Source organism: Neopelma chrysocephalum, unplaced genomic scaffold (genome assembly GCF_003984885.1).
Source record: "Neopelma chrysocephalum unplaced genomic scaffold, ASM398488v2 Primary Assembly neopelma1_43, whole genome shotgun sequence".
NCBI classification, from domain to species: Eukaryota; Metazoa; Chordata; class Aves; order Passeriformes; family Pipridae; genus Neopelma; species Neopelma chrysocephalum.
Window position 1 is genome coordinate 19626067 of NW_020897702.1, and position 71903 is coordinate 19697969.

The window sequence follows — 71903 nt, forward strand, 5'->3', positions numbered from 1 at the left end:
CTCCGAAACTCTCTTCCTGCTGCTGGCTCGGTTCTCTTGTTCTGTTGCTGCTTTTCCTTCTCCTCAGACACCTCCGTGTCTGCCTTAGCTGCATACCGGCTTGTGTTGCTCTTTTTGGTCCTTATCAGTTGGCTCTTTGCCACTGCTCTTCGGACGCTGCTGTCTCTGTTGCTTCGTCACCCACTCGCAGTGGAGAAAACTCTTTCGGCATCTCAGACACAGGTATTTAGTTCAGTTCTGAGTCCCTGCAGCCCCCCAACCGGGGCTGGGGGGGCAGAGGCCCCCAAGGGGCCGGAGCCCCTTCTCCTCGTGGCCTCTACAACATGGCCACCTCTTCTTCCCAAGAAGTACCACTGCTTCTTTTTCGGTCTCCAGAGATATGTTTATATTTTGCAGGAGCACTGATTGGTCAAGCCCCAAGGGTCACCACCCCCTGGTGGTTACCACTTTCTTAGTTTCAGGGGGAAAACCTGGTTCAAACCACTACAGGCTGTTACTAACAAAAGTTATTAGCCAGTAAGTGAAGTGGTTCTTCCTCCCTCTTTGGCACTTGTGAGACCACAAGCATCCAGTTCTGAGCTCCCCAGTAGAAGATATGCTGGACTAAACCCAGTAGAGAGACACCATGAAGGTCAGGGGACTGGAGCTCATGATGTATGATGACAATCTGAATGAATTGAGTCTTGGCCTTAAGAAAAAACTAAGGAGGGAGCTGCCTAATGGAAGGATGAAAAGAAAACAGATGCACAGGGAAAGGATGAGGGGCAAATGACACAAATTGAAGCATGTGAATTTCTGACTAATTACAAGTTAAAAAAGGATTACCATGAGGCTAGTAAAACACTGAAAATAGGGGACCACAGTGGCTTCAAAATCTCTTGTATTGAAGGTACTCATAACAGAACTCAATGAGGCCTCGAGGAACTGGCTTTAACTTGCCCTTCTTTGAGCAGGGGATAGAGATGATGAGCTTTAGAGGTCCCTTCCAACCTACATGATCCCATGATTCTGTGCAGAACTGTGCCTGGAAGAGAATGAATGAAAGGAGTGAGACATTTACTTTCAACCCACGTATACAAAAAGTATTTCAATGTCCCTGAATGATCCAGAAATATTCTGGTATGCATAAAAAACCCCCAACAAACCCAAACCAGAACGTCTCTTAAGATCCCATGTCTTCAAGGCATTCCGTAAATGTTTTGACATTTAATATTGCAATCCCATGAGAACTCACATTTGGCAAAATCTTTATATATAGATACATCAAATCCAGCCCTCTCAAGTACCCACCATGTGCTTTTAAGATACCTCTAAATCACTACTTGAAACTCACTGTAGACTTAAAAAAAATATATTTTATTGTTCTCCCATTTTCCTCTATGCACTATGTCAAGGGCCCTATTGCTTCTAAGTTAATATATGTATGGTATTTATATAACAGTATTATACTAATTAAACAATTAATGAACTATAAGAAATAAATTTTTTTTTCATAATTTCCCTCTAGGATGTAAGAAATGCTTCTCCCATAACACTGCTGAGAAACTGAGGTACAGAAAAGCACAGAGGCTTTCCAAAGAGAATCTCAGCAGAGTACAAATTTTTAAGCAAATTATCTGAACTTTCAAGCTTATGTTCAACCACACAACTAATTCTTTAAACAAACGCTTGATGAAGTGCACTATGACATTTGGAAACTCCGCTCCCTGGGATACCCGCATTTCATGTCTTTCAAGAAAGCAAAAAAAGACAAATGGTTTAGACTAAGAAGTGTACAGTGAGGCCAGCAGGATTGTCAGTGGTGAAAGAAGCCCTCTAGCATCCGGAAGATAGGAGAAGGCATAGACCTGCCTGGACAGAGCAAGCTGGTGAGGGAGACTGAACTGGTTGATTTTGGGTGAGGAACCTTTCCGCATGCCAGCCAAGAAGAACAGGCTAGCTGAGGCTTTCACTTTCCTTATGATTTAGCTGAGCCTTATGATGTAGATGAGCGGTGGAGTTGGACGTGCAGCTGGCCATCTGGAGCATGTCAGCTAGCAACTGCACAACGAAGGTGAGCTGTCTCCTCTCTGGTAGCTCAAGGGCACCCACAGGAAAAAGTTAAAAACTCTCACCACTGAAAACTTTGTGCCTGCCCTTCTTTCAACAAATCCACAGCAGTCGTGATTTAGTCTTAATTATAAGATACCCGTCTTTTAAAAAAACATCCTGTCATATTTCAAAAACAAGCCTGTATATTTTCCCACAAACACTTTTATCAAAACCTTGATCTCACAGCACAGACCTGGGCAGAGCTTTTAATTGTAAACTACCACCTTTTGCTGTGTAATGCTTCATTGGAGCCTACAGTGCTGCAGAAGAAAAGAGAGACTGTTTATTGCTAACACTATAGTACATGTACCATTTGAAGTGTATCTCTCCCTCTTTATCTCTGAAGTTTATGCGAAATGAAATTTTGCATACAGGGCACGGCTCACCTCTGTCACTACCCTCAAAGCATTTTTGAGACTGGAATGTCTCCCTCAGGGAGGGAAGACTTGTTTCTGCTCCTACAAGAAAAGCAGATAAGATGCTGTGCCTGAGGGCAGATTATTTTTCCTCTTTGTTAGAAGACCTTTTTTTTTTTTTGTTTTGATTTTTACTGTTCATAATTATTATGACTCTGGGACCTGTGGTTTCTGAAATAAATAAATAAAAACTTGGCAATTGCAGTTATTTCATTTACAGCTGCAGAAGGAGCTTGCCAGGGAGTACAGAAGCAAGCAGCAGAGTAGAGCCTACATTTCTTATCCGGAAACACTGTTTTCAGACTGAAGGACTTCTGTGGAGCAAGACAACACACAAAAAACCCCCTTTAGGCACGAGGTCCACAGAAAGGCCGGTAACACACGTGGCGACAGGGGCTGCTTGTTTCTCTATCACAAGCGTGCTCGGGCTGCAGGCAGCGATAGGTAAGTGCCGCTCCGCTGCCGTGCGTTTATGACGCGGATTACCACCAGGCTGAGGCCCCAGGGGGAGTGGGATGCCCGCGGCGGGAAGAAAAGGAAAGCAAAGGGCGCTATCCCAGCACCGTGACCGCTCCGTCGCCGGCCCGCCCGGGCAGCGCGGCCGCTTTACGGCAGAGCCGTTCCGGCCTGGCCGTCCGCGCTTTGCGGCTGCGCGGCGGCGGGTGGGGGGCGGGGAAGATGTCTGAGCGGGGAGAAGCCCCGGCGTCGGCGGCGGCACCGGTGGGGGAGATGCCGGCCAAGAAGCAGAAGCTGAGCAGCGACGAGAACAGTAATCCCGGGGACCTGTCCGGCGACGAGAACGTGAGGCCGGGCGAGGGGGGAGAGGCGGATGGAGCGCGGGGGGGGGGTGTAAGGCGGGAGCGTGCCCGCACGCGCGCGCGGCGGGCGCGGGGCCTCGCGGCGGGGGCGGGCGCGCGGGAGCGCTGAGGGGAAGGGGGCCGCCCCCGGCCCCCCCGGCCCCACCTGAGGGGACACTGCCCGCCAGGACCCTCTGGGGCGGTCCTTGGCTGGAGAGGGAACGAGGGGCACTGGGAGAGCGGGGTGTCAGTGTATCTCCCGCCCGCCCCGGCTCGACTCGGGGTCCACCCCGCGAGGCCGCCGGAGGGAGGCCCCGCTGGAAGAGAGCGGGGAGAGTTTGGGGGAGAGACAGTCGCTGTGCCTCACGTGGGTGAGGGAGGATTTGAGGCCCGAACTGTGTGCGGGCTCTGTCGCGAACTCTGCAACAAAACGTCAGACTTTATTCACTTTTTATTTTTTTAATTTTTTTTTTTTTATTTTTACTGCAAAATAGCAGAATTTTCCATCATTCCTGCAGTTTTGCATCGTGTGTCTTCACTGTCACGTTGTAAAGTAACACGGGGCACAAGTTTATGTTGTGCAGCCCTTGGGCGAATGAGGAGTAGGAGATGGTGCTCATAAACTCCTGTCAACAGGAGAAGGCAGCAGGTGATGGGGACTGTAATCTCGAACTTAGGTAAAATTCTAGTGTTCAGAGCAAAGGTAATGTGTTTGATATAGAATAACTTAATATCTAAAAAGTAAACTTAGTTTAAGGTAGTGAGCAGTCACTTTATGTAGGTACTGGTGTGCAGGGTGTTATTTGCCTGTTGGTTTTATGCAGTGTGGGGTTTTTTTTCTGGTTAGGGCACTTATCCAGCAAGTGAGGAGTCTGGACCACATCCTCCACAGGCTGTGGAAATGCTGCTTGTGAGGTGACAAGCACGTTCAAGATGCTTCACACCACTGCTACTGGTTTTGTTTTTCTATTGCTCAGCAGCATTTGTGAATCCAAGTGTAATTTGGTGACACACATTCAGGTTTAATTTGGTGTCAAGTTTTAGGCTATCAGTAACCACAGAACACATTGCTCAAAGAAGTTGTGGATGCCCCATCCCTGGAGGTGTTCAAGTCCAGGTTGGATGGGGCTCTGAGTAACCTGGTGTAGTGGAAGGTTTCCCTGCCCACAGCTGGGGATTGGAACTACATGATCTTTAAGGTCCCTTCCACCCCAAATGGTTCTGTGATTATATGATTCCCTCATGTGGGTTGTCTCAATGGTGAAGGAATTCCCTTTTCAAGAGCTTGTTACTGGACTCCTGAAGTACTGTTACTACTCCTGAAAGACGGGGGGATTCTGTTTGAAAGTTGACATAATAAGCAATGCAACAACAAATTACAAACACAACAAAAGTTGACATAATAACAACATGAAGTGTTGATTTGGAAAAGCTAAAGAAAGGGTGTGTTTTGTTCCGTAGGTATCTGTGCATGTTTGTCCTTTATGTGGTACTTGGAGATACCTGGTGTAGTTGCGCCACACTGGGTACCTGGTGTTCTTACAGTGACAATATCTGGCTAGTCCAGAGATAAGTTCAGTGTTATCAAGTATTAAAATTCTGGCTAGCAAATGTGCTTGGGAGATGACAATTTGGCAAAGTCTGAAAATTTTAAGGGTCACGGAGAAGAAACTGAGAAGTGTAAAAATTGTTAAATTTGGTTGCACATTTTAGGGAAAGGTTGGCTCTTTTAGGGGTGCAACGTGAAGGGAATGACTCCAGATTTGGGCAGTACACTTACAGGCTTGTGTGGCATTATTCTTCGTTTTGTTCCTCATGATACCCTGATTTTCAGAATCGTCGAGCAAACAAAGACCAATATACCTCTACAGGTGTTTGATGATACAGACATGAAACTGGGACAAGAATAAATGCTTGTTGGGAATTGGTGTATTAATGTTTATAGTTGACCTCATTCTGTATTCCTAGTGGAGTTCCTAATGCAGCTTCATGTTATACTTAATCTCCTCCAGTGACAGGCTGTTGTCTGCCTCTGTTCCCCTTAGTTCAGCTCTAGAAATTACATGGCTTTGGGATGAACTTTTTTCCCCCCACTACCCTAACAGAAAGTGGACGGACTACCTTGCCAGAAAAAAACCCCGAAAAGTTGATTTTTGACAAGCTGAATGTACTCCTATGGAAGCACAGGGTTGGCAGTTGTGAGTGAAGTGTGCTGTTGTGGGCAATGCAGGGAAAGGTCCTTTTAAAGTGGTGTCCTGCAGTGAGACTGCACATGAAATTGTAGTTTCTGTTCATTGTCCAAAGCTGAGCTAAAATCGCTCAGCAGCTGGACGGGTTGTTTTGTGTATCCTTTTTTTTTTTTTTCCAGATTTCTCCATTTTTATCTTAGCTCTGACTGCTAAGGATTGGAGGGCCACTTGGATTAGTTAGCTGATCAGAACTTAGCTTCTAGTGGAAGCAAGTATCTGTATGAAAGAGCAAGAGAGGGAGGTGGGACTTCCTCTTCTGGTGGCAGTGCTGACTTGCTGCAGAACTGTGCTATGACTGATGCTGCTGAGGGTGTACAGAAGCCTCACAATGGCTTGGTTCTTGGTGTGGTCAAGTATCATGTTTTTTACAAAACTCTTCCTTCAGTACTTCAGAAGTATTCATTTCATCTGGATCAAGGATATTTTCTAGGGGAAGCAGCTGCTTTATCTTTAGACATTTTCTTAAGAGCAGCTACCAGTATTCTGAAGAAACTTCACTGGATCACAGTTCACATCTCTCCCGCTTGGATTAATCCTCATGTGATTCACGTTCTGTTTCTAGAGAGGAATGCTGTTATATTAGCAATAGATTTAAATTCTTGAGTCTAAATAACACCAAGTCCTGGGAGGTCTCCCGTTCTTATGTAGGAGAAGAAAAAGGGAAAAAGGCCAAGTGCTGCAAGATTAGTTGAATTTATACAGCCGTTAATGATCTCTTTATGACATTCTATATAATTTGGAATGTTTTCAGGATGATGCCGTTAGTATTGAAAGCGGTACTAACACTGAACGCCCTGATACACCAACAAACACTCCTAATGCACCAGGAAGAAAAAGCTGGGGGAAAGGAAAATGGAAGTCAAAGAAGTGCAAATATTCCTTCAAATGTGTAAATAGCCTAAAGGTAGGTATGTATGAGCTTCAGCATGGGAATGCTGGGTACCACTTGCTGGCAGTAATGTTAATGTTGACTATGAGACAGTGTCAAGATAGATACTTTTAAATATATGTAAACAATTATGTTCCATGCTGATTTGAAGAAGTACTACTCTTATTTGGAATAGCCGAACTTTTGAAGAAAAAAGATACCGAGAAATAGGAAACAGTAGGTAGTGCTGTAATTAACCCCATTTTTGTACAGGTTTGCAAAGTAATGTGTGATGTTATAATTATGTATTTCATTGAAGCTGTAGATGTCAGAGATAAATATAAGAAATGGAATAAACAAATTCAAATAAAACAAAACCTGTGACAACTCCATGCAAAGCACAGAACCTGTACAGATTTTTCTACCTTTTGAAATATCTTAAAAACAAACAAACAGACAAAATGAGCCTACAATTTTGAAGTAGCTTTCTCCTCACACTTACCAGATCAGGTACTGATATTTTCTGTCCTCTGGCAATTATCATAAATGCTATATAGTGCGACTTGGTTAACTTATTGTGAGTGTTGTGATTATACGTTAGCACCTGATCGAGGTAGTGTTTATCTGCTCACACAGCACCTAATGGTCTTAAGAGAAGTGGATTCATGGACTTTACTCCCTGTTCTGGTGTTTTAGGATATTGCTGTTTTTTTCTGCACTGGTGACAGACTGTGTCTGTCTGGTGGACTGAATGAGTTTTCTCATTCATTATTATTTTACACTACCAGGATGTTCTTTTTTTCTCATTCCTCAGCCTTGTGTGGGATATTTATGGGCAAAAGCTGTAAATATGCCTTATGGTTTGATTTTTATAAGATTTCTAAATAAAGATCATGTCTGGAACAAGATGGAGTTTTGTTAAACTTTATATTTAGCTAGCATGCAGCTAGCTCCATATATGAAAGCAATTCTGCAGAATTGCTTTAAGAAGTTTTTGTCATTCCCCCAGGCTTGACTGTTGAGCTGCGCTGATGTAGCCATTTCTGAACTTTGTCTTCGGGCTGCCTCACTGAAATGCTGGGGTACCTGAGTGGGAGAGGATGAGAGGTTTGGATGATGGAAACCTCCTAAATGAGCTTTGCCATGGGAGAAATTGCGATATGAAGTTACACTGACAAAAGTATCTGGGAAACAAATTGATCTCATTGTGTTCTTGAAGTATAAAAATTATCTCCAGCCCTCTCAGGGTGTAGGAGGAAGGGAAGTTGTTTTGTTTTCACCAAGGTAGGCAGCAGTTCCTGTGATTCGCATGAGTCGCCCCCACGGATGGTGCTATTTGCGGCTTCAAGTCATACTTCAAACAAAGAGGTGGGCCTTTGGGCACCCAAACTTTTAACAAATTCTGAGTTTTCTAACTCGTATTTGTTTTCTGTCTGCAGACAGAAAGGGTTAGTACTTTTCAAGTGTCTTCTGGGAAAACAAAACATTCCCTCACCTCACTCTCAACCCAGGCCCCACTTGTAGGGTGACCCAAAAGACCGCCCTATGACGTTAAGCAGTCCCTGACTTCTCTGAATTTGGATCAGGGCCTGGGGACAGATTCCTGTGCAAGTGGAATCAAGCTGTGAGGGAGTAAATGTAGCATTTCAACTAAGTGGGTATTTTTATTAGCTTTTTTCCCTATTTCTCTTTGAACTGAAATTAATAATAGATGTGCATGTTACGACAAAGACCAGGTAGCAGCCAAATTTGGTTTTTTACTTTGTGATTGAACCTTTCTTCTTTTCTTTTTCCTGTTACCAATTTTGCTGATACTGTGAAGATAAACTCTAATGACTGAATGCTGTATGTGGATTTAGAAAGACACTGGTGACTCTTTGGATGTCACAGCATATATCCCTGAGTTTATATGTCTTTGAGCTATGCTGTAAGATGCATGTATTGAAGTTAATGAAGGATCAACATGGTTTAAAGACAAAGAAATTAATATTCTTTGGGGTTGTATAAATTATGTGTTTTTCTACTTTCATACTCTTGGTTTTTCCCTCTTATTTTGCTTTTACTTTTCTTCCTTGGGGAAACAAAGAAATATGGCTATTACTGTCTGCTTTGAATGTTAAATGGTTATGATTCAGCCTGAAAAATTGAGTACTTGCTAAATATGCTTTTTAAACACTACTTTGGAAGTTATTTTGGGTGAAATTTAAGCATCAAGAAAACAAAAATATAACTTGGAAAATGACAGGAAATAAAAAGCTGACTTTTATTTTTTCTTTTTGCAGTACTAAGTTACTGTGAGATGTACTGAAAAATCTTTGCTCTCTGTGGGATGAATGGAAGTAGAGTTTATAAATTAGCATATACAGCTAACAGTTGCACATCCTCATACATCTATTTGTGTTTTGATGATAGATCTTTCAAATGAAAACCGTGTGTGTTTTGCTTTGTTGTGCTCCCTTTAAAACAAGGCAATTATTTGCCCTACCCTTTGCTTTTGCCTAAGGTGTGGCTTAGAGGTTGTAAGCAGCCTGCTGTTGTCTCTCAGCTTCTCCTCGCTGTCCCCTGACCTGGGAATAAGTATCCAATGCCATGTCTATCTTGTTGATGTGTTAAGGAAAGGTAACTAAAACCACTGCCCATAATGGCTTGCTTCCACTTCTGGGAACTGGAAATGCGCTTGTGGTTAGTTGGTTCCCCGCTGGCAGTGTGGGTGACAGTGTATTAAAATGTATTCACGCAGGTGATTATTTTTTGTGTTGGCTTGGTATTTACTTCGCTGCTTTCGATCTAAAAACAGATCTGGTCTTACTCTTTGACTGACCCCGAGTTGGTGTTGAGTGAGGGCAGAGCTAACCATTGATGGATTATTTATTTACTTTTCTAGCAATTGTAGGTCTGTTTTCTCCCCTGCTTTCTTTCTCTGGTGCATGAAGAACTGGAGTACTTTGGGGTTTGTGCCCTTTATTCATATTTGTGCCCTTTATTCATATTTATTCATAGGAACAAGATGGCATATCACAGTTTTACTTTTGGACCAGCATCTATGTCACTCTTCTGTCTGTACAAACCAGTGTCAGATTTGCGTGACATACTTGGTATCTGAGCATAACCATAATGTATGGCACCTAGAAGTATAATGTTTTGAAAAACCTGCTTCATTATTTAGTAGTTGGGACAAAAATTAGAGCAGACAAGTATTTTCAAAATAGTTATATACTGTCTCTGGCCAGTAAGGATATTGGTAGTTTAAATGGGAGCATAGCTTCTTTCTGCAAGAGCCTCTGCCTGGCTTCTTCATCCATCAAACACCAGTAAAACTGCAATATGTACACTTGTGCTCTTGGAGACTGCAGCACTGTAGCATTTGGTGTGAGGAATATAGTGTGGGTCAAGTGAGTAGATTAAAGACATTTGTCTTGCAGAGAAATTTTTCCAGGGAAATAGGTTTTCCTTGAAAAAGCTTACTAAATACTTTAGGTATGTACTTAAATATAAAAATGTAGAAACAGTATAGCCCTCTGTTGTATCTCTCTACTTAGCCCGGGTCTACTTAGTCTGGGTCCTACATATAAAATCAGAAACTTCTTGCAACTTATGCTGGAAAAACATATTGCTCTTACTTTTCCTATTTCATTAAATTTATCAGAACCAGGGCACATGACAGAGAACAAGGTTATTCCAGAAAAACAAGTGCAAACCCTGCTAATGTGTCTGTAATAAAGCAGTAAAAATCCATGCATTTTACCTGTGTTACCTTCATGCGATAGGTCAGAAGCCCTCAGTATTCACCAGTATGAACTCTTTCAAGCAGAAATTCAAACCCAACCAATTATTGATGGAAAAACTTAGGCATTCTGAATTTGATCTCCGAACCACTCTCTTCAAAGAAGACTTAAATACACTCAAAAATAGAGGCTACAAAGTAAAATTCATAGATTTATGGCACACAAAAACCCATGGCCTTGTGTGTGCAATTTTATGGCTTACAGTTTACCTCATTCTTCATCTCTAATTTGACTATGATGCTTTACAGATGCTGAATACCTGCTTTTTCCTTCTGTCCTGGAGTCACTAATAACCTGGCTACTTGTCCCTTTCCTAATATCCCATATCCCTCGTCACATAAATCCATTTGTTTGTTCTTTATGTTGTGATGGGCAATACTTTGAGTTAAACTTTGAATGATTCTTTTTAATCTGTATTCAGCTTTGAAAGTTGTTACCTCTCTTAAGAATTGCAGGAAGGCCTTCATGTCTGAAAGATTTTCTCCCTTCTCTTACTAGCTCTTATAGATATGTCTGTTAATAACAGATACTGCCTTTCTCAGTAAATAATGCTATTTTAAATTTTTTCCAGACTTCCTTTCCTTTTCTGAGTGGTGTTAGTCTCCCTAGCCACACCCCCTCCTTGAATTTATTCTTTGGTTCTTGGATAGGCCAGAGCTGCCAGGGCCAGTACTTCTTGTGTTGTCTCTGAAGCATTGCCATTTGAGGGCTGCTTAACAGCCGTCATGAGACACTTCCTTCCTGCCTGCACTGTCCCAGACAGTCCCCTGTGGGGAGGCACTTTAGTGAACATTATTCTTGCTGAAAACATCCTGTCAGGACAGGCCAAAATACTGTTATCAATTATTAACAAGCACCACCATATTCATCACAATTCATAAACATATCTGCTTTCCCCCCCCCCGCCCCTCTCTATTTAAGCTGGTGTGAGCTGTATAAAAATAATATTTGGCATTTCTCTGGTAACTGTTTGTGAAGGTGATCTGAAAACACTTTGTAGACATGAACTTTGCAGCAGTATTGTGATATGCTGGTGAGAGTTCCTCATGTCTGTGATGAAGTTACAAGACCTAACTGTAATGAAATAATTAAATGTGGCCCTTCTCCATCCTTACACCAGTATAATTCTTCTCTGTCCTAATAATTCCTCTCCATTAAGTTACAAATCCTTGTGTAGAAGTAATTATAATGATATAAAATGTGTATAGATATGACCTTAGATGCAGAGATTGCCTTGCTGAAAATTGCAAAACAGAATAGTAGACCTGCAAATATAACTGGGAGTTCTGCCAGCTTCTGGTCATAACTGAGACAACAGTTCTTCCCCTTTACTTTTTAAAAGCTTGGTGGGGAAAGAAAGGGAAGGGGTGTGTTTGTCAGAATATTCCTTTAACCTCGCTTAAGACAGCCAAGTTAAAATGTAATGTTACCAAACTATCCTTTTTAACTGTTCACTATCTGAAATTATACTAAATGTGAACCCAGTAGTTTGAGGAGGGAAACTTCTCAATTAAACTGTTTACCACCATAGCTGAATTTCACAGCAATTATATGCCTGTGGGTTTTGTTGGTTTTTTTATCTCTAATTTTACTTTCCATCTATAGGAGGACCATGGCCAGCCTTTGTTTGGAGTCCAGTTTAACTGGCACAGTAAAGAGGGTGATCCTCTTGTTTTTGCCACTGTAGGCAGCAACAGAGTGAGTAATCTTTTCTTCACTATACACACTTCCGTGTGGTTCTGCATGCATTCCTTTTTCCAACCAATCCCATTACCTGTGTTTAGTGCGGATACAGAATACTTAATATAAACAGCTTTATTTCTAAGATATGTAGCATCTGTTGTCTGGGACAGTTGCATCCTTTGGTTTCTTTATGAAGTCATGTGTTAGCTATTTGGTAATTAACCTATGTCATGAAGGAAAACATCCTTTAGTAATATGCATGTGGGATAAGTGAGCAAGGTGCATAAATGTATCTTCTCAACTAAATTACTCTTCATAAATGTTATTGTCTTGAAAAGGTCATACACTCTAAAACAGGATGAGAACTGTCTGCAGTGACCGCCTGCAATGATGCTAGACAGCTCAGTAGCTAAATTAATGGCCTGTGAGGAGTGAGTTTATAGGCTTTTTCTGAACCAGGATCTATGTCATTTCAGTCTTGAAAATTACTCCTGAAATGCATTCTTTGTGAGTGTTGAGAATAAACAAGCCTTTTATTTCTAGGTTTGTTCCACCTGGCAGGTCACCAAAAGTGCTAAACTAAGTTTAAGCAAAGGATCAATGACTCATTAAAAGACCAGGTCATGTTGGAGATGGCTGCAATAACTGATTCCAACAAGAGTTTATCTTAAGACAATTCAAATAATAGACATTAAAATCTGGGAAGGACAGCTGACAAGTCCTGGAGTGGTGCTTTACTGAAACATTTCTACCTGTTGAAAACAAATGGATAATGGATGAGATCTAAACCATAGAAAGCACACGATCTCTCCCCATAAGGCAGTCAATACACAGGTGCATATGATTTCCTTTTGAAATATCACAAATAAGCAGCAGTCTCTCACACTTTTTTGGTTTTGCTTTTTTCTCCAGGTTACTTTATATGAATGTCATTCCCAAGGAGAAATCCGTCTGTTGCAGTCCTACGTGGATGCTGATGTATCCTTTTAAGTTAAAACCTCATGTGTTTCCTTTTTCTTTATGAAAAATTAAGAGTTTTTTTAGGAAAAAGCATACAAAAGTTTGCTCATGTGGTGCATTCCTTATGTTAGGTTCAAGTCTTGCCTCTTTCCCACATCCTACAGTCCCTCCTACTGAAAAAATGTTAAAAATGCAGACTCATGGACCATGCTGTATTAAAATATATGAAAACTGATTCTCCATCAGTTTAATCTTCCCAACACTAATATTTGTATAATGTTTTACTGCTTTACAGTGGTCTCAGTTTTTCTCTATGAGTTGAATCTGGGTTTAAAGACTAAGAAATAGGTTTTATGCTCTGAAGCATTAATAACGTGTTGATCACTTGCAGTATACAAGTCAGTAACTTGTGAACTCAGTCTTGATTCATTATTCCCAATCTTTGGATGTTTTTTGAGAAAGAGGTTCAAAGGTGATGCCATAACAGAGAAGATGTTCCTTGTATGTTATGGAACAGAAGTGAGGAATTGGCCTCTGTAGAAAAGGTGATGTTACTGGTATTTGCAGTTGTATAATTGAATATGTGTCTTTTTCTTAATTGGTCCAGCAGAGACTCCTGGGCACTTGGATAAAATAGCAACAGGTTTACTTAAAATAAAATCACATTGTTTGAAAAATAAATCTCTTGTTTGTTCTGTATTCCTCAACATAAGATGTTGTAGGCAGATGAAAATTTCTATACCTGTGCGTGGACATATGACAGCAATACAAGCCATCCTCTTTTGGCTGTGGCAGGGTCCAGGGGTATTATTAGGATAATTAATCCTATTACAATGCAGTGCATAAAGGTGAGTGTTTACAACTTTGAGATACAGCTTGTGTTTCAGTAAGGCATGAAACGTGTGTCTTCTAAGTACGTGTAAATATGAGGGCAGATGGTAACCTGGTCTCTAAATTCTATCCTAGCACTACGTGGGCCATGGAAATGCAATCAATGAACTGAAATTCCATCCAAGAGATCCAAATCTTCTTTTATCTGTAAGCAAAGGTGAGGAAAAAAACCTCTTTGTTTTTGTATAAATCAGGATATTTTGGATTGAAGTTTGGTCTAGGCCAAAACCTCTATGAATTTTTTATGAATGTGACTGAACAAGTTCACCTTGAAAGTCGAGAGCAAATCATGCTGTCTTATGGCTGTATATCTTGTAATCATTAAATCCATGGCCTGCAATAATCATAACTTCACCTGTGTTGCAAGTGCATTGTGAACAATGCTGCTTTTTAGGAAAGAAGAATCATGAGCCTTGGGTTCCCTCTTTACTTTCTTACAGTTGAATTAAATTTTTCCCAGTTGCTGAATCACGTTGCCATCTAGTGGGGAAGTCTTAAGGTTGCAGACAGCAAGACACCACCATGTGCATGGGGAAATACTTGGATTCTCTCTTGCTTGGGAGCTTTGGTTGGACTTTGTGTAAAAAGCTTATTAGTGAAGGGAGTTTTTGGTATGGTGTCTTAGGGGCTTGTCCAGAAAGTTTTAACAGTCACAACTTCCTAGTCTTGACAGTCTTGTTAAGTAAGGGAATGATCGCCACAAGAGCTATCCTTCAGGAATGCTCGAGCTGGAAACACTCACATAAGGGGACATTTGACTTTAGTGTATTTGGAATTACTGATGAAGCTACATGAGAACAGGAGGCGGGAACCTCTCTGATGCTTGCAGCTGTCAAGTTGGTGCTGTGGGTCTGTAAACATTCAGTTTCTTGAGCTCTGTGTATTTGTGGGTTCTCTTTTTAGTAACATTTTGACATTGGCCATAGTACTACAATTTTTAATGTGCAGTCTCTGGACCAGGTACTATCATGGAGAAGGCATGAGGCAGGAGAGTACTTGAAGTCTTAAAACTGCTTGGCTGAGAGGTTAATAGAAAAAGAGGAAAATATTTGGGACTGTGTGGCCTTCTGTGTCCCTTCTGGAGCTGTGGGTGTTGCTGTAGTTCAGTGCAGTATACTTGTGGAATCCAAAATAGAAATACACTAGAGGTTCCCATTTCCAAATGTGAAATACAGTAGAGGTTTTTAATAAGAAGTTGTAAAAACTTTCTTTAAACAAGTAGATTAGTCTGATTGACTTTGGAATACATATTGTCTATATAAACAGCTTTTCCCCTCCTTACGGTGGTTGATAAACACTTTAAAGGTTAAAAAACTGGAAAATCAGAACTTTTCTGAATGTTGATGTTAGAATGGCTGAAAGGAATTCTAGCATTTTTTGGTACATAAGACTATTTTTAAGTGAAGGCTGAATAAAAGCATATTTATCCAAGATCAGATATTCGTTTGTTTTTTGGATGGTCTAAAGGTCCAAGTGTATTTTTGCTAGAAGCTGTACCTAGGGGAGGGGGTGGGCACATTTTCTCAATTGCAGAATTACTCTTAACAGTAGTTGAGTTGTAATGGCAATTTTAGTTAATGCAGTTCTGTTGCTTCTAACAAGCGAAGAGGAATTAAGTACTTTTCTGATGTTTACATGAACACCTATTATTGAAAGTGGTTAAGCTGAAATATATTATTCAAATGTACATATAAAAAGCAGCATGTAATTTTATTTGTTCTTTATAGATCATGCATTGAGACTGTGGAACATCCAGACAGACACGCTGGTTGCAATATTTGGAGGAGTAGAAGGGCACAGGGATGAGGTGTTAAGTGCAGTAAGTGGAAGACTGTGGGGCAGTGATTTAGATTTACAAAGGGTAGTAAGCAACTTTTTATCCTCTTGTGCACTGTTTTGATATTTTAACTACTTAAGCCCAGTTGGAAGTGCATAAATACTTTTTTAAGGGGATAGACAAGTTTAAATCTAAGGTGTTTTGATTGCTCTGGCCACCTCTTGCAGACAGGACAGGTGCTCACTTTCTATGTGTTTCAGTAGCTAATTTTCTCACAGTGCAGCCTTGAAGTAAACAAAATAGAGGTCAGTGGGGCTAGAAAGAGTAAAAACTTTTCATGAAGGTCACACTTTTGAAGTTCTTGAGGACTTACTAAGTCAAAGCAGCATAAGCAAATAAACCTTGAGAGACATGGTAGTGAAGGAAAGAAGTTATTTCAGTTAAACTGTTTTTCAGTGGCTGTTCACAGTCACTGATACCTAGCAAATATCAACTAGATTAGTTAACTTTTAATACACTGCTCTTAAAAACTGTTTCCATTCCTGTTGTGTGACCTGAAGGGTGAGGAGTGCATCTTTAGGAAACCTGACACTATATGTATTATCCACCTGTGTTGTAGCCCTGGAATTCTGCCAAAGTTTCTTCTATGGATTGTACTGAGAGAGGAGAATTAGCTGTAGATTCATTGTCTGTCACTGCTGTTGAATATGCCTCTCTTTCTTGAGACAGAGTAAATGTAATTATCAAGAAGCTGTGCTGCTTTGCAGTGAGCTGGATTACATTCTTAGTTTTTTCTGTTTGAAATATGCAGTTTTTATTGCATTCTCTACACAGAAAATGCTGTTTTGATGGAAATGATGGCATAAAATCTGACTTTATATAATACAGTGTAGGCTGGGGGTGCTCAAAATTATTTTATATACGTAGGATTATGATCTTCTTGGTGAAAAAATCATGTCCTGTGGGATGGATCACTCCCTAAAACTCTGGAGAATTAATTCCAAGAGAATGATTAATGCTATCAAAGAATCTTATGAGTACAACCCAAATAAAACCAACAGGTACGTAGTCTTCATCTTCTTGGTTGTCTTTGCAAAACATAAATACTCCTATCAATGGTCCAGGTTAATTCCTTTCCAAATTGGGAGTTCTTGGGAATAGTGTGTGACTTAGATATTGTGCTGGGTACTAAATCTCTCTAGAGTATGTGTCTTATTGATATTTGCTTCAGTGAAATTTTACTAAATTCAGATTCTGAGACTTTTATTTTTAAGTACTTTAATTATTTCTTATTTGCTCGACTAGAAAATGTCTAGAATTATTATCTTTAGGCTTGTGATTCATGTGTTTCAAGTTGTCAGTGCCTTTTTCATCATCTTAAAATTTCTATAAGGGAATCAAATCCATGTAATTAAATGTGGCAAATAGTTTTATATGGAGTAGTTAATTATTGTATGTTATTTGACTTTGGGGTGGGGACAATTTTACATAGTAATAACCTTCATTTTCATCATTCTCTGATTTGACCTCAGATATGAGTAAATTATCGAGTAAATTATCAAGTAAACATAGCAATTAGATACATGATAGATAAATCCTCCTTTATGAAGTTCCTCAACTTTTTAATCTTAACTTCCAGTTAAACCATTGAGAGAATTGAAGAGTCTAAAACACAGTGAACATGTTCAGCAATGAGACTAGCTGTGAAAATACTCTCGCTTTTTTTGGTAATGTTACCAAATATTAAATGATGCTTTTTTTAGCGTGCTTTTTTTAAAATGATGATTTTTTTTAAATAGTGTGCATTTCTATTTAACAATTTAGATGTTGCAGAGGCAGCATCAAGAAAACTGAGCCTTAATTCTTGAAGTATTTGGTGACAGGAGCTGTATTCAGCATCTGAAGGAATGGTTTTGCTCAGCACTGTCTCTGCACAGTCTTGTACATGGGAAACTAGTTTTTTCTTTAGCAATGAGGATGAGAACAGGGACTGTTCCTAATATTAAAAAGAAAAAATCAGCATATGAAATCTACTTTGTTATAAAACTGTTAGAAAAGATGGGCTTATTCTTTTAACATCGAGATATGTTAAAACCAGCTATTAAAAATTAGACTTTTGCTTCTGTGTTTCTCTGAACCTCACTTTGCAATTTTCTCTATAGGCCTTTTATTTCCCAGAAAATTCACTTTCCTGACTTTTCTACGAGAGACATACATAGAAACTATGTTGACTGTGTACGGTGGTTGGGAGATCTAATTCTTTCCAAGGTAATGTTGCAGCTTTTTCAGCTACATTACATTTATTTGCTTGTTTTGAGGATCCTAAACAATAGAAGTTTTACTAGCATTTGAGTCAGGTTAAATTACTGTCCTGTGTCAAATGATTTGTGGAGTGTATTGTGAGTTTTGTCAGCTGTCAGGCTGTGTGGATAAGCAGCTTACACTTAAAAAGTAAAATTATTACTACAGTTGTACCTCTGCTAAAGGTACAGGGTTCCTAGCTAACCATAATCTGCATGGAACCTATAGAAAGGGAATCTACAGATGCTGATTAGGAATCCTGCTGCTAAAGGCTGAGATGAGGGTTACCATAAATGGAGTAACTTTGACTAATGTATTGTGTCCACTAGTAACACTGGCTTGCAGATGTTAAACCAGGCAGTCCAACTGCCTTGATGCCAGAAATTGGTGAGTGCACAGTCCTTTTAGTCAAAGGGATTGGGTAAACAATCCTTAAATCAAGATGAGTTTAAGCTGCTTATGAAATTGTGTTTAAGCACATCTGGTTGACTTCCTCTGAAGTGGGTGAGGGAGGGCTCCGACAGTCCTGTTGCCTGGCAAAGCTGTGAGGGTATCGGGTTCCCAGCGAAGGACAGTGATGTATTGTTGGTGATGTGGCTGTGATCTAAGGACAGAGGTGAGATTTTTGGTTGTACGTTTTGTAATGTCATTGGGGAAGCTGTGAGATTAAATGTTTGCTTAGAGTTATAGTTAGACTGATTGTGCAGTATAAATTGTAAATATAGGTGACTTTTTTTTCATTATTTTACTCCAGTCTTGTGAAAATGCCATTGTTTGCTGGAAGCCTGGCAAGATGGAAGATGATATAGATAAAATCAAGCCCAGTGAGTCCAATGTGACCATTCTTGGGAGATTTGATTACAGCCAGTGTGACATATGGTACATGAGATTTTCAATGGATTTCTGGCAAAAGGTATGTGTCAGGTTTGACTTTTCTGTGTTTGAAGGTGCGTAGTTTTTCACTGATTCCATGTTTATGGGCATAGGAAAAGTCTTGGTTCATGTGACACTTAAGAAACAGAATGGTTTGCTATAAGGGCCTTTCTATGAAGGTGGAGGAGCTCCAGATTTTTTCATTCTGGGTTCTGCCTGATAGAAAAAAATTCCACCAAATAAATACTTATTTTCCACTAAAGGTATGGTTACTGTTACATTCCTCCCCTATCTGCAGGGGTTGATAAAATGTGAGAGAGGAGGCAGATTTTATAGCCTTTCTAACTCCTCCAACAAACTCATTAAGTCATTCATGTTTAAACATTCATGCACAAATTATTAGCTCTAGAGCCTTTATAAAATTCTGATTTCATTCTTTGAGAAAGTATTTTAAAATTTCTTTATCCTCTGCTTTCTTTTAAAGATGCTTGCTTTGGGCAATCAGGTTGGCAAACTTTATGTTTGGGATTTAGAAATAGAGGATCCTCATAAAGCCAAGTGAGTACTTTATTTTTGTTAAGATGGGGAGTTGGGTTACTTTACTTTTTCTTTTACTGATAACTATAGAAATTCTTCAATACTAGTTTAATATTAGTTATGTTCCATTATATCTAGTAGGTAAATAAACATGAGCCCCTGAAGGTTAACTTTTATCATTTTTCACTGATTTATAATTTACATTATAGAAGTGGCAAGAGGCCCCATTCATATTGTGCTGTGTACCATGTGTAGATATAGTAGAAGACAATTGATTTGTCATAGGGCTTACAAACTAATTGGGCGGAAGTCTTGCAAAGCAAGTAAGAGAAGATGTGCTGGGTGGCTGTAGCACATGGCAAAGGCAAGATAGGTGAGAGGACTAGAGTAATGAGAGTGTGAACAGGGCAGAAAGGACAGAGTAATGAGCACAATGTGGAGCAAACAGTGTGGCTTTCCAGTTCCTCAGCTGTGTGGCCAGGCAATTTTACAGCATATATTTTAAATATATGTGTATATTTTAAATATATGTACACATGTGTGTACATATAGATAGATAGATAGATGCATATAGATAGCTTTGTATGTGGCTAAACATACAAATGCAAAAAAAAAAAAACCTGAAACAAAAAAACCTCCAAAACAAACCCACTCCCAAAACCCACTGTGTATTAAGTGGATATATGCTATATATAAAAATACTATATGCATTATATTTTTATATACCCTATATAATATATTATACATACTTATATATATTTATATATAATCCATGTAAATATGTGCATATACACATTAATGTATGGAGTTCCTGAAAATGCTGCAGTCTTTAATCACCCAATTAAAATATTTTATTCCTAACTGCTGGGAAATAACATTGACTATGAAGTCCTAAATAATGTGATTCTATAAGCTTTCAATCTTTTCTTGAGTGAAAATTGGGTGGATAAGTAGCAACAGTGGCTGAACAGTTAAACTACTGCTTTCCCAAGTCCACATTTGGAATACAAAATACACCATGCAGGCCATAACCTTGCTGACCTTCAGTTCCTCCTAGGTCACATAAATAAGGGATTGGTGAAACAGTGCTCCATAATGTTGTAGCAAGTGTAGATTTAACATTGCAGCTGAATAATTTTCTTTTATTTATAGGTGCACGACTCTTACTCATCCTAAATGTGTTGCTGCCATTCGACAGACCAGTTTTAGCAGGGATAGTAGTATCCTTATAGCTGTGTGTGATGATGCCAGTATCTGGCGCTGGGACAGATTACGATAAATTACTTTTTCTTAATTCATAGTAGAAAATATATTTTCAAATTATAATATAGTCTGTTAACTTGCTAGTACAGTAGATGCATTTAGTGTAGACTTTCTCGAAGGTTCAGCAGGCTGGAGCTGAACTTAGTGATGTTTACATTCTGTGTATTGTTCTGCTTGAAATTGCTGCTTTTAATAAAAAGAAGTATTTTTGTAAAGTTTTCTGAATTGTCCATTTTAATTATTTCCCACAATGAGTTTTCTCTTATGGCCTATGAAATTTCTTTACGTACAGCTATCACATAAATGTATGACAACTTGCTAGTAATTTGGTATATTTATGCTTGCAGCTGTATTTGCGCCTTTTTTAACTGAAAACCTAATGAAACTATTATGCAGAGACCTCACAAAGGAAGTGCTACACTTAAGAATATAGTATAAATAAATGTTTTAATCATTTCTAAAAATATTTTGAACTCATTCCTTAAGATAGTTGCATTGAAATTGATTTAAGTTTTATTAATCTCAAATTAGGATGAGCTTTTCACCATTTTTGTTACTGCTTAGGGGAAAAAAATCTTACTAGCTTTTTTTTTCTTTTGTGGATCACATTGCTCTGCTGTTTGAATTCTGTCTGTCTAGTTACTACAGTTATCTGAAAGTTAGTTCTTGGAAATATATTTTAATTGCCTCTCTCATTCCCAAATAGCCTCATCAATGCTTCACTTGCCTTAGGAATAATAAATTCTAAAATCAATACTGTTTTATATAGGCTTAAATTATGTACAATTTATAAAAATGTAAGGGGAAAAGTGGATAAGATGGCAGAAATTATTAGCAGTGATAATCTGTGTTCAAAATGCTTGTGTGTATCTTGTCAGCACATAGTTGGAATGCTCATGTTTGTGTTCTGGAAGTGGTCCAGGACATTGCACAGTAGCTGTGTGTGCCTGAATGAGGAAGAAGGTTAATAACATTTACTGAGGCTGAACCATTTACATACTTTTTTCTCTACCGTGCCCTTCTTATCCTTCATACTTCTTCTCAAGTAACATGTTATGGTGAAGTTATTATGTAAATACAAGTACACTATGATTGTGTGCTTTTCTGATCAGTAGATTAAGTTAAGTATTCCTGTCTGCTGCTGACTTGTTAACTGCATATCTGACTTTTATCTTTCAGGACATTGCTTTTTCCTGTTTGTTACAGTTTGGGAAGTTTGTAAATACTCTGTTTAGATTAACTGCCTGTTCAGTTTGAAGTAATATGACTAAGCCAGTTTTGATTTGTGTCCTTGGGAACCTGCAAAAAATGAAGCCCAGAACTGGCAAGTAGTTTACAAGTTTTTAGTCTGTAATATATGATTGTTTTCCCTTTTTTTTTTCTTTCCCCTCTTTTAAGTCCTTGTCCTTGCTACTGGGGACTTACAGTAGTACCACAGCTCTGTCCAAAACTAGTGTTTAATTGAGCTGGATTCTGGACCTTATCTTGCTTGCACAAACCAAGTGTCCGGCATGCTCCTCCTTGTGCCCATGACTGTCTAGTCTAAGGGAACATGATCAGGAAGCCAAGTGTAAAACCACAGAGTTGGGCAAAGCCAGGTAGAAGCCTGAGTGCTGAAGGGAGGAAACTGAAATTCCTGCAGAGTTGGAACACAGATTAGCTGAAGAGGTATACAGGTGAGACTGGAGCTTGGAGAAAATGTTTAGTTCTACTGCAGCTCCAGAACTGCTAGCACAGTATGAACCAGTGTTTATGCAACAGCGAAAGCCCATGTACCTCATAGTTCATTCTGTGGAAAGTATGTGGGATTGGCAGAGTCTGAGACATTGTGGGGCTGGGGGTGGGGTTGGGAGAGCACTGCAGAAAAGCAGTGGGACTGTTCAGGCTTCCTGCAGCCTCAAGGAAAGAACTTTGATAGGTGACCTAAACTATACTAAGAACACTGGGTTTGGAGGCTGGTACCATTTAGCCTTTGCAAATGCTTTGTGGTAGTGTGCCATTAGACTCAGTGTTCTATGTTTTCCCATGTCCAGGGTTGTGAGTGAAATGGAATACAAAGGCAGTAGGGATTTTTCAGCCATGGCTGTTATTTTGGTATGTAAGTGGTACATTCTGACAAGTGAGCTGCTCTGTTTGAGAGGAAGGAAAGGAAGGGTGGTGCTTGACTGGTGAGAGGCCTATCACAGCTAGGGTCAGCTTTAACTTCTGTATTAACTTATGAATGTGCTGAAGACTGCTGTCTTAAAATGCAGACATGTTCCAGCAGCTTTGCCCTGAGAAACCTGAATGGAGCTGAAATCAGATTAAAAGAGTTAATGAAGAGAAGAACTTGTAAAAGTAGAGCTGTAACAGGCCAGTTCTCCCTTACAACAGTCAGCCCCATCTGCTTTTAGGATTAATAATATCGATAAGATACACAACAAGGGGGAAAAAAACCTCTTTGTCAACATGCAGACTCAAAGCTCAATAAAAGTTGTGTATTTATTTCACTGGGGTGTTTTCTTTCTAGAGTTGCCTAGGTTCTAGACTGAAAAAAAGGAGAAAAAGTAAAATTATTCTGTGTCTTCTGGAAGATACAGAACTATTAGTTATAATCATTATAATCATAAAAAGAATTTAAAGAAGAGTTTAATATTTTCCAAAACCTTTTCACTTTTTAATATATGCTTTTGTGGAACATACTTTGAGAGCTACAGTGCCAAAATTCTTCAGCAAAAGAAGTATGGTTTAACCCTAATACTGGAGGAACCTACCAAAAATAGCCCAAAAGAACATATGTTCTTTCCCATTGTCTGCAGGCCACCTGTAGTTCTGTTCTTAGACAAATTCTGTAATAGACTCCTTCTATTTCCCATCTGAAGACAGGTGAGGGAGAGGTAAAGTCAGGCTGTGCAATACAGTCAGGAAACTGTTTCAGGAGGCTGCAAGTGTTACAGACGTCTGGTCTTTATGAACTCTGCATGAAAAGCACAATAAAATTTGAAAGTTGCTGATCCCATCAGTTATTGCACACTGAATATCTCTAAAGCGATTCGTCTTGCATCCCTTCACCAAAAAAAAAAAAGCTGAAGAGGTACCTGGAGGTCCTTGTCTTATTCAACCAACTTTCAGAAACTTAGAAATTGGATAAATAATAGGCTTGGACTAGAGTCCTGACTTTTAGGAAGAGACTTTGCACAGAGGCAGCAAGAAGGTTTCTACCACAGGTGGAAGTAGAAAACAGGTTCCTGATTGTTAACTCAGTGGTTGAGTCTCTCTGCCTCAGAGGTTAAGGTCCTGTTTCTTGGCACGTTACTCCATCTGGTGGTGACTGAATAAAGAACGTTACCACAATGTAGTTTTAAATCGGGTTCTTCTTGAGGCTTTTAATTTTAAGCCAAAGAATTTCATGCAGATATGGATTGAATTTGTCCTTCTTGGTATGTGTAGGAGTGTGTGTTTTCTTAATGTGTTTCATGCTCGTGTTTCACCACTGATTGTATTGGGGAGCTCTAGTTCCATGGCTAAAAGGCAAGAAATTAACTTCTACAACCGCTGCAGAGAAATTCAGGTTCACCTCAGAATGTTTAATGTCACCATGGCACTGTGTGCCAGGAAAACAGTTACAGTAAAGAAACGAACCAACTTTTTTAAAAAAATACGAAAGTACAAAAAAAATCCTCAGGATAATTAGAATTTTGACTACTTGCCATGAATTTCACATATGGTTCTGTGTAAACCAGCAGCAATATATGCATTTTGTTGCTTACTTAATTTTTTTCTCTAGGCACTGTGATGCTTCTATATAATCTTGTTCTCCCATTTTAAAACCACTGTGTTGAGGTAATAAGTATTGTTGGGAGCTACATACCTATATAAACAGATCCTTCCCTGGGATCTCACAGGAGTGAGAGTCCATGAGCCCATTCCTCTTCAGGCTTTTAGGTGCTGCTCCTTTCCTCTGCCTGTCTCTGACCTTTCCTCACAAGGATGCTGAATCCACATGGAAAGATGTTTAGCAGGCTGAAACCAAATGCCAAATTGATCAGGCAGAACAAGAAATGACAAAAATGTGCTGTTACAAGATCCTGGCATTTTCTTACAATAAATTTTCCTAGATAATCTGCATGCCTGTTTTCCTCAAGCATCCTACATCATGGTCATACTATGGGATCTCACGTAACTGGTGGAATTCAGCAGTAACCCACCATAATCATGTGCCTCACAGATGAGAAAGAAAAAGTACTTGAGAAGCAGTTCGGCCATCCCTACAACCTGTAGAAATTAATCACTTCTTCTGTGGCAGTTTTGAAGGGCACCTTTCTCATACGGAAGGGAGATGGAGTCTTTTCCTCCATGAATTTCTGATCTGTGAGCTCAGCTGCAGCAGGAAAGAAAAGTAATTTCCAGTGATATTCTCAAGCATGTACCACATTCAGTAAGCTCAGACAAAAACTGCCCAACCTGCAGTGGCTACAGCACTGGGAGAAGTTCTTGATACACACTTGAAATATTCAAAACCCATATAATTACCTATTTGCTTTCACAGCCTTGATGACTGGAGCTGAGGCAAGAACAGTCACGGAGGTCATGCTGGACTTAGTCATCCCACCCACATGGTCTAATTGTGGCTTCATGAAGCCCAAACAACAATCCCACCAGCATCATGGCATAACAAGAATACAGTTTTGATCAGAACAGAAGTAGCTTGTTACTACAGCTCAGAGTGACAGCCTCTAGCCAAACATGGCCCTTAGGTTTATATACCTGTAGGTTATATGGCTCATTCTTCACCAAACTGTGTCAGACAGTGAGGGCTGTAGAAAACTGCAACGAGGAGTACCCTATAGCAGAATTTAACACGTCACACAGAATGATCCTAACCTGGGATAGAATTAGTTTTACTTTCCAAAGGTTGTTCTTAACACATCTTTCCTGGGTTTCATCAATCTTCTGTTTTCCTCCTCTTCTGGCCCCCAGGTTGAGCTCATGCCCTTTTTGCCTTGAGGCCCTTGGGTGAGCTGCACAGCTATTATGCAAGGGAAGAGTCCATTTTCATCTGAGGCGTGAACTCAGGACATATCCTTGAGCAGGCTCAAAAGCATCAAAGGGGTGTGTTTCCATTCTCTGGACAATTGTCAGCCTAAGGCTGACTGGACCCTTAAAGGTTTCAGGTCCCACTCACTGAAGCCAATATAAACTTTTATTTTCATGCCAGTGGTTTGGGAATGGGCCTTAGTCCTTAGTTACAGAAAGTAACTTACAAAAGCAGGATACATTCTTCAAAATAGTATTTCTGATCAAGCTAATCTAGGTCTAGTGAGCCGAAGGGCCGGCTGGAGCTCACCCATGAGATACCTGGGCACATCTGGCTGTAGACATCTCAGGGGCTGAAACTGCACTCCTTAGAATTACTACGACCACCCCAAAATCCTGTGAAGTTATGAGCAGATGTGACAGCCTATGGGGCCAATAACCATTCCTAGCAGCATTATCAGACACTCCACATTTGTTTAAAAGGGAAACAAGATTTTACTCTGTCTAATTAGTGGGAATAATTCTTCTAGAATAGCCAAGGTTCCTGAAGATTCCTCTTCATTAAACTTTCATAATGGAAAAGTTAAAGACAGGTACTCTGACATCAAACTCAGTAGTGTCTTACTGCCAAAGAGGGAAATACTGTTGTACCATTTATATGAGCTGGGTACAGGAATATTGGCTGTCCACAAAGTGAAAGAATTTACAGTGCAAGTACCAGCAAGAAAACCATCAGCATATTCTCAGCTGTGTGATCACCCTTCAGAATGAGGTAAAGAAGGAAAAACTGCATTTGTTTTGTTTCCAGCACCCCAAAATACCACACAATTATGACACAGTGCTGCCATTTTTTATCTTGTAATTTTTTTCCACTTCAAATGCAGTTTCAAAAAAATACTTCTATGCATGCACATGGAACACTGATTTGTTGCAACCAAGTACTTCAATTAAATGAACCAACATGCAGACAACTAATTTTCATTGATTTTAATTTTAAATACTGTTCAGGAGTAATATAAAAGTTCCAAGTTTGTCTTTCAGACTAATCGTTGTTTGGTTCCCCCTCCACCCAAAAGATCTTCAGTGAAGTTACTTGATGCATCTTTCAGGTAACACTGTTCAGAAAGAACTTCAAATGACAGAATTTATGCTTAGGTTTTCCAAAAGAGAGGATTCTGTGTCAGACGTCTCTGGAAGTTCTCATACCTAGGAAAAAAAAAAACCAAAAAACCAAAATAACAGCTGCTGCACAAAAAATTGTTGTGTTTTTTTTTTTTTTTAAGGATACAAATAATCAGTCTATGCAGAGAACATGATAAAATGCATCTACTCCACATCAGGAAATTAGTAAATCCCAAATCCTCCTTTCCAATTCCATATCAAGAATATTCACAGATAGACTTGTGTATTTTAACAAGATGTATTTCATTAAAGCAGTATCCCAGAGGAGGCTCATTCAAGCTTAGTAAAATTGTAAGTGAATTTGTCAAGCACTGGAACAGGTTGCCCAGAGAAATAGTGGAGTCACCATCCCTGGCAGTGGCAAAAAGACATGTAGACGTGGGCTTATGGATGTAGCTTAATGGTGGACTTGGCAGCATTAGGTGAATGGTTCGACTCTATCTTAGAGGTCTTTTCCAACTTAAAGGATTCTATGATTCCATGAATTAAAAGTAGTTGTTTTGTGCATAATATTTTTTGGGCTAGGAAATCAAAGTTTGGGCAGGTACAAGTGTGAATCTGAGGCTGCTCATCATCTTAATAATCAGGCCAGGTATCTCACAGAAAAAACCCAGTAAAACCAAACTAAGAAAACATGGTGTCATTTAGGGATGCACTGTAACACTGGGAAAAACAAGGCAACACCACTGCTTCTGAATCCAGTTCGGATGTCCCTGTACTACTCCTTCAGCGCTTCTTCATCTAGGATGCACAGAGCCAGCTTAGCACCTCTCAGTTCCTAGGACAGTGGAGATGAGCTAACAAGCCTGACAGACTAGAGTAGGCTGGCACAGAGACCACAGCCTGCAATTCCAGATTGCTTCCTCGTAGGCTGTGCACCCTGCTCCCAGGTAAGGAAGAGGGGGCTGCAGGCAATTCCGCACTCAGGCTGTGCATCCATTTGCCTTGCAGAAACCTTGAGAGTTTTGGAGTCCCCATTACTTTTCCACCCTTGCCCAGTAATTCTAAATTCCGCATACCTTATATATGGTAATGTTTTAGTAGAATCAAATGAGGAAATATAATTCTCTAACACATAGTGGAAACATGTATGCACACATGCTGTCCTAATTTTACTTTCCACACTCACAGAAACAAGCAAACCACAACTGAACATCAGAATTCACTGTTGACCCACAGTGAAGAAATAGGCAAAGTATACAATTTCTGTGCCCTTCTAAAAGAAAAAAAATTAAGAAGCCTATAGGCTCTGACACATAAAAATTTAAAAACCCCTTTTAATCCCCACAAACCCAAGATGTAAGGAATCAAAAGGTACTGCCAATGAAACAAAAAAAAACAAAAAAAAGCTTTCCTACACCTCATACTTCCTAGCCCAACTCAAACGAGAAAAGAAACTCAAAAGGGTTTAAACCATTTCAGCCTGATCCAGACTGACTACTCTCAGAGACCTTATCCATCTATGTTCATGGAGCGCATAATTACCTTCTAAACACAAGAGATCTGCATCAAGTTACACTCCCAAAGAAAATATATAGCTTATATTAACTGAGATCTGTATATAGCTTATATTATGAGATCTGTACTAATGATAAAACTGTGTTCATATAGCCTAAAATGCTGATTTAAAAAGGGTTTAGGTTAATACTATAGAGGCTAAATAGAGTCAAACTGATAGGAAGGAAATTTTCAGACATCCTCAAGGACTGCCTGCAGTTTACTATTTATCTCTAGACTACACAGGATATTCCCAGTTATTTCTTAAACCAGTCCTCGGAAAACAACTCTCAGAGAGACTTGTATTTACACTCAAGGATCTTGGTGACAGAACCAGGTCAACTAGGAACATGATTTCTCCATCTCTCACATATTCTTAAATAATGCACCTATGCTGGAACTATGTCTAGGAAGAGACTAAATATAACAAGTAAGCACAAATTGACAAGTATCAGTGTGTTCCATCTTCCCACAACTCCAGAGCATTTGCATTACCAGTGACTGAGTGCATATATCACGTATATCAAGGGCAACATTTCTAGAAGCAAAAAAAATTCGTAGGTTGTATAGCACTTTTCTAATAAAAAAGCTGACAATTAAATATAAAAACAGTGGACAGGACCTCTCTATACTAGAGATAACCAAGAACAAACACTTTTTAAACATTTTTGCTTCATCTCACTGAACAGCAGTGTTCAATAGTTTGAACAACAGTATTGAACAGTAGTTCAATACTTAGAAATCAGATATTTTAATAATGCCTACTACAGATCATTGCAATTACCATTTCAGAACTACATTTGCCGGAATGAAAGCTTCAGAAGGATTTGGGGTCATCTGTGCCTGAGTAACAGCAAACGAGGAAGCAAAGTTATAGAAGTTATCCAACATCTTCTGAGTGAACTGAAATTAAAAAAAGACATTTTAAGGAAGTTATTTTTTTTATTTTGAACTTTTGTGCAAATGTTTAACAGATACACAATTCCTATATGAAGTAAAATTAGCATTGTCATTTAAAACACAATTGGACAGTGGATAAAGTAGATCCAGGGACATCCATTTTAAATTGATCAAAACATTTTAATTCTCAGTCTTGCCCTCAGATACATCCAGTATCCATAAATCATTTTCAGTATCTCCACTTGCCCTCTCCCTGCTCTATTTCATCCAACTGGATAAACAGCTTTGGGAAAGAACATTTTCTGTTTGTGAAAAAGAAGTGATGCAGTGACAAGAGCTGTCCCTCTCTGCCAAATAAACCATCAGAAGACCTGCAGACCAGGTCAATGCTGCCATTCCAGCTCCCAGCAAAACATTAGTTGTTAAACCAGCTGAAAACTCTGCAAATCTCTCTTGTTACAACTCATCAAGACTCCAGTGACGGGGCAATTTCCTTCAGCATTCACCACAGAAGAACTGCTATCCCGACATCCTTTGCCACAAAATCTTGCAGGGGAAAACATGAAAAAGATACACAGGACACTCCTAAACTGTAGGATAAGGAAACAAGAGTGAAAGAGAGGCCAAGAAATAGCAAGTCCCACATGCAGAGGTTGAGGTTGTAGGACATTCCCAGCCAGTCTATAAATACACAAGTTTATGGTACTTCCTTCTTTCCCCTATACTTTTTATTACAAAAAAAAAAAAGCTATGCATTGTTTTGATGGGAGAACAAGTCATTTTCATAGAAAATTAATGCAGTGAAATGATGCAGGAAAACTGAACCTGAGTCAATATAGGCACAGTCTTGTGCTTCCCTCCACCTGCTCTGACAAAAAGAGCAGAAGAAATGATGTCCCAGGAGCGTACCCTCAGTCTCACCCCACTCACATGCAGAACTCTGTAGTTTTGTCCTACTCCTTTCCAAACAACTTTTTTATATATAACTACACATAATTAAAAAAAGGCATATTCAATCATAAATCTTCATGAAAGTTACTAGAAATGTAATGGGAGAGCAACTCCTTAACTTAGGGTAGCAACAGATTTTGCCTTTAAAAAGATACTTTTATTGCTATAATGTAGCAGTTTCAAACAGATTATGTTAAATATTAAATAAGTCATTAGTCATTCACAAACATGCTCCCAGTCATATATGCCCTTCCTCTGCAATCTACTCCCTCAAAGGTTTCCTTCAACTTTGACATCATGCATTTTCTCTATAGGAGTAACTATTACTTGAACCTTTGGGTCAAGTGCATTTCTTGAAGGCAATATACAATTTCAGTTAAGATGCTACTTTTAATAGAAAAATCTACCTAACTGAAAATAAAATTTTAAAAATGTTATGCAATCACGAGGTAGGTTTTTTCTTTAAATACTGTTTTCAGAAAAATCTATGAGCACCCTTGCAAATGACCTGAAGTGGCCACGTTATTACTTCGTGACTTAACTACTGCTCTAATACAAATTGGTGAATCAGAAATATTTAGATGCCATATGCCCCTAACAACTCCAGAAAAGCTCAATTAACTGTACTATGCAAAAATAGCTGTTGGTCAACTCCTAGTCATGGTAATTTTCTCCAAGAGACATCACCTATTTGGAGCTATAATGTATATAAACTGCAAAAGAACATCAGCTACAGTATCAGGATTACTGTTCAATTACCAGTCTACCTCAGCAACCTGGAAGGAAAGTGAGAAAGAAAAAAAGACCTGAAGAAAAGCCTCACCAACTGCTGATATGTTAAAAGATAATGCCAGAGCTGTCAGTGTTAGGGAAATCATGACCCACCATGCAGGTCTAGCTTGCCTGGAACTGCTGTTAGACGGTCAACTAACTGCCAGAGCTGGTTGTGGATTTCCAGAGGTTCAAACTAACAGGCTGGGTAAAAAAATGGCACATGTTGTAGCGCAAGGCCTGATCCACAGAGAAAGAACTGGAAAAAAGAAAAATCTTTCTGTGGGGGAGGGCATGATTCCGTAGTTCTGCAGAGCTATATCAGAAGGATTTCTCAAGGGTCAGTGATACACTTGGATATCTATTTGTGTCTATGTCCCCGCTCTGCCTTGACTTTTAGTAATTTTTTACCATCCCTGCAAATCTATGCACCGGAGTTTCAGCACCTATAAATGACCCTGAGATTAGCTCAGTTGGTTAAGACTTGGTGGTAATAACACCGAGGTCACGAGTTCAATCCCCTGTATGGGCCACTCACTTAAGAGCTGGACTAAATGGTCCTTCTGGGTCCCTTCCAACTCAGAATATTCTATGATTCTGACCAAAGATCCACTGTCTCCTACATGTATTTAGTCATAGCTGCTCCTCTTAGGAAGTATCATAAATAATTTTATAGCAGAGTGACACTGACACAAATAAATCTATTGGCCTGATGACACTGAGCATGCAAATTCCAATCCTTTACAGGAGACAGTTTTTCAGTGTAAGAAAAAGTAATTTCAAAATATTAAATCTTCCAGCCAAATGATTTGACAATGATTAGGTTGGTTTCAATCCTACAGCCACCCACAGCAGCTTCTCCTCCCCCCATTAGTCTCAATTCTTAAGACTTTCATAGTACAGAGAATTTCTGAAAACAGAATGTCCAAGCTACCTCTGTGAATGAATCTACTGATGACACAGCAGCACTTGCAACAGGAGTCTGCTGGGCCAGGTTCTCCAGCAGTTCCACTGAGATTCCAATCTGGGCCACTGTTGGTGTCTGTGGGAGGTTCATGGCACCAAAGGGATGTTGACTTCCCTTCCCTGAAAGCACCACGGACAGCACATGTTAGATTTGGCACACATGTAAAGACTGTGGAACTTAAATCACCGTGTTCCTTCTGTAAAAGGTATTCCTCAGCTCCTGTCAGAGAAATCTCCCTATCTCAGAAACACAGAGAAATACCACACAGGCACAAGTACACACAAGCACAACAGATGGAACAGTGTGACTGGTACATTTAAAAACCACGACAGATCATAAGGAAATTTCTAAAAAACATAAAAACATAACTTGAAAGCTTCCTATGAAGTAAATGGATTCAAAAGGAAATACGATCTGAAAGACAGCAGAACCTTTCTCTATGGGAACCAAGCCTTTCATTCACATTGTAGCAATTGCTGATAAACAGGAAACATGCAGCACTGCTGCACAATTGTTTAATTCACTCATTAAAACCCAGGGTTTTGTGAACCTGTTCGTGCTCTGAAGAAGTAGAGAACACTACTTCAAGATCTCTCTGACTCAGGGAGGGCTGGGCAGCCCCAGGTCTCACCTGAGCTGCTCAAAATCACCAAAAAAGCAAAGGTCAAAGAAACAGCCATGGAACAGAAAGACCTCTGACTTCGCAAGTGCCACAAAGTAAACAATGAACTGGGCAGGAAACCACCCCCAAATTGCCTGCCACTCACACAGGCATCATCCCAGACCCCTGCCCTCACTTCTGACCTTTCTCAACCCATACTTTCAGTCCCAGCTTCAGCCAAGGTCTCTGCAAACAAGGACAGACAGAGTCACTTAAATCTGCAAACAAGGACAGACACTTAGTCACTTAAATCATGTACTCTTCTGTCAGCACCTGTAAAGGAAAATGCAGGAGAAAGGTCTGTGGGACCACAAGGCTATTAGTACACAAACACTAATACTCCACCTGAGTTTGTGCAAACACAACAGACGAGTACCCTCTTAACACAGGTGATGTTCCAGTAGCAGTCTTTGGTCCCTTACTAGCAGGAGAAAGAAAAGCTAATCAAGAGCTAAACAAGGTCTGTCCTACAGACCAGTCAACACTATATTGAGCTGCAAGAAAGGCTAACAGAAATCTAAAGCACCATCTGACTTAGTTCCATGGTCAAAAACTCATCCAGATCAGTTGAACTGAGGCTCAAGACTGAAGATCTCAGGAACTTGACCATTCTAATGCAGAGACACAAGGCACTACCAGAAAGAAGCCAACAGCCAAACCATATGGAAAGTACATTCACAAACACAGAATCCTTTTCAATTGAAGCCAAGTGTTACTCCTCACTCCAGATCCTACAACTGCAATACAGTGCTACATTTACAAGTAAAATACTCGCTATTAAAATGTTACTTTAACACAAGGCCAGTAAGAAGAGTTATTCTCCTGAAATGCTATTTAGAAATGTCATTGCTGTACAATCTCAACCTTTACTAGTGATAGATGCTTGCTTGATAAAGGTAAAATTTACTTAAATATTAAAAAAAAGAGAAAAGCTACCAGAACCCAAATATCACACAAGTTCATTATTAAAAATCCCCAAAACAGGAGAGCTGGTATTAGTTTTACATCTTGTAATATCTTCACCTGAGAAGCTGACATTTACAATAAAAATATAACATATAACAGGCTCTATTAAATATGTAATTTAAAAATACAGTGATGATCTAATCAATAAAATACATCCACTCTGTCACTTGGCATGCACTCCAATGGAACCACTTCCTTGGAAAGATTTCTGCCTAAAACAGTGAAATAAAAGCATCCACTGCCATCCTTACACCAACTGAAATACACTCCACATTTTCAATACTTGGCTCTTGTGATTAGCATTCCAAACCTTACAAATGCAGAGAACACAGCACGTTGTTAATCAGTACTGAAATACAGGCTCAGGTTTTCACAGTCAAACCCCATGTCACAGCAGAGCAACTGCTTGATTCAAAATAGTGAGCCCTCACTACCTTTCAGCCCAGCCACATCAAAATCCTTACTCATGTGTAGGCCTCAAATGCAGACATCATATTAGAGCATGAAGAGCATCATGCACTTCACTGCATGCACAGCAAAGTCTGCAATGGAAAAGCCTATCCTGTAACTTTTATCCCACTTGTCAACATACTTCCATAAGGGTGCAAAATCCAAGTCCAAAGTTTGTTTTCTATTTCTACCACACCTTCAGGCACGACTAAACAACAGAAAACTTTACAATTCCAAGGCAGGGAGTACTTCTAAGCCTCTTCTTTATGTGCAAACAAATGCAGATTTCAAGTGATAATAATGTCTCTCAATGATTCTAGCTCTATGTCATCCCTTTCTGGGATATCCTTCCCTTTCTACAATCATGTAGTCTTCTCCACCACAAAATTGTTTATGGCCATGGACACTTAGACCATGTAGCTTATACTGACCCCACAGACAGAGATAAGCTGTAGACAACAACAGGAATGGCAGAGCTTTCACAGAGATTAAGCACAGCACTGTCTTAAGGCCCTGCAAATGCATCCAATTACATCGTGGAATTCTTCTGTGAGAGCAGTCCTTGCCTGGAAATTAAAGCTAATCATGCAAAAAGCATCTAAAAATGCATTTTCCTCCAAAGCTGTCTGACAGTGACAGTCTTTCAAGCACGAGAAACATATGGCAAAAGCACCAGTGATATGCTTTGCTGTTTCACTAACCACATAACTTTGGAATATACAAAACCACATCCCCCCAAAACTTTCCTACGGTTGCTCTCTCTTCTGAAGAAAGCCCAGATTTCTGAGGAATGTGTATGGTTAGAATTCATATTGCTCTGCAGCTTGAGAGCCCTGATCTGATACCACACTGCCACATCCAGGACTGATTCAAAAGAAGGCCTACTACCTTATGAATGAATACATTTTATCACAGGAACCTCGGCGCTTAATTAAACAGAGATTCAAGTTACAGCTGTAGACTACACTCAAGCCTACAGAAGATGTGTACTACTTTATCACCATAACACTTTAAACTATCTGACTGACAAATCTGTCCCTTTAATATGACAAAGATGTGCTGTTGGAGGATGTTGTCATTTTTATAATGTACATAGCAACCCCACCGTAAATTCAGGAAAACATACACACCTTCTTCAGGTAGCACCAGCATCCTCTGACTCGAGTCTGTACTAAAAATACTGAAACATTTGCAAAGCTGCTTTCCAATGATGACACCCTCTATTGGATAATTATATACTGCAACTGCACCTGATTGGGAAACACCAGCTGTCCGAAATCACTGTCAGGCTCTACTCCCTACAAAACCTGTCTGAGCTACAAAGAACACGACCACTTAGCAGTGGAAGCTGAAAAAAAATGCTGCAGGTATGTCTAGACAAATGCCTGAAAACCATGCTAGGGAAATTACAGGATCATTTCTTCTCAGGTTGTTTATGCAGAAGCACAAAAACACATGTCAAACATGCTCAGAGAAATTTCCAGATCAACACCATGTACAACAGAAGATGAGTGAGAAATTTCACTGGGAACATTAACACACACAGACTTCCATCAAGCTGACAGGCTGCTTCCAGTACATCTGCTCAGAACTATCTGAAAACACAGAGCAGGCTGCCTTTTCAAGTAGCTTTCTGTTCAAACCCACCTTCACACATTTACCCCTTATGCATACAGGAACACATCTGTTTCACCAATTGCTACATTCTACCAGTCTTACCAGATTTCAGACCAGAAATTTTGAAGATGGCACTTGGCTTCTCATTGGTGACAAACCCCAGCAGCTGCCAGACTGCCATCCCACTCTGGTCTGGATAACAAAAATAGACAGATCCTCCCATTCCTTCTGGAAATGGTATAGTTCCCAGCATGAAGACCACTACATGGTTGATATTTTCATAGTCGGGTAAATCAAATACAAATTTGTCTTCAGCCACTTGTTGGGGAGCTGCTTGTACCTAAAGAGAACAAAACCTTAATTAGTATTAATGTGTTTTTCATTTTTGGCTGTCATGTGAACTTCCTTTTACAGAAATACACCTAAAGTGGCACATAACAGAAAAGTGAGGAACGTACTAACCTAAAGAGCAAAGAGCCAGATAAAAGTCAAACACAGCAGAAGAACAACTGCAAAAAATATTACTAGAAAGACACAACAGTCTTGTTCTACCTGCACTTAACACATATCCCACCCGGGACTACAGGATCAGAATACCTTCGCTCCCCACGTGCGTAGGAGGAAAGTAGGGTGCAGAAGAGGTTGCCAAGGCAATAAGCAGTGGCTGTTGACCACCTGGCTGGCACAACCCCAGGATCATGGAAACCTGTTCACATAGGAAATACAATAGACCTTGAGAAAGGCAGTAGAAGGATGGCTGAATGCCAGAGCAAAAGATACCCTCATCTTTACCCGAGATGCCACATCCTCGCAGCCAAGGCACAATCTAGACTTAAAACGCTTCTTTTAAGCTCCCAGCTTGTCTCTGAGGAGACAACATTAACAGAGGGCATTGCAACCGCCTCCTGGCCAGGAGGCTCTACACCGCAGTTGCCTCTGCGGACGCGGGGCAGGAGCCGGCCGAGGCGCCGGGCAGGAGGCACAAGGGCGGCGCGGTCCCCTGTGCCTAGGGCCGGGAGAGGGGAATAGCCCTGCGGCAGCTCCACCCCAGCCCCGAGCGGGTTGAGGGCCCCGCCCGGGCCCGAGCAGCGCTCACCAGCCTGCCCGCCACCAGGCAGCCGAACATGGCGGCGGCCGGCGAACCCCTTAGATGCCTCCTCGCCGCTCCCGAGCCTCCATGAGCGCCGGCCCCGGGAAGTCAACACGCCCCACTCGCCCGACGCTGCTGAGTCACTTCCGCGGCGCCGCCGCCAAGGACTACAACTCCCATGGGGCAACGCGCGACAGCACAGAGGCGGTGCTGGGCGGAGCGGAGCGGGGCATGACGGGAGCTGTAGTTCGCGTCACCTCAGTGATGAACGTGATAGGCGGGAAAAGGGGATATCTCTTCACACAGACCCTGGGCCCGCCGTGCCTCGTGCAGCCCCGGGTCGCACAAGCCCCTCCGCTGCCTCCGAGTTAAAGCGTGGCGGGGTTTTCTCTGAGGAAAGAGAGTGCTTGGTACCCAGCAATTAAAGTCGGTCTTGCTATCTGGCTGGATCCAAAGTGTTTAAATCCAGATAAACCTGGCCAAAGCAATCAGGAACAAATAAAATCTGCATTCAAAAATAAAAGAGAGAGAAAAAAATGGAAAAGTTAATCAGAAAAGCTACGTGATTAGGCACGGTGACATACACCAGGTGCACTGAGAGATGACTGCTAAAACTGTGTATGACTCTGCACTGTCAGGAAACTCAAATTCCCTCACAGATGCAGTTCACGTTCTAGAGGCTTACACTGAAGAAATGCGCACGTCTGTGTGTTTACTGTGTCATCTGATCCTCAGAGCCATTTCTGTGCTGGGAGGGTTGGGGTTGTTCAATCTGGAGAAGAGAAGGCTCTGGGGAGACCTTTTAGCAGCCTTGCAATACCTAAAGAGGCTATATGAGAGCTGGAGAGAGAGTTTTGGCAAAGGCATGTAGTGACATGACAAGGGAGAATGGCTTTAAACTGGCAGAGAGCAGGTTTAGATGAGATATTTGGAAGAAAACCTTTTCTTTTTTGTCCAGAGAGGCTGTGACTGGCCCATCCCTGGAAGTGCTCAAGGCCAGGTTGGATGGGACTTTGAGAAGTCTGGTTTATTGGAAGGTGGTTCTAGCAGAACCGTGTCACGGCAGAGGGGTTGGACTAGATGATCTTTAAAGGTCCTTTCCAACTGAATCAATTCTATGATTCTATGATTTCAGAGTACCTACTTTCAGACTGCACTTGGTGGTCAGAACATAACCTTCCTTGACTTCAAACTTACGTTTGTGAGTACAATGAGAAGGTGTCTGTGTTTCCTTACCCCAGGGACTTTGGACAGGTAGAAGTAGGAATGTTCTCAACAAAGGTATCAGAGAGTCTTTCCCCCTTCTGTTTTAGCTAGCCTTCATTACAACAGGTCCATGTTAATGCAATCTAGATGTGACATGAAATCAAGCAGACAAATACAGATAAAATGGTTAGAGGTAGCTGATGGCTACAGGCTTCTCTGTCAGTATCAGGTGTTGCATTCTGCCTTTTCAGATTGTGTAGGTTGTCTTTCCTCTCTGAGCATGGAAAGCAGGTGTAGTACCTGCTTAGGCAATAGTCTCAGCTCCTGTCTTCTTTAGCTCTGAGGTGATTTAGCTGCAAATGTTACCTTACTGTTGGCTTGGACACAAGTGGCCACTGAAAATTAATCCAAGGCAGAACCAAGAATGGACGAGTTTGTCAGCATGAACTGCTGTAGTATTTCTCCACCTTTCTCCTACACCCTAAAACGTAACATCTTTGTTTTAAATTCCTTAGTGTTCTGGGGAGGGTCCACCTACAGCATCAGTGCAAAAGGCTATAGGTGTTTCAGGTTATACAAATGAGATATGCGCAAGACTGAAGAGAAGAATATGATATAAGATACTAGATATAACCCTAGATCCTGCACATCATCTCATATTTTCCTCTGTAATGAATAAGTTCATTCTCTGAATTTGCAATGCTGTACTAGTATGATCAATAATATGTCTTATTGTTATTTGTCACTGCTGACTGACAATTAACTTTTTGTATAGGCATATATTATCTAGAATTTCTGTGGTTATTATGTTTAAATATAACAAATTTCAAATATTCAATTGTTATCTATCTTCTCTTGACAGGAAATAAAATACTGAGTAAGCAGAGTGTAAGCTTTGGAGGAATGAGAAAGGACAGCTCAGGACATATGGATTGGGTTTCAATCCTGTTTACAGGGCAGTTCTCTTGCAAGTTAGTACAATAATTTTTAAACTGCACCCATGCTTTTTTGGCTGAGGGAAGCTCCTATGCTTCGTTGTTTGTGGTCTCCTGGATGTCACAGCACAGGCTGTCTGGGTTAGATGGAAATAAATAATTTCTCAGTTTGACTGGGAACAGTGTTCTTCACTTCTATAGAAGCTCATTCAAATCTTGTTCAGCTGTGTCTTCTGGTGTTTATATAAATATTTTAATTCATTCTTCAATCTTAATCATACCTGGTTTAATATTTCTGTTACAAATCTCTATGAAACCTCTCCCTTTTTACCATGCCAGTGTGCTGCTCTGGGCTCTGAAACTTGTGATTAGACCCATCTCTGTAGGAAATGTCAGGGTCTTTCCTGCAGCCAAGCTCACTTTGGTGGACAGCTTCTCCTGTCCTCAGCCATCCCAGGCCCTGGGCACTGCACCTGTGGCTTATGGCAGAGGTCTATCACTGAGAAGTTCCCAGGGTTGCTTTTGTTGCCCACTTTGCAGTAGTAAGGTTTTTAGCAAAGGGTGGCTCTGCCTTTCCAAATGCTAAAAACTTAGAAAATACAAAATTAAGACCCTAGTGCCTGCTACCAGATGGAGTAACCAACCTGTGCCTTGCAATGTGTTTATGTGAGGGAATTATGAGAGCAAGACCTATTAAAAATCCTCATGCTAGCCCACGGTTATTTGTACAGGCATAATGGAATATCTATTTCTGTCTGATTCGCCTCTTGAATTCAGTAAGAAGCCCAGGTGTGAGCAGTGTTGAGGCAGCAGTGCAGAACGGCTGAGTCCCAGGCCTCATTTTGGATGTGAACCTTTGCAAGTGAGTTCTCCACTTGGCAGGTGCTTTTCCAGCTGGCCCTGATGAACTGGAAAGAAAGAAAGTGTTTTTAAGCTTGAGATGTTGCAAATTAGTGGAGGGTGGCCAAGCTCTGCAGTGCAACCACTGAGGCACAACAAGAAATCTGCTAATTAGGCAAGAGCTCAACTCACATTGCCAACTCGCTGCAGACTTCTGAGATTACACCATGTCTAAGATCTCTGCTCAGGGCAACCCCATCTTGTAGGCTTGATCTCAGCAGGGCTCTCAAGCACTCTTGCTTAGGCATGATTTTTTTTTTAAATTTAAACCTAATTATTTAGTATTTGCTTAAAACTTGTTGAGCCTGCTGTGCAATGACAGCAGAAGAGCCATTACTGCTGCCCTGCCAAAAGCTAATCTCAGCCTGTCTATGATCTTGCCCTAGAAGTTACTTGTGACACTGATCTCCACTTGAGGCCCTACTAAGATCTGTGGCTTAGTGCCATTTAGGTAAAAGAAAGTCATACAGAGCAGGCGTGTTCCCTGTGTGCAGTAAGGGAAAGTATTTCCCATTCAATAGTAACAGATAGTGGCACAACACAGAAAATAGTTAAGTGTAGAGAACCCCTGAGAAGAAGGTTTCTATTCCTGGGTGAGGCAAGAGCATGAGTAAAAGGAAGAAACCTCAGGCAAGTTGAGTCCACACTGACACAAAACTTCACCCATACATTGGTGGGTGGTGTGCCAAAATACAGACTGGGATCCCGTGTGAACACAAAGCCCAGCAGCATCTATATGTATGTGAACATGGGTGCAGGAAGGTGCGGATGCTGGGTGAGAAAGAACTGTGAAAAGTAACTTTTCTTCCAAATAAACAGTAATTTTCTTATACTTTGAGGCAGGTTTTTTTCAAACTAGTCACAGCTGTAAAAGCAACAATAGCTTGTAAAGGATTATTGTGGTAGGGTTTTTTGTTGTTAGTTTTTTTCTTTTTGGTAGTTCTCCTTTCCTTTTTCTCTGAACACCTTTTCCTCTTGTTTTGTGTATATTTCTGGTGTCTGCCTAGTCTCCAGGCTAGTATTTCATGCACCTGTGTCATTTGCATGTTTTCCAACATGAGGAGTTCTAGCCTATGTACTCATTTATTGTGCAGAAGTTATTCCATATTTTTTGATCATTCTTGTCATGTCTTGCTCCATTTTCCCCAGATTCACTGCAGGGGAGCAGTCAGCCCTGCAGCCAGTTCTAGCTGTCAGCAGCCAGGAAAGCACTAGACAGATCTGTCCAGAGGTGGGTGTCTCTCCCATTCTGGGAAGGTGGTAAAGCTGTTATTGTTGGCCATGTGAGATCAGATCATATTGAAGAATGGACTCGTCCTGTTCCCCTGATTTAACAGGCCTTGGATGTTTCAAGAATTGATTCCTCTGTATAGCTGAGGAATCTCAGAACTCTGCTTCTTGAGAGGTTGGATGAGGCTACCCAAGAAAAACTTGGGTACCAAAAGGTAGTAGGGCTGGGGATATTTGGGGTAGTGGAAATGTGTGATAGGCAGAATACAGTTATGTAATGGTGATGAAGGAGCTACCGTGTGGGATAGAGGAGGAACAAGGTTAAATGGAGCATACAGGAATGTAATGTTGAGTGGTTCAGGGTCAGTGACTCTAAGGTCATTTCAGAAAGAGATTTTAATTGTCTTTCTGCTGGGCAATAGCCTGTATTTGTTGTGTTGCTGCTTTCCTCGGTGCTGTTAACCAAGTTCACCCTTTTGAAGCCAGTGAGCATTTTGTTTGCAGAAATAGGGATCAGGAAAAAATTACCAGATAAATCTGCAGAGGTTGCATATTTACTTGGAGACTAGAAAAAAGAGCCAAAGTGCTCAACTTAATTGCAGACTAGCTATGCTCTTTTGTGTGTGTTCAAATAACTGTGTAAAGCAATCAAAATCTGGAGACAGTGAACACAGGTGAAAATGGTGGCACTGTTTTGTATTAAAAGATTTTAATTTGCATTATAATTTTCCATTATTATAACCTTTCCTTGGCTGCTTCTCAACTTTTCCAAACTTTAACTGTTAGGACTAAAGTTCTTTTCAGTAAGTGCTTCCATTAGTTTATTTTTTTATATATATAAAATTTTCAGCCAGAACATTTCAGTTGTTTCCAAGACATGGGTCAAAAAATGCATTGTTTTGCTCAAGCTAAAAATATAAAATTTGGATGACCTGTTCTTTCAGAAGGCCTAATTCCTTCAAAGTGTAAAAGGAGAGTCTTGCAATTTGCTGGCAGGTAGCCTTGAGCCAGAAATGATGCCATGAAAATGGGCTCACCTGTATCTAGGTATGAAATATTTGGAGAATCCCAGTTTGTATGTGCTCAGGAGAAACTTATATAGCAGCACAGATTCCATCCATGCTGAACAGGTCTCACTGTGGGCTGCAGAAGTTCCTCTGTAGCTGTCTTTAGGTTGAGCACCAAGGCAACAGGAGAGTACTGAGCCCTTCTCACCCAACTTAACAACCTGAGGGAAGTGCCTAAATTAAAACCAGGGTTTCCCTTTGTTCTTTCTAGACAGTGCATGTTTAATTTGATTTAAGTGGGAGGGATCCAGTCATTTCTCCAGCTCACAGTGCTGATGTTTAGGTGTAATAGAAGGTACAAGGGAGGAAAGGAGAAATACTGAGGATGGGGAAAGCCGTAAGGGCATTAGGTTGCAGCAGAGGACAGGAAGAAGGGAGAATATAATTTACTTTTTTAGTAGTGCTGCTTTTTTGAGATTTGGGAAGTGGTTTTAAGACCCTCTGGGCAAGTGAAAGAGATGATCACTGGTCTGGTCATGAGAAAGTGCCTGGCTTATTGACCTTGCACGATCTTTTCTTTGCCAGTGGTAGAGAGGAAATTGGTGTCTGTACTGTGAATTTTATTTCACTAACCAGCAAACTTGAAGCCTTGTCATGACAGTGTTATCTGACAGCACCTGACTATGATTCAGTGAAAGCTTTAGCAATGACAGAACAGATTATTTGTAATGATATAGGGGATCATGATATCATGATTGGATTACATGATATAGGAGATCATGTAGTTTCTATCTGCTCCTCAGATGACTTTTTAGAACTTGAGTTCCATGGAGGTCTTACTAATCTTTGCTCCTTTAAGATCTCTGAATTTTTATGGAGAGGATTATTTTCTCCATGTTGAGACTGAATTTACACCTTTTAAGTGAATGACACTTTATGGCCAGCAGATGGTGGTAAAATACCAGGGTTTGGCCTGGTAAAAAACAAGTGTTCATGTCACAAGTTGAGACTGGCTCTGATTGTACCTCTGCTGAAAAACAGATGAAACAGTTCATGAATATATTAATGATACATAATTAACTGGCAGGCAGTGGACTATGCTTGCAGGACCAAAATAGTAATGCAACAGATAAACAATAGTGCTAGACTCTTACGGAATGTTAGACACCTTTATGTAAATAATCCCAAGAAGCATCAGTCTCCTCCATGCCACACACACAGAGATACACGTCCCCACACTTCCCTGCTCCAAGGTCTGGGATAGAAGCAAACTAACCTTTTTTTGTGTGCTATCCCAGTGCTTAACTTTCCATCTGCATTTAGAATTTAAAATCAACTTCACAGCAAAATTATATTTTGTAGGTCACTATGTAAGTATTTTTGGAAGACATTTCTATTTGGTTATGTAAAATCCTTTTAAGCTGCACAACCTCATTAGAGATCTACACAGTCTGAGTATGTCTCCAAGCATGGCTTTTCTTAAACACTTCAAACACCCAAGTCTGGCTTCCCCAAAGTTATTAACATCAGTTTAATTCTGTTTCATCTAAAGTTGCTCTGCCTTCTTTCTACATGCATGAATAAAAAGAAACTACCATACAATTGCTTAAGGAAAAAGTTTCAATTGATTTATAGCGTAAGCAATGCACTTACTCTCCTGACTTTCTTGATGAATGTTAACAACAGGTATTGTCCAAGCATAGTTTTCGAGGTCCAGCTGTGCTAGCTCCGTAGGTTTGTGTCTTCTGCTCAATTGTACATGTTCATCGCTCCTGTTAAAGCATTTTGCTTCTTCAGGTTACCTGCTAAGTGTTCTTCAAACTGTTTTGGGAAAAATAACCTGAATTAGTTTAAACAGATTCGATATTAGATCTGCTAACTGGGCACATTGTGAATGAAACGTATCAGTGGGTAAAAGGAACACAGAACAATGTGACAGTGCATCTTCAGGTGGTGGTGTCCTGTTACTTTTTGATCTAAAGCGCATATGGAGGTTCCTCACTCTTAGTTCTTGTTTGCACTGTCCTGTCATCTACAGCCAGTCCGTGATACTCCCCCTATAGAAGTATTCACAAGAGCCAGCAGATTTTAGGTGCCTGAGATCCTCTGATACATCAAAGATGGGCAAGGTATGGCTCTCTCATAGTGAAGAAAACTAAAAGGGGTTTTCTACCTTATGTACTGTTGGTTTTGATATTCAGTGGGCATAATTGCCCTGTTTTTCTTAAAGTCTGTAAAGAAAAGAATGAGTAAGAAATTCTACACCAAGATGACTGTTCAGTGCTGGAGCTGGGAGAAGGTGAGAGGAATGTGCAACTACTTGAAGGTGAGATGTGAACTGATCTTGAGAGTTTGTTCACAGGACTGCAAGTGGTTGACTTTGCTTGTCTTGATCTGTTATAACTTGACATTGAGACATCATAACTGACCATTTGTGAACTCATTCTGTCCCAGGTGAGAAGATAACATCCCTGTGTTTCACTTCACAGCATGCAATCAGGTAGACCATGACAGCTACGTCTCAACTAATACACACCAATTTGCTGGTTCGCTGTGTATGGAATGGACTAAGCTTCGTCAATGTGCTGTTAGTAGTTAACCACATGGGTTGGTAATTCCTGCTCTTAGAAACAGCAGTAACTCTTCATCATACCTGACTCTTTTTTGCTTCTCTGTTCAGAATGGAGAACCTCTCTACATGGTCATCTGGCTGTGCTTTGAATCCTTGGCTTTGCTGACATCCCTCCCACTACTGTTTTTCTGGTCTTCACTCATGACTTCAGACGGCTGCTCTCTTGGTGGAGCTAACCTGGATGTCCAGAAGGTCCTGTTGCATTTCAAGACTGGCCAAGTACTTTTTGCTCAGTTTCATCTCACTAGGTATGATAGGGGTAAGATCAGTATCAGCTTAAGCCAAGGTGCACTCGGATTCAGGATCTGAGCTTGCTGTTTGTGTGTGCTGAATACCTCCACAAGGACAGGTGTAACTAAAAGAAGCGCTTATTCTTATTATCATGCCAATAAATCGATGTTATGTAATACATATACCATTGTCTTTGCAAGCAGAAATGTGGGGTGAGGGGCTGAATCTAAGGTCCTCATGTATGAGCAGTTGGTGAGAAGCAGCAGTACTCTTTTAAAAACTTTGATTAGAATTTCTTCATGTAGAAGAACCAACATCTGAGCTGCTTGCTACTCTAGGCCATCTCTACCTGAGTTGGTTGTTGGGTGGCTTGAGCTGTTTAATAGGGCAAATGTAAAGGAAGACAAAGTGATTTGTGTTGTAGAGGCACATTTTTAGAACCTTTCAAAAAATTGTTTTATTCAACCTGGAAGAACTTTTTCTTAAGAGAACTTGCCTTTTTTTTTTTTTCTTGAGTGGGTTACTTAAGATTTACCAGTGAAAATACGGAATATAATCTTCGTTGTGAAAGCAGTCTAATGAAATTCCATCAGGGTTACAGGATTTGTGTGTTTAAAGACTTGATCCGTAGTAACTAATCTCTGCCTATCTGCTAATTAAAAACATGCATTAAGAATGCAGTTAAGCCTTGGCTTCCAGGATTTGGAAAAACACACTGAGATGCCTTGAAATTCTTCAATTCCTGGTAAGTTCAAAAGCTGTGATGGTACCCAGCAACCCTTGTGTGGAAGTCTGGAAAATCACTGAGGTAAAAAAGTTTTTTCTTCGTGAAACTTAATCTGCATTCCAGTCAAGCCAAACTGTATGTGGCTGCTGGCAAACACTGTCATTGTACCAGGAGAATGGTGTATTAGCAACTTGGACAGACTTCCTACACGGTGCTGGAGAAAGGACATAGGGCTGAAGGATGGATAGGAAGTATTACACATCTGTAGCTGTTGACTTCAGCGAAATGTAGTAGTTTCCATCAGGAGAGGTTATTCTCCATGTTTTCCCAAGCTTCCTCCAGAAAAGCAGTGCTTGTGCTTCTGAGAGTTTTGTAATTGACAATCTGCAATACCACAGTGCTCATTAAACAGTTTGGTTTGTATTTGTGTACTGGACACAGAAACAAGCAGCCTGAGTTCTGAATTGCTTTCAGTTTTGCAGCCAAATTGTGCATCTCTCCCATGAAGACACTTGGATGACTTTCTAGTTATTTTTTCTTGTATTCCAGCCAATCCCGCTGAACAGTCCCTCAGAGATCAGTAAACTTAGCTCTGTTTTAAACTGTGAATCCGTATCTCAAATACAACTAATGTTATTTAAGCATTCATATGCATCAGTCCACTGGAAGAGATGGACAGTCTCACCTAGCCAGCATGTACAAGCTCCCTTAGGAAGAAGTGATGTGTTCCCCCCCTCATCTGACAAATCCCTGTCCTGTCAAAGATGTTGAAATTGATCTTTGTCATTAAATTCAATAATGTCCAAATTTACAGATCTACCTTGTTTCAGGCTAATGTAGATAAGTGAGGTTCATGGTAAAATATTGACTTTTGCTTGGCATCTATGCACCTCAGCACTTTATGCGTTTGATTAACATACAAGCAAGGCTGTAAAATCAAATAAATGAATGCAAGAAGTAATGTTTTATTCTCTTTAAATGATATATGAGACTTAGCTATTTATAGCAAGGGTTTGGGAGAGAAATGTAAAGCTAAGCCAATTCTAGGAATGCTGATACAGGAGATTCAGTCAAAAATTGATATTCGTATGAGGAAACTTCTGTAGGGAAAAGTCAGAACACCATGTAGTGGTGTAAAGCTCATTTGTTTGTGCCTTGATCAGAGTTTCTACCCAATGCAGCCAAACATTATATAAGAAGCATTTTTTAAAAATAGGGCACATGTTTTTAATGCTCAGTTACTGGAGTTCCTTGCTAGGGACTGTGATAGATCATTTATATGGAAGTCTTTAAAGCACGATTTTATACTTCTCTGCAGGCAATGCTGCAGCTCAGCCGTGGATGCTGGACTTACTAAAGAGAGTTCTCCAGCAGATGATCATTATGCAGGAGTCCAGATGGGACAATTGTGCTGGTGCCTGCATGGATGTGACACACTCAAATTAGAGAAGGCTTATTGTGCAAATGCTGTGATGTGTCTGAAGTATGAAAAATCAACTGATATTTTAATAATTTAAGGACTAACGTCCTCAGAGAGATGATTCCCTTGAAAAATTGTTTATCCATTGCAAGGGAAACTGCTCAGATCTCACTGAGCCCACAGCCAAGGGAGTTTTCAAAATATCTCACTTGAGCACAGGAAAAATACTGACTCATTTCAGACTTATATGCATAGTGATCCATGCAAAATACAAACAGGCAGATCTTCAGGGGATATAAATTACAAAAGCTCCAATAAGGAAAAATCTTTATCAGATGAGAAGGATGCTGTGTCTCCAAGAATGCTGCATATGAGCCATTTTTCTCACAAATAATGGGGACAGTACTGTAATATAAAAAGTGGCACCAATGTAAACACCTTGACCATTTGTCTGTTTTCCTTGCTGTCATTATCACTGTGGATTTAGACAGCAATCAGAGCATCTCATTCAGCTTTCATTTGAAGGGGGGGAGGGTTTTTAGCACAGATACATTGGGAAATGGCTGAATGGGGAACATGAGCAGAGCAGTTCTCCCACTAGTGTAATACCGAAGTAGGTCACTATGGGATACTCTGATTTTGGAGTGAAAGTTATTTCATTGCAGATAGTTAGCTTGCTCCCAGGACAGAATCAGTTTTCAGGAACAGAAACTTTTATTTTGGAATAAGGAGTCCACAAGGAAAGATACTGCAGAAGAGCAATTATCCACTCATGTGTTTTGACTGGCCTGTAATTACAGAGTGTCAGAAAACTCTGAAACAAGATGTCATAGTGGTACTACTTCTTTCCACCTCCTTAGTTAGTGGCTGCCCTAGCCTTGTGCTCCAGAAAAGCTTTCCTGGACAATATTGTCATACTGCCAGTCTCTGAAATGAGGAGTTCCTAGTTAAGATTCCTCTCAGACATCAGACAATAGAAAAAAGAGAAACAGTATTCAGAAGGACTAGGTATCCTCCAGAACCCATTTTTCAGGTAAACATCTCTGTAATGTCTTCCCGAAAGATTTCTCTTTCGTGGGAAGTGTTTCTTCTGTGGATTTTGCTGCCTGTTGGGTTCCCCAGCTGTTACTGAAGGGAAGCGATTTTGCTTTAGTGGGAAAGTACTGTATCTTGAAGCGTCACAGGAGTCAGCATTGTTTTCTCTTCTGAAGTTAGGAATGAGATAGCATTACACAAATGGATCCTGGGAGGTGTCAATTCATTACCAGGTCGATCAGAGTCATCTGTGAATCTTGGGGCAACTGCATAGGATCCATCATGACAAACAAATATAGGCATCTCCTGAGTCACTGATAAACTGGATTGCCTTTACAGCTAATGAAAGGAAATATGTGCTTTCACTTGAGCTACTCCAGATACTTGCTACAGGATGCAATACCCCACAAGGATAAAGTGCCTATTTCTTTCCAGCTTTACAAAGCTAACCCAGAATGACCAGCTCAGGTGTAGAGATCTAAACTGTAGACATCTACAGTTAAGAGAATTAGGCTGAAGCCTTAGTGTCTTTTAATACCTTTTGTATAGTGAATCTGTGTCTTTTATTTGCGATCCTCAAAGAGGGATAAAAGGGCATGAGCATGGATCATGTGTTCTCCTGAAGAGACGGGTTTCAGATCAGGACATTGAGAGACTCCGAGAAGGATTATCTCGTCTTCTATAATGAAAAATATTTAACAAATCTTGAAAAGTTTTAGCAATTTATCTATGGGAAAAAGAAAAAAGAAAGTCTGACAGTCCTTCACGCAGTTTCTTTGTTCCAAGGTCATCACGAATTAATTTTGGAGAACCATGGAATCAGTTGTCTATGTCCAACAAATTATGGCAGGTAATTAATCTATTCATTTTAACTTCAGTGCTTCACTCCAGTGTCCTTGTGGATCAAAAAAAAAAAAAAGGCTATAGTGGGTGATTGTTTTGCAATAAAGAACTTGGACAGATAGTTCCCTGTAATTTGATAAAGGCATTGGTGGAATGTTGTCATGTGATTTTCTTCTGGGAAGAAATACTGTAATTAATTGTCTGAGCAGAAATGTTTGGGGTGAGTTTTTTTAATTATTTTTATTTTTTCCTTTTTTTTTCCTTGGGAAAGCTTTTCTCCTTCTCAGCTTTTGATTCGTTGGTTCTATAAGATGGTATGAATATGTAGGCCTCTATAACTAATTTTATTTGTGCATTTGTAGGTCCATGCTTCTCATCTCCTTATGATCTTTGAGAAGTTTGCACAGGTAAGACTATTGATGAGATAAATCTGAGTTGTTCCCTTCATTTTACAAATGCAAAAGCGAGACATAAAAGAGTTTCCATCGTCATCAATGAGCTTTGTATCAGGCTGCAAATGTTCCAGTCAAGATGTCACCAATTTTCTGGCACATTTGGGAAAACAACGCACAAAATCTAAAACTCGTTGAGTGTACAGAGGGTAACACAGGTCATGAGGATGATTTAAGATGACAGACTGCACTCAAGCTTGTGCAGCCCGTGCCTTCTGTTTTAAATCACCACTGTACTCTTCACAGGTGTACAAAAAGCTAAAATATTGAGACATGCACTAATTTCAACTGGTGCAATATTGTTTGTTTCCCTAGCTGTAGTAACACCCACAAACACGATAGCAGCCCAGTTTCACAGCACATAGGCACATGTATCAGGCAGTCTCCCCACTCTCTGGGTTTCCAGTGGCTGCCTGTTGCACAACCAGCGGATTTCTGAATCCCTTGGATTCCAATCTATTGCAGTTGCAAAAGGTCTTTCACATCTAGGGACTGTTCTGAGATGGGATGAAGGCACAGTGCTCGTGATGGAATTTAGCACTGCTCAAATAAAGGAAGGCAGAAAGGCCTTACACCTCCCAGGGCTGGGCTTTGTCTGCTCTAGGTTTGTCAGAATAAGTTCACTTTAAACTAAAAGAAAAAATATAGAGAAAAAAGGACAAAAAGATCCTAGTGAATAGCATCATCTTCATCATGACCGCATTAAGGTTAATAAAATGTTAAAATGAGGCGGTGCTCACCCACTGTTTTATCTTTACTTCATTGCTTTTTTCTACTAGCAGTGCATCAATAACCTGCAGTATATTCTAACTGATTGAATAAAAAGTTATATTTAATTGGGAAATCAATGAGCAGGAATAGGGCACTGAGGTCATATAGATTGTATCATCCTGACCAATCTAACTCACTTGCCCTTTGAGCTGGTCTTTCATCATTATATTTCACTTGCCAATTCCTCAACGGTCTTAATTATGGCCACAGCAATTTGTCTTCAAATATCACACTACAGTGAAATCTATGCATCAATAAATACAGCTCAAAAGCGGTTTTCCACACTGCTGGAGAGTTAATTGCTTCTATGGTTAAAGCAAATGCTGTAATTTTTTACATTTGTGGTGCTTTTCAACATCTTTGAGTGACTGGAGGCCATTCAGGATGGTTAAATTAAAGGAAAACATGTATTTGAATATGAAGATTGGTTCTGAGTAATTTTTGACACTTTATCTGTACAGAACATTCTGCTCTGTGCTGCAGTTGGAGCATGGCTAAGAAATAACAGAGGACACTTCAAAAAGAATAACTGGCACATTTGGAAGGATCTGCTGGCTGTTCAGTTTTTGCCTGCCTCTTTTAAACACCAACTATATGTAGGAAAAGTGAATACCACATTTACAAATTTTGCCCAGTCTAGGAAAACCCGATTTTTCTGTTCAGGAAAGTGCTGTCCTTGTGTTTGCCCTCTGCAAAGCACAAATTTCCAAATGCCACTTGGGAAGCGTGGGGTGCAAGTGAACCTTAAAAAATCGTCCTGAGCAAGAGTAGTGAAGAAGTTCACAGCTATGGAAGACATTGGATGGGCTGGGTGGCATCCTTGCAGGATTTCATTGAGTTACTGCAGCCAACCCTCCAGGTGATTTAGGGTATATGTGTTTTTATTGTGCTGTTCTTTTCGCATTCAATATCCGTTGTGCTCCCTGATTCCTAAACCAACATTGGTTTCTGTACTGGCAGCTTGCCTGATTTCTGAGTGGCTGTCAATATTTTTTTCCCTTTTAATAGGTATCCTAAGGCCTTCCTGGAAAATGTTTTGGCATCTTTTCTGCCTGATGTTAATTTATCAAAGGTGGATGGGACAGGAGCAGACCTGGGGCCACTCGTACTCTGTTTCAAGTATGCTCTGGGCGCTGATGTCTCCTGAGTTCCTCTACCAGGAACACATGCTCTGTTGCTTGGAAAAAAGCATTTCAAGTGAAGCAGTGTGCATGGATGATTAATTTAACCTGCAGCTCATGAGAGGTTCCAGTCCACATTGTACCATGGATGCAAATGGGCAATCACTTTTGGGGCAAGGAACTCAGCAGTGTGCTTGAGGGTGAAGAACGAGATCAGGGCATCCTTGTTACGTCAATTCCTTGCTTCCAGACAAAGATGGTAAGGATTTCCTTCTGTGGTGATTTGAGGCTGCCATTTAAGAAACAGGCAAGGAAATATTGTTGTTCTAAATTCTGGGCTTCTGAACTGCTCAATGGTATTTTCAGCAGCAGTTGCTTGACTGTATGTGAATAGCTAAATATGCTTTGGTGCTACATTCCAACATCTGTATTTGTCATTTACATGAGCCAAGGTCAAATACTAGGTCTTAACCACATTAAAAAACACACTGGTTGTTAATTTGCTTTTTCTTTGTCTAAAACTTCAGTCATGCAGCTGAGTAACCTCTCCTGACCAAAATTTTAAGGGAAACAGATTGGTGGTTGTGAAAAGTTTTGATTTTGATGCTTCATCTTTTTCTGACAAAACCATTCTGTTGAGACATTTCTGAGAAGCTGTAAATTTTATCTGTGAAATATCTGGAGAAATGTGTTATCTTCTGAGGATTATTTTCTGTGCAAGATGTAGCATGCCCTGAGCTGCTGCTATAAAGGCACCAGGAGTACCTGATTCTGAAAAAAACATGTAGAAATAATCTGTCTTAAAACTATATCTTCAAATAAAGATGCTATTTAATGTCCAAGACGTGTATTGCAAGAAACTTAGTCTCTGAGCCAAGCAGAGTAGAACTATTGAATAACTGTGCCATTGGATGCATAAATATCCAGAAGACCAATCAATTATATCTACTTTAGACATAATGGAAATAAAACTACTATAATTGAACATTATCACAGGCTTTGATGTTCTTGGCTTGGAGAGCAAATATCTCAGCTTCTGCTTGGAAGATTATCTTGGAAAGCTATCAGCCCACACAGGGGTACTGACAAGACAAATACACTTTAGAAAAACCACAGCACAGACTCTGTGCCTCGGAGTCTATCAGTCCCCAAAGTCTGCCACAAAAATTGACAGCCTCAGGAGAGGTTTTGCCTTCTACCCTATCAACATTGGAAAGCCTTTTTATTGAATTTTCCTACATAAAAACAATGTGTTGGACTTACCTCACATTAAGTTCGTGTTTGTGTCTCAAAAGAATATTAAAAATAACTTCTTGCTATAGGGGCACTAATACTGTTGAGTTTCATCCCTACTGTATTCACAGTGTTTTGTCAAGGATGCAAAGGCCAGTACCTGCATTCTCATAGATAGGTTTGAAAGCTCTGAGGGATAAGCATTGCCTCCAAAAAAAACCCCCAAAGAAACATGAAGTTTATCTCCAAATAGACACATACTATCTAATCACTGTACTTGTAGACAGGCTTGATGGAGCTTTCCATGGAAAGTGGTGGAGTCCACACAAAGTTGGGCAGCAGGTCAGAACATGCAGGAATAATAATAGAATCATAGAATCACAGAATGGGTTGGGTTGGAAGGAAAATTAAAGATCATCTAGAGTCTGCCCACCCTGCCATAGGCAGGGACACCTTCCACTAGAACAGCTTGCTCAAAGCCCTACCTAACTTGGCCTTGATGTACACAGTAGTAAATAATGACTTTTCTCTAGAATTTCAAATGTCTTCCAAAGTTGTTCTCTTTTTTTTAATTTTCTGAGTATTTGTGCCAGTGGTTCCAACTTTACTGCCCAAAAGGCAACAACTCTGAGACAGCAACACACTGTGTGTTGCCTCCTATATTGAGTATTTTGTTCCTGGGGACCTCAAGAAACAGGGGATCCCACAGCTACTGGAGGATCTTGTGAGCTTAATCCCAATTCCAGGTATGGGGATTGATTTCTACATAAGTAATGTATTCGTTTGTAGGTAGTTTATGGATGGGTAGTTTAAGAGATTGGGGTTAAATGAAAAGCCTATTGCTTCTGGGCAGTGAGAGTGCTAAAAAGAAAACACAAACCATGTGTTATGGACCTGTGTCCTCATTTCAAGTCTTACCCCAACATTCAGAGTTCTGGCTTACACACAAAAGAAAACAGGTACTCTTTTGTCATGAAAACCCTGTAGCTGGTCCCCCCTGCCTCTGCACATATAAATTACTTACTGAAATGCTACATCAGCAGATACTCCTCTTGATCTTCTGACAGACGAAAACATGCATACCACATTTTACTTCGTTTGGTCACAGGATCTTGTGTTTTGTGATCTGTTTTATGGAGCTCTTCAAAGCAGTCAGGTCTGTGGGCTTTGTACAGATATTGGAGCTATTTTCTAGTTTGTTTTGTTTTGCCGATGGGGCTTTGGGTAGATTATCTCCCCTCGTCACATAAACCCTAACTGTACATTTTCTACGCATGACTGATATGGTGATGATATATCATCCTACAAAAGCTGGAAAAGAGTGTTTTGTGACTTTGCCCTGAGCAAACCGACTTTCCTAAAAAGGAAGCTTTGCTTTCGTGAACGCTGCTTGAGTGTTTGCTTTGTAAGATAGTAGTTTTCAAGAGTAACAAGCTCTATAGCTCTGTATTGCAACATTTTCCCTCTACAAAGAATTTGATCTCCTAGAGGAAATAGCAATGGTTAAATGTTCATTTCTTTTACAGAGCATGGATCTGATTATTCTCCAGTCAATTTAGTGTTTTTCTTGGGGTCTTCTCTGTTAGTCACAGACAGTGAAATAGAGCAAAATTGTGAAAGATATCACTGTAGACAGCTAACAGAGAAATACTTTAAGGAAGAGGTCTGTATGCAGACATTGTATCCAGATGTGGTAGGGATTATGCAGATTTCTATCGGCTTTTGCATTTAATTAAAGATACTGCTAAAATGTAATGATGGACACACATGCAAATGAACTGAAGTCATGGGGTTTTTACTTTTTTCTGGGCAAAGGTTAAGTAGGGCTACTGTTTCACCAGAATATTTCTTGAGCCTATTATGAAGTTCTGATGCAATTCCATTATGTCTATCTTGACTACCCTGTAGTCACATCAAAATAGTAGTACTTATGCAATAGCTCTGGTGATGTCAATAATGTATAAACTTGCCACGGGTATATAGTAAAGGAGAAACTGGAGTAGCAGAAAAGAGACATGGCAGCACAGAGAGAAAAGAGTCTTTAAATATGATTAAATAAATTATGGGTTAATTCTGAGCTTCCTAAGCTGGTGCGGATATAAAGACCACTTTTACTTTTAGGGAAGTGTGTCCTTTTCACACAACTGAATGAAATTAGAGTTGCAGATCAAATAATTTTTCATGCTGAATCCAAATCTTGGCAGAAACAACCTTAAGAAAATGAAATGAATGGAAAATAAAGTCCATTAACAATATGCAAAAGAGAAACTTTACACATGGCAGGTTCATACTGTAAGCACACTTATGTTCTTCCTGGAATGGCAATGTGAAAGTAAAAAGCAGTAGCATGACTTTAAATCCTCAGGAATCTTTGAAGAAAATAATCACCTGGGAAACTGAGCAATGAGTTGGTGTTGGCAAGTAGTAAAAATTTTTCAGGAGCTACCTTCAGTGAAAGCAATAATTGTACTATAAGCAAGAAGTGTTGATTCCTGATTCTGCAAGTTACACTAAAACCCTTCTCCAGTTCCTACACATCCAAAATAGGAATAGTCCCTCTTCAGTTACAAAGGAGTTTGTCAAGTTTAATCATCAGCAGATGATTCCCATAAAATCCCGCTCTCAGTACTGCACTCTACTGTCTGAAACAGTGCCAAGTCACTCATATGTCTTGATTATGGAAATTTTCCATGATTAGCCAAATTCATGCCAAATTCATACCCACCCTTGTGCCATTTGGAAAACTGGAACTGCAGCAATTGCAGTTTGTGAAGGGAAAGTTTGTGTTCAGTGCCAGTTTTCTCCTAAAGGTTTTGAAAAGCATTGCTGTTGGTGACACGCTTTCACCAATGTACAATGTTTTGCCCATAAATCCTGGTCTCCTAATCCATATCCCTTAACTGAGGGACATCAAATATAAAAATCTTTGGCAACAGCAGATGTTATGTAGTTTCAGACTTAAGTACTGAATTTTCAAGTTGCTCTACTCCTTGACATCTGAAATTATTTATTTCTCATAAGTCCAATAGACTTACCTGTTGAATTCAAGTCTGGCCTTTGTTTGGGTCATTAGAGGAAGTTGAAATTTTGTGAGGAAGAAACTGATTTTTTTTGCAAGAGCATGGGAGTCTTAATTCTGTAGTCAAGCAGACAGCCAGAGCTAGAAGAATAATTGCTCCTTAATGGCACAGCTTATAATAGTGTGAGGCCCAGAAAGATATGGGAAAAGAAGCATGTCTCAATGTCTAGGTCCTTTTTGCTTCCAGAGGAAAAAGCTACTGTAGCTCTTGCTGAAGTATCAGCTCTTCTGCGTGCATTAGCAGTGGCTGAAGAGAAGGCAAGATCAAGGCTCTTCTGCCTCCTTCCTATGTTCTCCTTCTGCACCAGTTTGTGTGGATATGTTTGAATGTGATCTGGATGAGCTGGTCAAGAGTTTGTATTTGTGCGTGTATGTGTATAAAAGAAAGGGCTGAAAGTAAGGAAAGCTCAGTCCTCACCATTTCCCTTGGTAGTCAGAAAAAGCAAAGCCCAAGGTACCACCCTTTTATGTTGCGATACTGGTAGAGGACATGCAAGGAAGTGATTCCAATACATTGGCCCACACTGACCTTCTGGGTAAATTCTGTGGGTTTAAACAGTAGATACTCTAAGAAAGGTGTGGAAAACCTCTGTAGTCTGTCCTGATAAGACAGAAACGTGTCACTTTGAGAGGAAGGCCTAGGTCCAGATAGACAACAGAATGGTTGACTCTTCTCCAGTGCCGTGACCTCTCTTCTGGTCTGTGACCAATCCCACCTTCTGCACACAGGATTGCAGAGTGGAGAGAGGCAACAAAGGTCTCAAATGACAGTCACAGTCCTGGTGGTCATACTCTGTCCTCTCACATGGTCTGACAAAATGCTGGTAACCATGAATCACATTCAAGCTTGAGAAGGCAGTAGCCAGGTTTTCCCTAAAATGGCTAAGAGGACATCCAGAAAAGAGCAAGTAGGAAAGAAAAATGACATTTTGGAACTGTTTGGCTAAAAGAACATCAGGAAAAGAACAGATATTGAAGAAAAATGACACTTTGGAGCTATTTGACTTTATGTTGCATCATAGAATAAAACTCTGCCCTGAAAAAAAGAAACTCAGATGCAGTTGGGATATGTCCTGAGCTTGGAAAACAATTGTCTAGCTTACAGGCAAGAAATTAGGAAGAAAAACATGGAATACTGTTTGAGGAAAGTAAGCCTCTCCTCAGTTCAACGTGAAGGCTTTATGAAGCATCGGCTTTGTATTAAATTTACGGGCCCTTTTTTCCCCACAAAGGTGATCTCTACCCTGTGAAGCAATTAGCTATTAAGAATCAGTTTCATATTCATCCTTCTGATTCATGCAGCACATTTGTGTTCATTGCAGAAGGCAAGTTATGCCCCTTTTGGAGAGAGCCCTATATAATTTTATAATCATCTGCTGAAAGAACGTAACTCAGGGTAATTTGTGTTGCAAAGCTCCACTATTATACAGCTCTGGGCTCACTTGCAAAGCTGTCTGCAGGAGAGCTGCTGTGGTGGCTGTTCAGCAGTATGAGCTGAACAGCTGCTTTTGGGATGTGGCCTGGTGAGACTGTGTTGTGTCAGTGAATAGGGATGCTCACAAGATGTCTCCAGAGGCAGACAGTTGTGCACTGAGATGTTCTAGCATGACATTTTCAAAAAAATAATGTGTGATGTTTAACATTTTTCACAACCACAGGCAAGGTAGAGGTAAGCGAGTATTTTTTTGCTCCCTTCTGAGCAAAATATCCAGAATTCTGCCACTGCTCTGGCTTTGGGCAAATGCAAAGAAGATACTCAGATTAAACATACAGTTGAAGACACATTTGATTAAATGAAAGACAGTGTTGATGCTGGTATGGCCAAGGGAATTCTTTCTCTCATTGTCTCTAGATCTGGTATAAGCACTGCTGTCATCATTCCTCTAAGTAATAAAGATACACACTGCAAATAAAAAAAAGACTATCTTTTCAGAGTCTTCACTTTTCTCCTCTTTCTCACTTAAGGAAGAATGTGTAAAACCGGTTAAAGTGACTGACTGTCTGACCCTCAGCAGGGTCAACAAGACCCTGCTAAAGAACAGATTTACAGATGGATACATGTGATCAAATTCTCATATGTTATGATAAGGTGTACAGTATCATAGGCAGGGGAGGCATCCCAATGCACACAGTATGATGCAGCATATGGAGATTAGCTCAATAAATTAGAGCATAGTGCTAATAATGTCAGGGTCACAGTTTGATCCCTGTACGGGCCATACACTTAGGAGTTGAGCTTGATGATCCTTGTGGGTCCCTTCCAACTCAGAGTGTTCTGGGACTGTGACTGACTTTGGTCCACATTTTTAATTTATATCTTTAGAGTCATATTGTGTAAATCCATTACACTAATCTTCTGCACCAGCAATTTTCGTCTAGATCACCCTCGTGCCAAAACACTAAATCCAAAAGGTCCATGCATTGAAGCTCCTTGTGAATAGGTTTGCTGTTCATGCATCTGCATTTCTATTTAGACTATAAAGTAAAAATTTGAAAGTTTTAGGGTGAGCAACAGAATGCCTAAATGAGGTCACTTTCACTAGTTTAATTTAATTTTCAGTGTAGATAGACATCTTGAAGCACATGAATAGAGAAGAGGAGAAAGTTTGAAAAAATGCATGTCAGTTCAAATATTAGTGTTAGTACAATGGCAAATAGAAGAAAAGGCACATAAGCTAAAGAAAACAAGAAAAAAAAAAGAAGACAGGCCCCCAGACAAATCACGATGCTTTCAGATCTAGTCATCCTTTTCGTTGGTGGAGTGGACGAAAAAAGCTATCTAGAAGAGTAAGGAAGCATGGCAAAACTGTTGAATGGAAGAATAACATAGCTGAAGAACAAAAGAAAGTATTCAACAAATAAGGATACTGAAATGAAGAAAAAGAACAAGACTAGGAAATAATGAGTCTGTACCTTCTATAGCACAAGAATTAAAGAGACATCCAATAAAATTTCCAGATAGTGGATTTCGAAACAACATCAGGCATTCTTTTCCACAAAGTGCATGATTAAAATGTGTATGTCATTGCCCCAAGTTATTTTTGATGCAAAAAAAGTAAAGAACTTTAAAAAGAGATACAAGGAATTAATGCAAAATGGATCCTACTACATCCTACAACAGCACGTTGCAAATGGGAAACAGTGTTGTAAGAATTCCCTGTCTCACTGAAAGTCTAAGGAAGTCCGAAGTGGAGGAGATATGCCAGGGAGGGATTGCTATGGATTTTTCCTGTTTTGCAAATTCTTTTTCTAAGCACCTGCACTACTTCCAGTGAAATATCAGGGATGTGACCCTTTATTGCTCGTTTGTGTTTCTTAATAGCAGTATGCATTCAAAGCAGATCCTCTTTTCTCTTATTACAGTCATTAGATTTGATCTGTTTTTTCAGACTCATTCTTTCTAATCCTCAATGAGGAACAGGGAAGCACATGCTGTAGAATGTTCTTATTCATTATATGAGATTATTAAAGTCCATTGTTTTCTTCAGGATGTAATCACTTCAATAACTAAGAAGTGAAAAGTGACTCAATCCTGAAATGATTTGGTAAGTTAACATTTGATTTTTGGTTGCGGTGAGCATCTGGCTGCACTAGTCACTCTCAGAGAGGAGAGACTGAAAGGAATGCTGATTTGTGTATTCCAGACGAACTTATTTCTGGAAGTTACATTTTGGTCCCAAAGATTAAACTCTCTGCTATATTTCCTATGTTTGAAGGACAGTATGCTTTATTTTCTTTAACAGGAAGCCCAATATTGCTGTAATGTCTTCAGATCTTTTTTGGCTTTCTATGCATGTTCCTTCTTATTTGTTCCAGTTAGCAATATGTCTCCCAGAGAAGAAGCAATGCCATTTAACTCCCAGAAGAACAGGCTTTTCTGCTCTGAAACACTGAAGCTTATTAACTTTAAAGGTACTTAAGCTAACATTCATTTTAGCACATCTCATATTACTAGGCTGGTACTTCTTAAATAGAAGATGAACCACATATTCCATCCTAGTATTTTCTTGGGTGCCAGTAAGTTCTCATTTCTTTCTGCTTATTAATTGTATTTAGCTAATTGACATTGATATTAACTGTACCAAAAATGCATAGTGCTTTATGTGGCAGCACAGCTGTACATACGCTTTTCAGATATTGCAGAAAACCAATTCCTTTGACAGATATAATCTTTAATTCGTCTAAATATATAGTTTTAAAGAGGATCTCTTCGTGTATGGTTCTCCCAATTAACTTAGGTTGGGATTCATCTCTACTCAATAGGTACCTACACTGAGCTAATCACCCTGGATTCCCCTTACAGTTACTGAAATGTACGTGTAGCTCATGCTTTTCAAGAACAAACATGGACTTTGCTTAGGCTGGAACAAATTTCCCTCTGAATACCAAAAGGGTCTGCAATGTGCTTGCACTGTAATGTAATCTTACCTTCGTTTCTTAATAGTTTGCTTAGCATAACAAAATGTTACAGAATGAATGGTGTTACTGATGGGACAGCATATCTGTACCTCTTAGGACATTGAGTCCGGAATGGATTGGGAAATGGATGGGTTACCATCCTACTTTGTCTTCAGGCTAAATATCCCCCAACTCTTTTTCTCTCTTCTTGTACATGGGTTCTCATTATTGTTACCCTGTGCACTTTGTTCAAAGGTCTAATGAAGTGCAGGGTGAAAACCTGGAGAGACCAGACTAGCCGAAACTATAGCTATGGGTTGTGTTCTCAGGGAATATTTTCCTGCTTGCATCTCCTACCGGTGTTTCCCTCGCTCATGCTATTTCTGGCTTATTTTCAGACTCCAATCCACTACAATGTATAGATTGTTTCTGCAAAACCAAAGCGTGTGTGGTTGCTCCCCTTTTGTGCGAGCACTGTTGATCGCTCCTTCCCAAGTGGCATGCCTCACCCTACTGAACAGCAGAATTTCCCTCCTCCCCCTCCTGGTACATTTCTCCAATTTTCAGGATGATTTTCAATACTAATCCCATTGTCCAGTGGACTGGCAGTTTCTTCCATCATAGCATACTCATCATATACTTATTAAACACTATCATCCTTCATCCAGGTCTTTAGCAGTGGTGATTACTACAAGACCTAAGGCTAACCTTTGCTGAACAGCACAGCATATGTCCTGCTTACTGTCCACAAGCCATTTTTTTTGGTCATAGTAGGAGCCTTCATTGTACAGAGACTGAAAATCCAGATATGACGGGGATGGCAGCTGTGGGTGTGGGTGGGGGACCGACATACAAAATCAGTTTGGTCACCCCAGGGAGTAGTTCCTGCACCTGAGCCAAGGCCTTCCCATACCTGTAGAGACCTGTAGATAGCCCTTCCTGTACAACCCTGGTACCAAGTCCAGTCAGATGTCGGTCATGGAATTCAGAGAAGTTCCTGAAACAAGGTATGAAAATGAGGGTCACGAGATGTTAAAGCCCCAACTGTTTGTTCTAGATTTGATCTTGGGTACAGAAATCATTTTCATTTTGAATATTTCTATTCCACTGAAGCCTGGGAAAAGTCAAGTGATAACATGTAGAAACATTATCCCATTTTGCCTTATATCCATCTTCTAACAGAAAATATATATTAAGTAATGTGTCAAGTAGAAAATATCACATCATGCGTAAGGCAAAGGAGGACTTGGAAAATGAGGATTCAGGAACATCCCATACACTCTGACTCTCAATGTGCTAACTTGAACCAAAATATGATTTCTCTCCACAGAGCATGTTTGCTACAAATATATTTATTTCTAAATAACGTGTGTTATTTTGTTGTAATTTTTTGAGCAGATAGCCTTTGAATTCAATTTTCTGTAAATCTTTTAGAATACTTTAATGACAAAAAATGTCCTTGCTTGACTGAACTAGTTTAATTCAAAATGATGTAAATTGTCAATTCTAATAATAATTTAAATTAGCAAGTGGACAGCTTTGATTTAAATAATCTATTATAATCTTGTTTTCAATTTATACTTATAATTATTTTATGAAAGGTAACTTAGTCCTTACTGGCAAATGACCATTAAAACTTCTTGATTTGGGAATGAATACATTTCCAAATGTAGGGAATAAATCTGGCATTTTTCTGCTAACCAAGACAACATTTATATATACCACGTGTGTGTGTATACAGAGACTTATAGTTATACCTACATAAAGCGGGGTTTAGTATTTGTCGATAAGTAGTAACTTAGCTTGATATATACTCATTCTGATCTTTATGTGTCACATTTTCACTGTCTAAGATGATGAATGATACATTTCCTTTCTACTAGATGATTAATGTTTTATGTGCAATTTGTGTCAAATTACATTTAAATGGCAATAAAATTCAATTAAATGCACAGAAACACTTTAGTGATTAATTTCATAAAGCTACCTTCAGTGTGGTACATATATCAGAGAAAAAAGTTAATTAAAAATGATTCATATTCAAAACATTATTAATAAACACATGAAATATTACCATTAATTAGTTAGCAAACCTTGCTATTTCTTGTCATCCTGCCCTTTAAGATTTTAAGTTTGCATTTCTATAAAAATTTAAGCAGTAAAGATTTATTTCATAGTCATAGAATTATGGAATCATTTTGGTTGGAAAAGATCTCTAAGATCAGTGAGTCCAACCATTAACCCAGCACTGTGATTCTGAAAAATCCAGTATAAAGAACTGCTCAGAGGCTTTGGATCTTTGAGCAGCAAAGGTATTTATAGTCGATGCCGGGAGCAAGCATGGTTCGCGCTACAAAGAACTTGCTTAAAGGGGTTCACACAGAAATCAGGGGTTTTATACAATCTCCATATATGATTAAATGCATATGCATATGATTACAACCTATATCTTTACATATTAATAATAGGAGGAGTATAGGTGGAGCGTAGGGTGGTGCTTCTCTTTGGCACTCAATTCTGGGGGTACATCCTGTTCTTCACCGTGGGTCTGGGGTCTTTTACTCTTCTTCGTCACCATGAACTCTTTACCTTTCCTTTGTTCTTGACCAGCCCAGTAAAGCTTGAAGAAAGCCCTGGCTCCAAGCTTATTTCTTTTATTCAAGTGCCTACCTTATCTTACTGTATCCTAATTTATTGCCTGTAGGCCTATTGAAAATTGCCTCTAGCATTCTTCTAAGTTTTGGTCCAATAAGCAGAACAGAACAAACTATGGTAACACAGACTGACTAAAAGTTAGGGGGCCCCTTCGTAGGCCCAAAATCTGTCACTTAACTCTTTAGGATCTAGCCTCTTGTTTTACCTGTTACTAAACAATGTCCCCAAGTGCCACATCTACATGCTTTTTAAATACCTCCAGAGATGGTGATTCAACCACTTCTCTGGCCAGTCTGTTCCAGTGCTTGACAACCTTTTTCATGAAGAAATTTTTCCAATCTAAACCTCCCCTGGTACAACTGAAGTACATTTCCTTATGTCCTGTCTGTCACTTGTTAACTGTGAGAAAGTCTGAACCCTAACTGGGTATAGCCTCATTTCAAGAAGTTGTAGAGAGAGAGAGAAGGTTCCCCCTGAGCCTCCTTTTCTCCTGGCTAAACACCCCCAGCTCCCTCAGCTGCTTCTCATCAGACTTGTGCTGCAGACCCTTCACCAGCTCTGCTGCCCTTCTGTGGACTTGCTCCAGGACCTCAATGTCTTTCCTGTAGTGATGGGCCCAAACCTGAAAACAAGATTTGAGGTGTGGCTTCACCAATGCTGAGTAAATTTAATTTAAATGAGTTTAATTATATTGGTTTAGACTTTAATAAAGATAGCTATAATTTCAAATGGCTTATTTTAAGGCTAAACACATTTCTCTGAAAAAAAACTAATTTAAATAATAACCAGGTTTTGTCTTCTTTATTAACACACAGACTTAAAGCAAGGGAAAACAACAATTAAATGAAAAGCATTCATTTAATTGAAGAAGAGCAGATTCACAGGTCATCAATTTAGGAAAAGATATGAAGAAAACAAAACCACTGCTGAGTGACATGAGACATCAAATGCTCCAGGTTAGACTACTTAATGCAGGACCATTTATTTGATTCTGGAAATAACTATGACAGATGAGTACTTTTTCTTTAGTCTTGCTACACTGCGGGGCAGGAGGGAATATATTCGGTTTTTGTCAGTGCGAATGAAGCTTCCACATCTTTATGGGTAGTTATCTCCAACTGGATGAGTGGAAGGGTGTGGGAAAAGGACACTCAGATCTGCTCACAGCCCCTGGCATGGGCAAGGTTCAGTCCGCACATCCGGTCTCTGCCCTACTTGTATCAATCCAACTTGAATGCCAAGCCAGGAGGATGTGAACAAACCTGGGTTCACCAGCTGGGTGATTAGTTTGATATGAGAAGGACTAAGATGAATGTAACATTTTTGAATGGAGCTAGTGTGTCCAGCTTGGTTTGGAGTCCAACAGCAAGCACAGAAATGGCTGCAAAATTCAATGTAGATTGACTTGCTATGACTGTTACTCAGGTAAGGAGCTGACATGGTCCTCCCAGAGCCCTGTGCTTATTTCACCTCCACTTCAGCCAGACACATTTGTCCCTTGTTTTCAGGCTCCCTGTTTGTTGCAGGGCTCCGGGTCAGCCTTGCTTGCCTCCGAGGCAGCTTGCTTGGGTACTGCTGGCTGTGGGATGAGTCACTGGGTGTATGTCTGCACAAAAGCTGTACAGATTGTCACCAGTGTAAAGCAGAAACTCAAGAAAACCCAGCACTTCTTCCAGCCTTGACTTAGAAGTAAATTCAAGTGGGGATTTTGCTTGGGACATTTTAAAATCCTGATGCATGTGTGAGGCGGAGGGCAGCATGAAATGGGTGTATCTGTTGAATAAATGTCCCTCCTATTGATGTAAATACGGTATGAGCAAGTGGAAGGCATCTGCAGACATTTGCAGGTCACATCTGAATTCATTCTGGTGCTGAAATAGGGATCTTGAAGCTGATCATAAACAAGACATTTCACAATGTCCCTCCAACTCAACATAATATTGCATGTAAATAATGGCCTTCTAGTGAGCATCTTCTTTTGAGTAGGATGTAGGGAGGTTGATATTTTCATGGACACTCCTTTAAAAAGATGGAAGTATTCCTCAGGAGTAGAAGAAATTACTGCAGGGATATTTGTAGGAAAAGTCAAGGTACTTTTTTCTACGCAGGAAACTTAGGAAAATTGCTTCAAGGCGTAACTTTTATTAGCACAGCTAAACTTCAGTTTCACAGTTAGAACCTTACTATACACTTATTTTGGATCCCAAAAGAGTTAATTTCTGGATGACATCAAATATATGGTAAATATAAAGTTACCCCAGGAAAGATACAGAGAACTGATTTAATGTGTAATAGTCTAATAATTTGTTTTACTCTAATGTCAGCAAAACTGAAAAAACCCTAAGGACAGGGGAAAAGCGGTGATTTGGGTGTCTAGCTATTTACTTTGCTCCTGTTATCAGGTATCTGGAAAGGATGCAGTCAGATTGATACCTGTATTTAATGGTAGGTGTGAAAATGCAACCTCACATCATGCCCACAAAAATGAAAATCAGCTTTATAGGACTTCACTGAAGCCCTGACCAAAACAGAGAGGTCTTTTGGACTGTGACCACTAAGAAAGGCAGAACACAGCTTGCTTGTGCTTTAGAGATGATAGAAATCTGAAGTCTGCCTGTTAGCTAGTTTCTTACTTCTTGTTCTAGGGGACCCCTGGTGGCCTAGTGGTTAGCATGCAGGACTCTCACTGCTGCGACCACGGGTTCAAATCCCAAGTCCCCCGGGCAGATGGTAGCTCGTTAGCCCTGTGAGGCCATCCATCTATGAGAAGGACACTCTAAACAAACCTACGTCCTAAGGACCTCACTGCCATTGTCCAAGCTTGCTTGGCCCCGGCAGATGAACCTTAGGATTAAAGGGTGGGCTCAGTTCAGCGCAGGCTGTGTCTCACCTAAAAAATCCATTGCGCAGGCTGGAAAGGTAAAAAGACCTTTCCCCAAATCTTCGTTCGCGAAGACTGGCCATTATTATTATTATTATTACTTCTTGTTCTAAATAATATTTTATCTCACTCAAAGAAATAATTGTAAGACCTAAATTTTGGCACAGAAACGTTTCTGGGGATTTAGGTGATGCTGAGTGACCTCTTCAGAGCTGCTGATGGATACCTGTTCACCCTTCTGTCCCTCTGTTTATATTTAAAATGATGGCAAATGTAACTCCTTGCTGTAACTCTGAACTTAGTTGCAATTTTCTTTGGTTTTCCTTTCTTCACCTTGTTTTCTAATCTAATGGCTGGCTGAATGACATATGGAGCCTTCCAGGTTTTCATCCTGCCTAGCAGACTGGGAAAACGTCTGTGTATTTCAGTAGTAATCTACTAGAGAAATCTATTGTAGATAAAACAATTATGTCTTTCATTTGTTCTTTTTTTTCCCTTTGGCTGACATACAGTTCTTTCCAACTCTATAAAGGTGTTTTATTACACTTACTAAAAATGTCAAGGATACTAAACAGCAATGCATAATTTACAACGGACTTTGTAGGCAATGGAGTTCTTACAGCCACAGCTTCCTGTGAATATATTTATTACTATTTTACTACCTACTATAGTATCCAGGCTCAACTTCCAGTCTATTTTGTGAAAAAAACCCAGAAGGCAAGGAGAGATAGGGGCTGCTGCTCAAAACAAGTAGGTGATTACTGGACATTTGCCAGTGTACCTAAGATAAATGGATATTATTAACCTTGTTGACCACACTGGAGTGTTCTAATTATCCAGAAATGCGGCAGGAAAACATTAAACTAAAGAAATGTGCTTGAAATAAAGTATTGGGATGCGGAAAAAAAGAAGTCATCCCATTCCAGCAAGATTAAAGTGACCTTGGTTGCTGGTTACAAAGCAAAGTGAAGATATTTTCCTTCCATTTTAAAATCTTGGTTCATTTCAGGAGTTGGTGTTGGTTCATAATGTAGTGTAAGGTTCAGATGTACAGTAATCATGATGATATAATAATATGTTGATGTCAACTTGACAAGAGTGATTTGCATAGGCACTAACTATTTAATGTATTAAGCATGGAGTTTAAGCAACCCCTAGGAAAAGATTGCAAAGGTAGGTAAAATAGCTTGAAAGCTGTGTTTATAGGGTAAGGCTTTTGGAGCAATGTTTTAAGTACCTATGCCACACATCCTCTGCAATTTTGGTCAGAAATAGCATTTTCTGTCTCTGTATTGATTTCTACTTAAGTAACATGCACAGATTTGTCATAATTTTAGCACATTTCTTCAGAAATTAAATGAGCAAAAGCAACAAGTGTTAATTAAGCCCCATTTAATTTTCAACTACTCTGACGGTCAATACCTCAATACCTCACAGTCTGTGCAATAGCCCTTTATTTACCACAGGAAATATCTTAAAAGCTGAGACAGAAGTCAACCTGAGCAGAGAAATACTGAGGAAATTTGTTCATGTTAACGGCTGCCTGGGCTTGAGGTAGCCCCTAGAAAACCAGCACACAGTTCTTTCACCATGGCTCACAGTCCTGGCACAATCTCTTGAGTCTAGATGCCTCTTCTGAAACAAGGTTCCAAGATTTGTTTCACAATCCTGTTAGGAGCTAGTTATCAGAGCATGGAACAGCACCCACAGTGCAGGTGGCACAGCCCCCAGATGGGAGCGCACTCTCCACTGGCATCATCTTGCAATAGGATCTGATGATCAACCAGTATTCAGAAATTAAGTCACTTGTACGATTTTCGTTAGCTTTGCTTGAAAAACCCTAAACTACACTTGGGACCACCTGAATGTATGATGCTAAGTACTTAGGTAAGTGCTGGCATGACTGAAGCTGTTGATTGGAAACAGCAAAGAAAACTAGATGGTATTAATATCCTGGAGGCATTAACTCCTGAACATCAAACTTCCTTCTTCCATAATAAATCCTGCATAGCAAAAATGTACAAGGCAATCAAGTAACCAGAGCATCTTCTTTCATTTTTTTTTCTCTCTTGCTTAATTTTGAATCTCTAGCTAGAGGTAATAAGATGTGGCTGTTAGCAATCAAAAGGGGCCTGAATCCACTAGCAGAACACTGGATTTTTCTAAGTGATCCATCTAGATGAGTCTCACCAGTGCTGTATGCTTCTGAAGACTGCCTTAAAACTGATATGCTCAGTTTAATACAACTGCATTTCTTCATGGGGCTCCAACAAATACTTGGTTGACTGAGAGTAAAATTCCTTTGAAAACCATTATCTTTGTAAACCTGCAACATGGTATTGCCTTGGCTGGTAACAGGCCATAAACTTTGTGCTGAATTTGCAGGACTGCAGGACTGAGGCATGTCAGGTTTGCTTTTTCTGAACTCTCGGTGACCTGCCTGAGCTCTGTTTTACTTGCTGTAGCTGTAACAGCAATTTTTCTAGTTGACCAGGTGTCTACGGCTAATTTGTTTTACTTTTGTTTGTCTTTCTATTGTACCTGCATAGTTTTATGGCTTTAACATGATGATGTAGTATAGAGAAATACAAGCCTGGGAGGAGAGCAGAAAAGTGGAGACACAGGAAGTGTCATAGAGGAACCCAGGCAGGGGATGAGAAGAGCTGGGGTACAGGCTGAAACTGCAGATCCAATGGCTATAAACAACTCACCCATGATCAGTTAAAAGAAACGGAGACCTGGAGCTGCTCAAACCTGGTTTTATAGGTAGCAAGGAGAACAAAGAACAAATGTCTAACCTGTGTGAAAGGCATGATATACAGTGAATTTAGATGTGACACAGAGCTGCAGACAGATTAAGAAAAAGATGTAAAAGCATGTTAATAAAAATACAATAAAAATATAAAATGGACCCCCAAGTAAATCCATAAACCCCAAATGAATTCCAAAGAGAGGAAGAAGAAACCATGAAGATCATGAAGATCATACTCCTTCCAGTTAAGGAATCCAGACACTGATGGCTTGCCATAACATGCCCTATTCACACTGAATTGGGTTTAGATGGCCAGGTTTTGGTAGTGGGGGGCCACAGGAGTGGATTTCGCGAGAAGCTGCTGGAAGCTTCCCCCATGTTTGGCAGAGCCAATGCCACATGGCTCCAGGACAGACACACAGCTGGGCAAGGCTGAGCCCATGATGGTAATGACAGGAATGATAGTAATGCCTTTTTGGTAACATATTTATGAAGGAAAAAAAAGTTATTGCACACATGTAATTGTGGCCAGAGAAGAGATTTCATGGAGAACTGTTGCCCATTGGAGAGACCCCATGCTGGAGCAGGGGAATGGCTCCTCTCCCTGAGCAGCGGCAGGAATAAGGTGTGATGAACTCACTGCAACCCCCATTCCCTGTCTCCCTGTGCTGCTGAGGAGGAGGAAATAGAGCCCAGGAAGGGGGAGGGAGGGAGGGAAGGTTCTTTTAAGATTTATTTTATTTCTCATTATCCTGGTCTGATTTTTTAGTAATAAATTCAATTAATATCTCCAAGTTGAGTCTGTTTTGCCTGTGATGGTATTTGGCGAGTGATGTCTCTCTGTCCACTTGTGGAGGGGAGTAATAGAGCAGCCCTGGTGGGTTCCTGGCCTTCAGGCAGGCTCAACCCGCTACGCTCACCTCTGGAATGTAACTACCAAGATTGTGACACAGAAGAGCAGGGTGAGGGTGAGCATCAGGAAAAGGAATAGAAATTAAGATGTGTATGTATAACAATTGTAATTATATTATTATGATTATTATAAGGGTTTTTTTTGTTTGTTTTGTTTTGGTTTTGGTTTGGTTTTTTTGCATAGAAGTATTCTTTTTTCCTAAATAATTAGATCTGGACTAATAGTGATTAGATGGTCAAGATTTCAGTTATACAAACAGTAGATTCCAGGCTTTGTATGTATCAAGTATGCTTCCTTTTTGCTTATAAACAAAATCTTGAGGATGACAAAACACAACAGGTCTTAGGGTTAGAAGGATAAACCGGCTGCACTTATACCAAGACTGTCTGAAAGAAAAAGACACACAATGCTTATTAAGTCAGACTGGAAAAGAGAGATAGGGGAGTCACATATTTGGAAGTCTGTTTTATTTATTTATTTTGGGTAGAACTCCCTATGTCCCCTCGTACCTCAACAGGGTGATACATGATTGATACTGTGATGGTTTAATTCATAGAGTCATAGAATCATAGAATGGTTTGGGTTGGAAGGGATTTTACAGATCACGTAGTACTGACCCCTCTGCAGGGACACGTCCCACTAGACCAGGTTGTTCAGGGCCCTATCCAACCTGGCCTTGAACACTGAGAGGTTTGGGGCACCCACATCTTCTCTGGATCACCTGTTCCTGTGACTCACCATGCTCACAGCAAAGAATTTCTTCCTAATATCCAATTTATATCTCTCCTTTTTGCAGTTTAAAGACATTCCTCTGTGTCCTAACCCTACACGCCCTTGTAAGAAGTCCCACGCCAGCTCTCTTGTAGATCGCCTTTGGGTATTGGAAGGCATACATCATATGGTGTGTTAGCTGTGGTCACTGTCCCTTCTCTTCTGCTTAGTCTGTGATTAATATAAAGAAAAGTAATTTTGTGTAGCTTGTTTTCACTGTGGAATATGAAATTATCTACCTTGCATTCACCATAAGTTAAGGGCATGTACTTAACTACCCTGACTCACTGGATAAGGAGCAGCTTACACACTAAATGTGGGGGTTTTTTTTCCTACCCACATTCTTGTAGAATAGTAACCAGAAATGCCATGCAGCTGCATGAGGCATATGAATTTCCGCACAAAAGGAACCAATCTGTATTCTAACCTATCTACTTATCTGGCTTGAGTCCAGATGCAAATCCAGGCAGTGCTGTAGAAATAGTGACAAGTTCAGGCCTTCAATTATGAAGTTAGAACAATTTATTAAGAGTTCCTAGAGTCTTATCAGTTGTTTAATATGCTTGTCTTTCCTCAAAATGAATTTTTTTATTTTGGAAGGACAAGCAATATATTTCTTTCCCTGTAACCTGCTGTATTGGAAGAAGCTCGCATGTCTCCAAGGGAGGAAGAGTAGTGAAGTATTGTTGGCTCATAAAACATCTTTCACTTCATTCACATATTCATAAATTAATCAGTCATTTTGCAGAGCGGGCCATGGGAAGGGAAGAACTGAGTCTCAGGTTGTACAACAAGTTCTGAGTGGATTCAGGATGAGAACATGGGATACTTTGGATTTTATAAGCATGCTCTTGCCTCTAGAAAGTAGAGGCTAGTTCAAATACAGGTCTGAGGACTTCAACCAGGATGTATGCAAAATTAAAGTACCCAGGTTCCAAGTTCTGACAAAAGCATCTTGCTAAAATCCCTGTGGTATGTTAACTCACAAATCACAGCCCTAGTTTAATTCAAGGTAGTTTAAATTCAGAAAATATTGCCCCTTCTTCAGGCCAGCCTAAGCAAAATTAATCTTTAACTCCATGACAACCTGACAGGGAACTAAATATCACACAGAAAAAGTCTTCTGGAACTCCACTGGGTCAGGTAGGTTAAATGAACTCCAAAATACATGAAAATAATTTTCTGTTTGCTTTCTTTTGAAGTGCAACTGCTAAGGATTTTGTATTAGGTAGCCAAAGGATTATGTTGTATCAAGGGATTAATGGTCAGTGCACTCTTCAGGTGCATAACCACATGGAGAATGAAAAAAATCTTATTTAGCATCCCAGTTACACTTTTGCCGTCCTTTTCTGTCTACCTTTATAGCCCTCTTTCCTTATGGTACATGCTCAAACCCTTGAGCTGCAAAACACAGCCAGCAGCAGTCACCTCCTGAAAGAAGGGAACCCCTGTGCAGTTTTTGGAAGCAATGACTGTAGGTGCCAAGAAAAATTGAGGGCTTGGACCAGATCCCTTCTTCTCCTTGGCATTGTCTACTAACCAGCAATGATCTGCTCTTTGTCTGATCAGTAGGAATGACTTTTCTGAGGCACATAAACTCTCTACACTCAATGCTATTTTCTGGAGTTCATAAAACAACTGTGTGGAGTCTGTAGTATCCTTTAGGAATCTAACTCAGGTTTCACAACTAGCCATTCAAACTGGACTCTCAGCTGCATTGTGTATGTATAAGTCTTATAAGGAATCCATATGGAGCAACTGGTGGTGTGCACCTCTCAGAAAAGAGTAAAAATCCAGAACTTCAGAGTATTCTGCTAGCAGTGTTGTGTCGGATATTTTTCTGGATGGTTTTTATTTCTTCCTTTTACTTCCTTTTACTTTAATTCATTCTTTCTAAAGTGTATGACATACATACACAAGGGAAAATTCAGTTTCATGTAGCACTGGTTAAGTTAAAATCTCTCTAGTCCTCTGCCCTCTTCTACCTAATACAAAAAGCATTTGATGTAACTAGTTTCACACGGTTACTAACAGGTAGTTGTAATAACAGTATGACTGAAAAAAAATCCCACAACCTATAGGAAGACTGTTCCATATTCTTCAAAATAACATTCTTCCTTTCAGGAAAAATCAGCTTTAACTTTGTGATAGC

The 71903-nt window shown here is 40.0% G+C and overlaps 2 protein-coding genes and 1 long non-coding RNA gene across 9 annotated transcripts; 1 reads left to right on the top strand and 2 right to left on the bottom strand.

The window, feature by feature from the left end:
* Positions 1 to 883: 883 nt before the first annotated feature.
* On the bottom strand, positions 884 to 3141 carry LOC113964829. Its single transcript, XR_003533307.1, has 3 exons — positions 2700 to 3141; positions 2402 to 2549; positions 884 to 1024 (listed from the first exon to the last, which is right to left on the bottom strand). It is a non-coding gene; the product is annotated as an uncharacterized LOC113964829 (long non-coding RNA).
* Positions 3142 to 3161: 20 nt separating this feature from the next.
* Positions 3162 to 20709, top strand: EED (embryonic ectoderm development). The gene is made up of 12 exons (XM_027677551.1): positions 3162 to 3308; positions 6305 to 6457; positions 11812 to 11904; positions 12802 to 12867; positions 13572 to 13697; positions 13816 to 13897; positions 15468 to 15559; positions 16445 to 16578; positions 17680 to 17785; positions 18573 to 18731; positions 19176 to 19249; positions 20381 to 20709. Exons 1-12 carry the CDS (start codon positions 3186 to 3188, stop codon positions 20505 to 20507), a joined length of 1335 nt encoding a protein of 444 aa, XP_027533352.1. The 5' UTR covers positions 3162 to 3185; the 3' UTR covers positions 20508 to 20709.
* A 5770-nt stretch (positions 20710 to 26479) lies between these two features.
* On the bottom strand, positions 26480 to 36739 carry HIKESHI (Hikeshi, heat shock protein nuclear import factor). 7 transcript variants are annotated; one of them, XM_027677554.1, is made up of 6 exons: positions 36566 to 36691; positions 36067 to 36175; positions 35572 to 35809; positions 31743 to 31894; positions 28971 to 29089; positions 26480 to 26713 (listed from the first exon to the last, which is right to left on the bottom strand). In XM_027677554.1, the coding sequence occupies exons 3-6, from the start codon at positions 35720 to 35722 to the stop codon at positions 26659 to 26661; spliced, it is 477 nt and encodes a 158-aa protein (XP_027533355.1). In that variant the 5' UTR covers positions 35723 to 35809; positions 36067 to 36175; positions 36566 to 36691; the 3' UTR covers positions 26480 to 26658. The 7 variants fall into 7 exon arrangements, 5 of the variants coding, with proteins under 5 accessions (XP_027533355.1, XP_027533357.1, XP_027533356.1 ...); XM_027677556.1 differs by having other exon boundaries at positions 35572 to 35752; positions 36065 to 36175; XM_027677555.1 differs by lacking the exon at positions 36566 to 36691 and adding an exon at positions 36262 to 36394.
* Positions 36740 to 71903: the final 35164 nt, after the last annotated feature.

Coding starts and splice junctions, on each gene's coding strand:
- EED (XM_027677551.1), top strand. CDS start 3,186: ATGTCTGAGCGGGGAGAAGCCCCGGCGTCGGCGGCGGCACCGGTGGGG. Junction 12,868..13,571: donor AGTCCTACGTGGATGCTGAT/GTATCCTTTTAA, acceptor AAGATGTTGTAG/GCAGATGAAAATTTCTATAC. Junction 15,560..16,444: donor GGGATGAGGTGTTAAGTGCA/GTAAGTGGAAGA, acceptor TTATATACGTAG/GATTATGATCTTCTTGGTGA.
- HIKESHI (XM_027677556.1), bottom strand. CDS start 36,595: ATGTTCGGCTGCCTGGTGGCGGGCAGGCTG. Junction 29,090..31,742: donor CAGTAGATTCATTCACAGAG/GTAGCTTGGACA, acceptor TTTTAATTTCAG/TTCACTCAGAAGATGTTGGA. Junction 26,714..28,970: donor GCAAATGTAGTTCTGAAATG/GTAATTGCAATG, acceptor TTTTTTTCCTAG/GTATGAGAACTTCCAGAGAC.